A 72,089-nucleotide genomic window follows, 5' to 3' on the forward strand; every position below is an offset into this window, starting at 1 on the left:
CTTTGAATTAAGAAAATGATATCTGGTCCATATACAACACTATGGCTAATTTTAGGATGATAAACTGTGTACTTAGGTGGCTAATTAACTAATGACATTATTCAGTACTGAAAGTTTAAAACATCATTTATGTTATTGATTATATATCTTGACATCAAGGATTAAATTTTGTGACTTGCCTGAAGGCACATTGCACTCAGCTGTATTTCACTGCTGAATGTTTTGATGTCTTGGGACTGGACTGACTGTCTTTTAAACATCTCATGAGCTCATGAGACCAATGGCAACTCAGAGTGGAACGAATGCAGAGTCCGAAATACAGACAGATATGTAAAATAAGAACTCTCATCTCCAAAATAGCCTTCTGTGACACGTGACTAGTTCTACACTCTCCAAACTCTTTTTTATATTTCAGATTGTTATATTAAAAACACTATCTTGTTTGCATTTTGCCTTTTTAGCAATTGAAGTGATAGCATCTTTAATTCAAATGCGTTTCACAAACCTGCCTTTCCTGTGACAGCATCAATCCCAACTGCGCTTCAACATAATATAAATCAGTTAGATGCAGGCCCTTCTTGCCTTATTGATCTTCTGAGAAAATACTTTGCCCCACTCTCTCCCATTTGCAGCACGTACATCTTCAAAGAAAAGTCTGAGGGCATTGCTCCTGAACCTCACAGTTTAAAAGAGTACCCTGACAGGTAGCAGAGCTGTTTGATCTGATTCCTATGTTAATAACCTTGCTTTTAACCACCTAAAGCTTGGAAATTTTCACATCCCACTAGCCTCTAGTTTGAAGCCTATGTCACTTTGTGCCAAATATTTGTAAGCAGCCATCAGTTTGTCACAGAACATCCCTTGTCACTGAATGACACCAGTAGCCATCATTGCTCACCGAATCACATGAAAGGAATGAGGAGCAGACCCAGAAGCGTTCCTGCATTGAGACCCTCACATCCTTTTCTGCATATTCAGCCACTGCAAGGTCCAAATTTAAGCAGGTGCATATCCAGCTCTATAGCTTGACCCTGCCCAATGCCTAGGCACTAGAAAAACTTCAGATGAGATATTTCTTTGTCTGCATCACACCACCCTTCCCCAGTGAAGCTCTCTCTAAGCACTCCCACCCTTCTGCATCCAAAAGCTTTTCAGCTGCATTTTGACAGTGGGAAGCTCTCCGTCTTCACGCCAGTCCTTCTGAAGATGCAGTTTGGTGGATTAATTCCCCTTGCATGTGGAGAATGAATATAGTTCTCATATTCCCAAGGCTTCTGTCAGTCCCAGGGCTTTCAATTGAGAGGGGTAGTGGTGCAACCCCTCCAGGTGAATTGAAAATAGGACCAACAAATCAATAAGTACCATTTTGTGTGCTGGAATAGGTGTACAAGGTGGAAATACAAAGCCATGAAGAATAACGTGCTTTCACAATGACAAGAAGAAAATCGACATGAAACCTTCTCCATCATGCACTGCCCGCCTCCACTGCCCCAAAGGTAAGCTTAGTCTAAGAAACCAAAGTCTCTATAAACAGTTCGTCTTAAGAACTGCATTCACTATTGCCCACTCTAACCATTAAAGTCAAAGACAATCACATACATCTTCTCAGGACTCATAAGACCATGTGTGGAGCACATCCTTGTAACTTGGAGTTCTCAGGGCAAGAAAGATATTCACAAACTGGAGAAGATCCACCGAAGACCACTAAGATGGCTAGAGGGCTGGAATGTGTGGCATATGAGGAAAGGGTGAAGCAACTGCTGTCTTTTGCTGCCTGGAGAAAGAACCTAGAGCCAAAACCTTTACATAGATGCAGTGTGAAAGGACAAGAAGCAATAGTCACTAGTTGCATCAAAGGAAATTGCCATTAGAACTGATGATTTCAACAACAAAGTGGTTCATTAGTGCGATGTTATTCAGGGAGACTACAGCATCTCATCTTTGGAGATTTCAGAAATTGACTAGACAAGCAACTGAGCAATCTATTCTTATGTGGAAGTTGTCCCAGCTTTGAGCAGGGCACTGGACTTTAAAAACTCCAGAGAAACCTTCCAATCTAAATTTCTGTATGAATTTTCTAAGAAGGCATATAGTTAACATAAATTTGGGAGAAAATAATATGTGTATTGGTCTTTTAATTTGCCTTTTGGAGACTTTGGGGGTCATGTGTATAAGAGCCGAGGCTTTAGAACACATTCTTGATAAAAATCAATGAACAAACTCCTATTGTGTGAATACAACTGTTGCACATTTGTTGCTCATTAAAACACTGTCTTAAGGAGTTTCAATATAAGAACATGCTCATCCTTCCTTTGTGATTCTTCATTCAAGTAAAAGTCAACTTGAAACTGAAAAAAGGATTGCATAACTGCAGAAACATAAAATTGTCACAGCAATGGAGAACAAAAAGTGAAGCTAAATTCTCTTGCTCCACCAGTAATAAAATACTGCATCAGAACAAAAGTATAATTTATAGAGGTTTTCAGACCCTAATGTCACTTCTCACAGGCAGCCAGTCTAGCCAACAAACTAAGAAACAATCACATGAATATGAGTACTGCCAACATGCACTTGAAAAGTTTGGATGGCAGGAAACACCTAGTGAGGACTGAGCTTTCACAGGGAGCACATAAATCTCTGGCAGCACTTCCCCTGAGAGAAACAATTTCTTCCTCTTTGTCTTAATCACTGGCTAACATTAAAAACATCTTTCCTGGCAAAGTCCAGATCCTTAAGTTCATAAAATTAATCAGTAAAACCTACCAGATAGAGGAGCGTAAGTCACAGACAGCAAGGCTAAAGCACATGAAAACCACAGCCATCTGTCATTGCTGAAAGTTGCTCCTACCATGACAGAGAACAGACACGTCTATCTTCAGAAGATACATTATGCCAAATGGTTTTGGCCCAGGACCAAACTCATTTTATGTAATTGATACACAGGCCATGTCAGACTTCATGCTCTACCTTATTACTTGAGTGTAACACAGTACAAGATCTAGCAGACATGCCAGGGTTTAGGCTGAAAGCAAAACCCATTGGTTTTGCAGGTTAAGGTCAGCTAAAATTGTCAGTATGGCATGTCAGCCTGAGAGTGGAGTTACAAGGCGTATAAGCACAGAAACTGATTGCAGCACATCAATCTTCTACTGTTTTGAAGAAATCAGTGTCATAGTTGCACTGTCACTTGGGAGCCAAAAGCCTACAAGAACATTCTGCCTGGAAAGTATGAAATTAGCTGGAAAAGAACTAAATTAGCTGTGTGGCTTGCTGTTTCCCCATATGTATCTGTTTGAAAGGACAACAGGCTGCTGAGATAAATGATTAATTACAGTGCAATCACTTAAAAATACAAGATACATCTACCTAAATGTTAATAACCAATAAGGTATAATATAATGCAAGGGGAAAAAAATCTCATGCTTACAAATGTGCCATCAGAGACCTTTGGACTCGAGCTGCTGGACAGGCTTAGCAGCTTTTTAGCAGACTGGTGCTCTGTTAGCATGTATTATTGAAGAGACCCGTGTGCCAGACTTGGTGTGCAGTTAATGAGCACAGCAAGTCATAGCAAGATGATCTCAGTCCTGCAAGAGGTGATGTAGGTGGGAATTAGAAACTGTCTGGGGAGTATCAAACTGGGAGAGCAGCTGCACCATGAAAGGCCAGTAGTGGCTCACCTGGGTGTTTGGGGCTGTCTCAGGAATGAGGGAAGTCATGCTTGGCAGCATTCCCTCCCTTTGGTAGGAAGCTGGATGGACTGTAGTATTATTCTCTTCTGGCTTATCTGCCTACTCTTCTTATCTGCATAAAGCAGGGAAGAGGGCTGGGAAGAACAAGTTTGGGTTTTGTCCTAAACAGAAGTGGATCAGGGATCCCACAGTTTATCCCACAGTGCCTGAAGAGAATGCTGTAGTCAGTGGGATATTCTTATTCTAGTGGGAAAGTAAGACACTGGACTGGTTTCCACAATCCACTATAAATACAGCAACTCTGCATCTTTGTCTCCCTCACTCTGTCCCCAGCAGTGCACTGACCACAAAACACAGCGCTAAAACCATTGCGCCAATGGCTCCCCCTGCCTCCAAAACTTCACACACATCTCTATCCATTGCCATCTTCTTCCTCTTCACTTGCCTTCTACCACAATTTCACTTTCTCCACAACCCTAAACAGCTCCTGTGAAGAATCATAGAATCATAGAATCACCAGGTTGGAAGAGACACACCAGATCATCGAGTCCAAACAGTCCTATCAAACACTAAACCGTGCCCCTCAGCACCTCGTCCACCCGTGCCTTAAACACCTCCAGGGAAGGTGACTCAACCACCTCCCTGGGCAGCCTGTTCCAGTGCCCAATGACCCATTCTGTGAAAAATTTTTTCCTAATGTCCAGCCTAAACCTCCCCTGGCGGAGCTTGAGGCCATTCCCTCTTGTCCTGCACTAGAATAGCTGTGGATACCACCTTTTACTGATGGTTGCTTTAGACTGAGCCACATTAGCTTGAAAAAACATCGAGTTGAACAACGTACGCTATTTACTTTTTGGTTTGTCCTAACACTCATTGGGCTCTTTCTCATCTTTCTATATTCTGACTGCGTATCAGTATAATGAGAAATTACTCCAAAGAAATCAATGATGTTAACTGGAACATGCAAAACAGGAATTAAGTTCAAAAAAGCAGTAGCTGTATATACTCTCAGAGCATCTCTAGCACAGGAACCTAAAGTGTTCTTTTAAATACTGATGATGGCTTCCAATTAGTCACAGAGTCAGTACCCAGCAAACACAGAAAAGCATTTTTCCAGTTCCAGGAAACTCACGGGATAAAGCAGGTTAGGATAAATTTCACAGAATCACTAGGTTGAAAAAGACCCCCAGGACTGAGTCCAACCATTCCTATCTATCACTAAATCATGCCCCTCAGCACCTCATCCACTCGTCTTTTAAACACTTTCAGGGATGGTAACTCAACCACCTCCCTGGGCAGACTGTTCCAGTGCCCAATCACCCTTTCTGTGAAAAATTTCTTCCTGATGTGCAGCCTGAACCTCCCCTGGTAGAGCTTGAGGCCATTCCCTCTTGTCCTGTCCCCTGTCACTTGGGAGAAGAGGCCAGCACCCTCCTCTCCATAACCTCCTTTTAAGTAGTTATAGAGAGCAATGAGGTCTCCCCTCAGCCTCCTCTTCTCCAGGCTAAACAACCCCAGCTCTCTCAGCCGCTCCTCATAAGGCCTGTTCTCCAGCCCCTTCACCAGCTTTGTTGCTCTTCTCTGGACTCGTTCCAGAGCCTCAACATCCTTCTTGTGGTGAGGGGCCCAGAACTGAACACAGGATTCGAGGAGCGGTCTCACCAGTGCCGAGTACAGAGGGAGAATAACCTCCCTGGACCTGCTGGTCACACCGTTTCTGATACAAGCCAAGATACCATTGGCCTTCTTGGCCACCTGGGCACACTGCTGGCTCATGTTCAGTCGCTGTCAACCAACACCCCCAGGTCCCTCTCCTCCAGGCAGCTTTCTAGACAGACTTCTCCTAGTCTGTAGCACTGCACAGCGTTGTTGTGCCCCAAGTGCAGATTTTCACTGTCATCCCCAATGCTGCTGTACAAGTTACTGGATCAGATCCACAGCCGCCACTTGGCATGCCCCCCAACATCTGTGCAGCTGACTGTTTTCCTCATCTTGAAGGTCTTGCACTACACAGCTCCTCTGTTTGCTTCCTGCATGTTCTATACACCCCATCAGGTAGGAAACCTTGCCTGTCCAGAACAAGCACCACTGCCACAAACAGAATGGTCTCTGAAAGATACTTAAGACAAAGGCTAAAATACCCCATACAGACTACTTGTGGGAATAGCAGTCCATCCCCATTCATCAACTCCAGAATCCATCGGAAACAAAAGAAGAGCATAAAGTTACTGCAACTCAGTCTGCTTTGCCAGAAAACAGCAGGGAAGCCCACTCACTGCATTCCACTGGCCTGGAGTCTTTTATTAGTCACACAAAGTTTCAAAATCATCAATATGTACATATGCAGGACAAAACACACTGATCTTTTACCTGTTTTACTGACATGCTGTCCTAAACTTATAACATAAAGGACAGATTTCAAGTGGAGTAGAAGTTCAACAAAGGAGTGATTCAATCACTTAATGAACAAACAGCTGCCAGACCCCCAGGCTGAGGACTTGGGTTCTAGAGGCAATATTTAGTTCTTACAGACAGGCCAAGCAGGGGGGCTTCTCACAGCTGTGGCCTCTACAGCCATATGTGCTTCAAAACCTGCGTTTTTCTTTTCCCCAACAATATCTCCAAGCAATACACTGTGAGATACTACACAAAAACCAGTTTGCATTTAACCATAGGTTAAGCTGATGCATTGTGACACTGCCATTGAGGGGCCATTATCCTCTAGTAGTCATCTGTCATACCTAATTATAGGCCTGCAAGTTAAAAATCTAATATGTTGTGACAAAACTGTGCAGTTGGAGAACTGCAGAGTAAGCAGTTTGCCAGCTCAGAACAACACTGGACAGGATGCTGGGTTTCAGAAAGCCACACTGGATTTGCACCATGAGGAGAGAGTTCGTCACAGGTTAAAAACTAAGTAAAGCCAGGGTTTTCAAACACTCTCTTCATGGAAAGGTAGTTGCACTACCCCATTAAGTCATCAGGAAGCCAGTACTACTTTCAGCAGTAGATTTCACTTTTTTCTGTAACTTATTATCATAGAATCATAAAATCATAGAATCATAGAATCATAGAAAAACCAGGTTGGAAGAGACCCACCAGATCATTGAGTCCAACCATTCCTATCTAACTCTAAACCATGCCCCTCAGCATCTTGTCCACCCGTGCCTTAAACACCTCCAGGGAAGGTGAATCAACCACCTCGCTGGGCAGCCTTTTCCAGTGCCCAATCACCCTTTCTGTGAAAAATTTTTTCCTGATGTCCAACCTAAACCTCCCCTGGCAGAGCTTGAGGCCATTCCCTCTTGTCCCATCCCCTGTCACTTGGGAGAAGAGGCCAGCACCCTCCTCTCCACAACCTCCTTTCAGGTAGTTGTAGAGAGCAACAATATCTCCCCTCAGCCTCCTCTTCTCCAGGCTAAACAACCCCAGCTCTCTCAGCCGTTCCTCATAAGACCTGCTCTCCAGCCCCCTCACCAGCTTTGTTGCTCTTCTCTGGACTCGTTCCAGAGCCTCAACATCCTTCTTGTGGTGAGGGGCCCAGAACTGAACACAGGATTCGAGGAGCGGTCTCACCAGTGCCGAGTACAGAGGGAGAATAACCTCCCTGGACCTGCTGGTCATGCCGTTTCTGATACAAGCCAAGATGCCATTGGCCTTCTTGGCCATCTGGGCATTGATAAACATCACTAGTGGTGTTACCATTAAGTATTTCTCTGTATGCTGGAAGATGTGAATGGGAATATTCAAGAAAACATTTAACTTGCCTCTGAATACATCTAAGTGGTATTTTGGTTTTCGTTTAACCACTGAAGCAATTGTTCTTTCCTGAAAAACCTGGGAATCTACTGGATTTTGTAGCAAAAAAAGGTGAACTGCAGTTGCACTGCATCTTTTTTCCAGCCACCACAGCACCAGAGACTGACATGATTACCAGCCCAAGCCTATTACAATAGTAAAAATTAATGTTAATAATGAAATAAAATATATTCCATTTTCCATTACCTTTTTAAACCAAAACACAATGTGCAAATATATTTGAAATTTACTTGCTCCTGAGCAAAACTACAACAGCCAGACACTTACAAGCAACAGCCGGGCAAAGGACTGAGTAGATAAACTAGGCCCAGGACAGCATAAGTAAACCCTGTGTTATAAAAGATGCCATTAACTCTCTAGGGTGAGAATTAGGGAACAGAAAATTCACATTTTCATCATTCAAAATACTTGTGAACATTTAACTGAAAAAATATGACACCCTGAAACAGCTAATACCAAATCTTATGAAAGGATGAGATTCCTGCCCAGGCTGTGATTAAAATAAGGAACTCAAACAACAGATCATTTTAGAGGCCAAAGAGTTAGCAAGATCCAGTGAGGAAGCAAACATGTATAGGAAAAAAAACTCCAGAGTCAGGACCTGGAGCACACTCTCACCACCAGCAGCTTAACTGGCTGTTCAAGGCCAGCCATTTGACAGAAAGTATGAGGAAAACTTGAAGGAACTTCAGCAAACTCCATCCTCCAATCGATCTGTTGGGAGGCCTCAGCGAGGGCAACCTTTTCTCCCTTCAAGGCTACTTTAAAGCTGAGGGTAAGAGAATGCTAAGAGAAATATTGTGTTGGTTCAAATACAAAGCAGATAAACGTAAATTTTAAGGATCAGAATAAAAAAAAAAATAAAGCTTACAGTAAAGAACAAATTAAAGGCCCAGTTCCCTCCAGTTCTAGGTGTAGTCCTCAGCATGGATGAACACCAATCTCCCATTGGAACTCTACACACCATCCTTTAGATTCCAGTAGCTCTCCTTGCTGCCCCACTGTCCACCTTTCCAATGGCTCTCTTGATGCACAGGGTTCTCCAGCTGTACATCTAACAGTACCACAGAGCCTTTTGCCACCCCGCCCCGGAGGCAGTGGCATGCTGCAGCCATAAGTTGGAGTTTAAATCTCAGCATCACCACCCCCAGCAGACCACGCTTCACTTAGCTTGCAACTTGCCCTGCGGCCGTAGCACACCTGCAGCCACATGGAGCCACGCTTTGGCACCAGGCAGCAAAGTCACCTAGAAAGTCAGCACCAGCACATCTTTGAGGAGAGATATAAATTCTGTCCCCCATTTAAGCGAGTCCTTGTACTGTATTTCCAGTAATGTAGAAGTCTGAAGTATGGTATAACAGAATTAAGCTTACTTGACAGAGTTAAACAATAGTTAACCACCAGTAAGTCTGTAAAAACAGAGGAAGCTGTATGTTCTTTTAGTGCTCTCACATATTTGCTCTGAATAAAAAGTATACCACAGCTTTCAGAACACAAAAGCCCCAACAGCAGTTTTCCGCCTATGGTGTTGCATCTTCAAAAAGGAGTATCATCACTAGATATGACAGTTGGCTAAAACCCAGAACTCAACAGGAAAAGAGATTTGAGACACCATGTATCACCTCCATCTGCAGATACGACTTTCTTTTTTATAGAAAATAAAACCCAGAAAATTTTATTCACTGTACTGTAGACACCTGTACAGAGTGTAAACTTTAATATTTCACCAGATATGTGAACAATTCTGGAGAAAGAGTTATCAAGCACCTTCATTTCAACACATTTTTGATATTTACAGTAAGACATACCTGATTAATTGTGTGAATAAAATGAATTAAAAGTTATAAAAAAGTTATAAAAAATTTTAAAATGTTTATATGCTTTGTTATTTTATGATAAATAAACAATTAAAGAAGAACATGTCACACAGTTAAGACTCAGAATTGGCTCTGTTTAAAACTGTTACTGTAGTGTCATAAGAAGGATTGAGGAAATGGGAATGTTACCTTACTGCTCTGGTCATGACATTGTGAAATGTGCTCTGGTAGAAGCCTCACAAGCCCTGTTTTGTTCTGCTGGCTTGCAGGTAAGCCTCCTTCCCAACATACAGCGTGGAAGCCAAGATTTATACTGCTAATTTATGCATTTTGATCTTCCCTCCCTGCTCCAAACTTATTGGCGATGATGAAAACATCAACTTTTGCTTTGATTGTCAGGACAACTTTTTGCTGTTACTGAACACTGGCACACAAAGGGGGAATCATTATCTTTTTTCTTCTAAGCACCAAGACACAGGGGACCTTCCTGGAAATCAGATTTTTAACTGCCATGATTTCTCATGCCTCACAAGAAGGCATGACACAGCACAGTTTGCTAAAGAAGAAAGATTGCTTGCATAGAACTCAAAGATCACTTTCAGGATTATGGAACTAAACATAAAATTATCTTAAAAGCTCTCAGGAAACAAATGTGACCATGTGTCTCTTTAAAACCAAACGCCTCCAAATGAATCAACACCCATTCTTTGATGAACTATCAGCAATTGAGATCTACAGCTGAAGTTTGTTTAGTGAATTTTAGGAAGCTGCTCATGAATCCAGCTCAGACAGAAGAAAAATAAATTTCTTAAAATCTAACACCAAGCAGTGTTGATTACCTATAAAGAATCACATAATGTGGGAAATAATCTTATGAGCTAGGGTGAGAACTACCCCTAGAGCACACAGATAAAAGTATTTTCATAATACAAGCGTCAAAAGTTGAGATTCAAGTTTTGAAAGTGGAAGGACTGGTAGTGGGAAGTAATGCAGTTAGGCATTAAATCTGTGATATTACTGGGTGTTCCCATTCACATCTATTCATCCTTCGACCCCCCGGCTGCCTCTTGGCTAAAGATACAGCCCAGCCACATATATAATGGACTAAGAATGCCACTATGCAGATAACTCCTGCATACTCTGAGGTACAACCCAGCCTCAGGATTTAAGTTGTGCCATTCTCTACTCTGTTTGGTATTTGTTACTTTAAATTTTCAAGAGACCTCCTAGCCCAGCACAGGTGCAACTAAGGCCTCCACTTTTACCTTTAAAAGTAAGGAGATAATATTACAAGGAACCAGATGCAGTTGGACCCAACCTGGGCAGTTCTGTCTTGCCTAACTGCTACAAAACAGTCATCGTCTCTGTGTGTGTGTCTGTACACGTGCACTGTGGCTTGCTGTCAGCAGCATGGAGCTCTTATCTTTAGGGCCTGACTGTGTTGATAGGAGTGAATGGTTTACAGCACATTTCCAAAAGATGTCTGCTGCTCTAAAGCTTATTTTAATGCTCAGTTTCTTTCTATACAATCCACTCCAACTGTGTTGTCAGGGCAGCGGCAAGAACGGCCTCCTGGGGTAGCCAAGCAGAGATGAGTGCAACCACCATTATTCACTGTACAGTAGTTATGCCCTGGAAAAGAATGGAGATGTAAAATGTTAAAGAACAGCAAAAGCAAAACCACAATAGAATCCAAAACACATGCATACAAAAGAAGCACAGATTTCATGACTACACTAGAGAAGTAAGGCATAATGAGACTGAATGCGAAACAGAACTCTGCTTTGGGGAGATGAGAGTTCTTCCCTCCCTGTTCTGGTTCCATATGGCGACCACAGCATCCACTTTTATGAAAAAAAAAAACAAACCCAAAAACTTAGGTGGCTTTTAATTTCTTAATAAATGGAAATGTGAGCATTAACCAGTTCTTCACCAACTACCTAGATCAGTTGGCAGCCTGTCAGTGGGAGCTGCTACCAAATTCATTCATATGCTAAGGTGTCACAGAGCTGTAAAAACTTGAGAATTATCTGGATTACCTCCTGGGCACTGAGCAAAGGCTGTAGTGATTCCATAGAGACGGGAGCGCTTGTGAGGCTGGAAGTTATCATTTTCTATTGAAATAGTGCGATCGACTGCTACAACAGCATCCCTGCCATTTGCAGAAGAGAATATACAGAAGTGAGATGAAGGTGGAAGTACAAGGGAAAACAAAACAATAAAAACAAACCAATCAAAATAAGGGAAAAAATCTGAAGTCACTTCTGTTTTATGATTAGGAACAGATGCCAAAATCCTCCAAGACCTTATCTTTCCTGGACAACTTAAATATGTCATAATCTTCATTATAGACAGCTAAGAAATTTAGCATGGAGCACATCACTAATTTTGAGGGTACTTCCAACACAGGACTATGTCCCTCTACAACAATCACCTGTTTGTATCCTCCGTATTCTGCCTTTCTGACATTTTACGCGTTATTGCCAGCATGGCAGGTAATATACATAATGATTATGGACATTGTTGTATTTCAGGTGGGGCCTCATATCCAGAAGGAATAAAGCCAGACATAAGCAATCTTTTCTTCTTAAAAATAAAAGTCAACTGACAGACCTGTAACACAGTTTCCCATTTATACAAGCCTATTCCAGAATAACATTTCCCAGCTGTTATGTTCTCACTTGGAAATCCTTACACACATTAATAGTTCCCCCTGCTGCAATTGATAGAGTTATTTGTGTAGAAGTTTGCAGATAGTGTCCACACAACCATTTACGGTAAGGAAAAAGAAATACTTAAAAAAACTACTTTTTTTCTGGAGAATATAGTAAACTCTAACATCTTGGCCATAAGTCAATGTTTTAGATCATTTGCAACAATGACATAGTCATAAAGACGGTAAATAATTTTTTTCTCTTGTTTCTGGTTGAGTTTTTACATAATATAGAGCATAGAAAGCTACAAATTTTCTGCCCTCTACAACACAACAAGTACAGCCATAAGGGAAACGTGTTAGCTCTCACTCCTTCCCCAAAAATGTCCAGTGTTAAAAGCGTTTTCTTAGAAGACGAATCACTATGCTGAAAATAAAAACTCAGTTAACTGGCAACATTAACAGGTCAGCTCTGCAGATCGACTCCGCCCTGCATTAGCTATTGCCAGGAAAGCAAAAAAAACCAGGAATGTGCGAGAGGATGGATGTGAGAAATGCAGTATATACTCCATTTTCTACCAGTGAGAAGAACAGACTAAAGCACTCCATAATTTCTTTAGCAGATAACATACCTTCGCCAGTCTGTGTAGTATAAATTCTTCCCATAGCTCGTAACACTAAAAGGATACTGAATTCCTTCAATAACCTTTCGTCGACCAAGCTGATTAGGATTCATGCATTCCAGTCTCTTTGTACCTGGGTGCAGTGAAACAATTAAGTCTTTGAACCTGAGCAATATTGCTCTCATGAGGGATGAAGAACAAGCATGCAAGCATGAACAAAGTAAGACTTCCTGCATCTTCCTTTCAGTATGCTGCTTAGCCGGAACATTTCCCATGACACATCTCTGATGTGCCAGAGACTGGATTGAAAAGTACTATGGTGCTAACACTAATTGGCACCTATCTTACAGGAACACAGATGTCTAGTTCCGCCACAGCCATTGCTCAAAAGATGAGATTCCTGCTACAGATACCAGCATCCTCAGACTAGTGTGGAACCTGACAGAAGGTCTCCTCCATTCCAGAGGGAAACTTCAATTATTAACTACTTCCTCTGGAAGGCATATTGCAAAGTTAGCTTGGTGAACATGTTACCAAAAAGTTGGGTAATGAAGGCAAGACTGCAGGAAGAACATCTAACTCATAGATGTAAATAGGGTGTAAAAAAGTCTATCTATAAAGGAACTAGACATGCTGGGAACACTTCTAGTGAATGTAAACATCTTTAGGTTTCTCTTAAGTAGCGGTTTTCAGAATTAGGGAAAAGGAAGAGAGACAAATACAAGAACAGGAGAGGAAGAGAGAAAAGGAAAAGAAAGGTAACACAAAGAGATATATTTGAAGGTTGCAGAAAGTATCTTACAGTGAAAAAGAAAGCTCAATCTTTTAAGTTTATCAGAAACTTGAGAGGTGACTTGAAGTGTTAAAGCATCTCCACCGGAGGAGATCAGAGTCTACAGGGAGAAAGACAAGAAGATACAAAATAAAAAGTTCAAATGAGAACTAGAGGCGCACTCTTTTACTGGTAAGACATTGGCATGTAACTAACAAGAGGTCAGTGGCAGAACCTTCATCTCTTAACCTTTAAATTTTAGCGCTAATTGCTTTTTCAAGACTTGCTGCTGTCAAATATAAGCCAGACTTTCACTAAGGTTACAGGTCTTACAACAATAGTGCCAAAGCAACAGATTAGATGGAACTGTTTTTTCCTGGTCATAAAGTCACAAATTCTACAAAGGCCTAAGCACTACCTAAAGAGATAACCACATACAAGACACAGGTATAAACCTGTTGCATTCCTAGACTGTTTTGCAATCTGAATTGAAAGCTTTCAGGCTCCACGGTCTCATGCAAATGTTACAGGGGAATTAAAAATGAATAAACTTGAGAGATTATTAAAGCCAAGAAGAAAAGCAAGAAGTCCAAGACACAGCCCAAAGAGCTATAAACATTCATTGGCTGTGCGTAATTTCAGGATTGGACATACTTATTCTACTACTATTATGAAGAAAGATTTTAGCATCTTTACCTGCATCTACCCAGCACAGCATTGAGGAATAAGGATCAAACGTTAGCCCATTCGGTAACCCAAGATCATCTTTAACAAGAATCCTTCTGTTTGTGCCGTCCATGTATGAGGTTTCAATTTTAGGAGCTTCTCTGTTCCAGTCAGTCCAGTACAAGTTTCTTAAGAAGAAACAAAAGGCAAGAATTAAGATAGTGATTGATCTCAAAAGATTGTTGTAATTAAGGAAAATGCTAAGGACACAAAAGTAACATGCACATACCCTAAACAATTTAAATAAATAAGAAGGATCCCTTTGCACTTTGATATCAAAGTAACAAAAGCATACTAAAGATGTAACAAATGTTAAACTTCCATTCAAAACAAAGCGCAAACACACATGAGAAAAAAATGCTTCCTCATTTTTTACATTCTGTGCAAGGTGCCAGGCAAAAAGACCTCTGTTTGAACATTACTGAGGACCATTCAAAATGTATGTCTACACTTACATGGTGCCTGCTCAGGCTAAGAAGCAGGAACATTTGGCATACATTTTTGGGACTGATTCAGAACTACATTTTTATTTTCAGTGTACCAAGTAAACAACATACAATGAAATCAGAGTAGTTTATGGTCAGGGGAGAACTCAGGAAAGGCCATTAATTCACTGGTGCTTTATCACTAGTGGCCATTTGTTAGTGGTGTTTTCTCACACCGATCCACCCCCAAGATATAGCTACTATGAGAGAGAAGTCCATGCTGCTTGACCTGAACCCAAAGTCTTGCTCGGTCAATGGGGTTCTGCACAGAATAGAGATCTCTCCTCAGTCTGACGACATTTGTGCCTCTCCCTTTCGCTCACACCATGAAGCACATGCATTTTTCCTTATTATTCTGTCACTTTATGTACATCCACAGATGTTTCCACCCCACTATTATGTGACTATTGTGCAAAAGTTTGTGTTAAAGGAATCAGAGAAGTCAATACCATCACTTTTTCATTTAATTCTGTATTACGCGTATTTTCATGGATCACATGCATTCTTTCCTCACTACAAGCCTTGTTTGCAAACATCTGGAATAATCTGGATGCATCTTCAAGAAAACTCTCCCTGAGGAATATAGCACTTTTGTTCATAAATGAATTCTCACCTAAAAGGACTTCAATGCTTACTATATCAATTAAGCAATCTTTTAGTAGAGCTTCCCAGCAATTCAAGACTGAAAAGAAAGCCTCTTTGCTTCTGTGATTCCGAGTGTTTTGACCGAGATGTCACTTCTCAGCAGTAGCTATGCTACAGAAAGTTGCACCAGGACAACAGCAGGCAAGTTCTGACATTAATGCACAGACATGCAGTACCATCAGGGACTCTGTAGTAGTTTTAATTTTCCCTGTATTTCTTCCAGTATTCAGACAGAAATAAATGTCAACAGATCAAAGACTACATAAAAGTACATATATACTTCCATTTTTGCAGGCTGGAACCATAACTTGAAAATATTCACACTTGGCTACTGACACTGTCTGGCTATTTCTGTGACTGCAGTTTACAGGCTCGATTTTTAAAGTATGTAGTTATCTGCGTCTTCAAATAGAAGTCTAACAGGACCCCCTCAGGCAGCTGAATGACAGAAGTGAAAATCGCAACATAAGAGACACCATCAGAGTTTTCAAAGAAGAAATACTGGCAAGGAAGGGCTATCATGACTAAAAGGAAAATATAAGATTACTTAATCTAGTATTTTAGACCAGTAATCTTGCAGAAAAAAAAATTAATAATAAAAATTAGGTAAGGGCAATGCTTGTCATTCTGCAAACAACGTCCTGAAAGTGAGGTACAAACAAGTATTTGACAAACCTTTCAGTGAAACAGCACAGTATTACCTAGCAGGCATAATCAATGTTTTATTTCCAGTGTACCACTCAAATGCACGACACAAGCATATTATTCCATTCCTGATTGTCAGTTGTTTCAGGAAAACATAGTCCTATCATTGTCTACAGACAGCCTAAAAACATGGACTCAAGAGTATAAGCTCACGTTAAATAAATAAGTAAAATCAAGCTTTGACATATCTCTTGACAACACATCCATACCCTCTTATAGGATCTGCAACAATTGCTCTGGGGTTCACCAGGCCGGTGTCAAAAAGGATGCGACGCTGGCGCCCATCCAGCCTAGCCACTTCTATTCTGTCCAGCTGAGAGTCAGTCCAGAAGATGTTGCGACCCAGATGATCTACAGCTATCCCTTCAGGGCTTCCCAGGTCTGCAGGAGGACAGAGAAAAACATGGCTAGGCATTATATTTATTCCCATTACACGCTGTCAGCCTCAAAAGCATAACTCTTAATTGAGATAAGTTTTCTTCGGTTTTCTGGCTGTGGCCCAGCAAAAGCTACTTCATGGCAGTAGGAAGATGAATTCACATTTTTTCTTACAAAGTTTAAATACACAGAACTTTCATAAATACATAGAATGACAAATTCTATGAGGAACCAACTCATCACATATGTAAGCTTTCCTTGGGAGCCAGACACGGAAAAGGAGTTGACAGCAGAGGAATAAACAATAGAGGTTATCAGAATCTTATTCTGCCATTCTTAGCAGGCCAGGATCTAGAACATATTTTATAATCCTTAATATTTCCCCTTCCTTGGTACTAGCATATATGGTATCCCTCCGAAAACTGAATTTATACTGAGTTTAGCCAATGCAATACTTAAAAGATAACCAAGCTCCAAAGCTCTAGAGATAATGGTATTAGCCAACTGAATTTAGATCCAATTCTTTGTTTTTGCAGAGCAATCCTTTTTGGAACATGTTTTAGTACTGTATGTGCACAGTTTCTTTGGACAGTTAGTTGTTCCAAAAGCAACAGGAAATAGCAGATAATGACCTTACTGCTTTAGCATTAGTAATTTCTAATTCAGATGAAGGATGCAGAATAAATATATATCACTCCAAGGTTTAATTCAGCCACTGCAAAAAAATGCTCTATACTTTTCAAGGTTCATACATCCACTGAAAAACAGCAGGCAGGCTGTGTGGGATGTAACGAAGCTAAAGATGGATACAAATCAATTTTAGACCAATTTCAGTTCCAAAAGAAATAGGAAGAGCTGCATGTGGTCACTCCCAAAAAGAGGTGAAGTGACCCCTGACTTAACAGAATGTGGCCCATTAAGCCTTCTATTAATTCTCAAGTTTATTTACTGACAGCCATAAAACAAACAATATGTGACACAAACAACTTTTCTGGAGAAAGGGCATTTGGTCCAGAATACTGGATAGAGCTGTCTAAAATTTGCTACTGTGACTTAGCTGTGAATAATAGTTGCACAACAGCCTAAACTGCCCCTGCTCTCTCATGGGTGGGTTACATTTACCGCGCTTAATATGGGCACGTGACATTTTGGGTGGATGTTCTGAAGAGGCAGGAAAGAACATATAAGATGTATCTCACTGCTTCTGGCTCACAGCTCATACACAAGAGAGCCCAAGAAAGTTAATGTGAATCAGTTAGCAATTCGCTCCTCCCAAGGGCACTTAGGTATGCTTTAAACTTAGCTACGCTAACTTCATATTACTGCTTGTATTTCTCCAAATACCTCTGTGGAACTAAACCTGTCACCTGCAAGAAACCGCCTCATATATACTTCAGGCCCTCAAATGTTGCTACTTCTTTTCTTGCTAATGGCAAAGGCTGCTGAGTGACCTCATTTTGAGGTGATGGTGGTGACAATCTCTAGACAGTCTCTGGAATGAGAGGATCATTGACTAAACGGTGGTGGAAGAGCTCCCAGTCTCTTTTAGGAAAGAGAAGTAGGCTGCAAAAGATCTGCTGCTACTGATTCCCAGGAGTCCCTGCTCTTTGACCAGTTTCCTTGCTTCAGCTACATGACAGGAGATTTAAAGAAGTCTCTTTTCTGTCTGTTTGACAAGAAGCCAGAAAAAAAACCATTCCCAGTGGAGGGATAAGAAAATATGTAGGCTTCAGTATTTCCAGGAGCACAAATGTGTTCCTGCTGTATTGTCATCAGGCCTGGTACAGTCACAGACCCTGTCCCTGGGGACAAGGCTTGTACAAACATGTATAGCTGATATGACTTAAGCATCTGCAACAAAGAGGAAAGTTCTCCTTCCTGACCTGCCTCCACAGCTGCAGAGCTCAGAAAGCCTCCACAGGCTACACAGCTGCAGGGATAGATGAGAACTGGATGGGCCTCCACAATAAAACATGTTTCTGCAAAGCAACCCAACTTGGATCACAAGAGCTCTAACAAACAGAAGAAGGACATTCCACTAAAATACATGTGAACTGAAGAGAGCAGCTGTGGCTTAAATGAGGAAAAACCAAAGATCAAAACAAACCAAAGACTCTCACAAGTCTTCTGAGACAGAGGCATTTTCCTATTTCCTGAAATTTTAAAGTTTCAGCACAGAAGACAAATACTGAATACTCAACCTTATCTTGTTCTGACTCTTTATTAAAGAACCAGTTAACACAAGGAAAGTAAAGTGCAATATCATTCAACATCTCTTCAGGAACAGCATTCATTTCCTATGCAAACAATAGGACAACAGAAATCATGAGATGTCTTTACGCATACAATGTTTTTTTGTAGCAGACAAAACCCATAACGCTCCCGTGTGGCATTGAAATATCTTGAATTACCTAAAATAACCAAACTTAGTTGAAATCCTTCACTAATATATATAAAATATTTTATATACTTCAAGTTTTCTAATGCAGGCACACCTGCAGACTAATTTATATCTATATAAAAGTTTTAGCAATATTGATGTCCATCACTTCTTGAAGTGCAGAATCCGAGAATGACTTTTAATAGTTAAAATTGGAAACCCTTTCCCCATAGAATTTGTACTTGTATAAGCACATGCTTGCACCATAGGTTAGAGTCCCTTTTAGATTAAAAATGTTGGGGTGAAAAAGAAGTCTTACAAATATCTTAGTCATCAAGTTGTACAGAAATATCAAGCACCATAGTTGCTGTAGTGGTTAGGAATGGCCTTAAGCTCTCCCCTCCTGGGGAATGGTAGGATCCAAGCTGCTCCCATCTCACTGCTGCCCTTAAGAGCCTGAATGGAGTCCCAGCAAAGTGGCTGTTCAGATGCAAAAACTCCAAGAAGAGATAAATAACATATCCAAAAAAAAAATAAAGCAAATTTATAGTTGAGTTTTAGAACTGGTTGATTGTGCTGCTGAAGTAATTTCCTAAATTTTTGTGACAATAGCTGCAAAGTATCTAAAGCAAGGGTGACCTCCTCCAGTACCTTGACTTCATAGGTACTCTAGGATCCTGAGGACATGAGTATTCAAACAGTGCCTCTAGCTACTTCTGTTGTTTTTTTTTTAATGCCCCCACATTCACTTTGTTCCCCAAACCTGTCCTTCCCCCTAACTCTTAAATATAAAAACCTGTTTTATATGTAAAGATGTATGGGTTTACACTTACCCTTTGAATGCAAATGAACATGGACTGCAGTAAGTAGCAGAGGCTTGGGGGAAAGAGTATAAGAACAGGACATAAATGCCACAATAACCTCTAGTCTGATTCTGGAATCCTAGAGCAACTCCAAAGGTGAGAACTGAACAAGGAGCCTTTACTCACTTTTATTTTACAGCTTGAGTGGGAAGCATGGAAAGTAACAGCTGAAACAGTTTCTAATTGCCTCTAAGATGTTTGATCCCCAAATTCAGGACCAGAAAGCAGGGGTTCTCATTATCAACCTCCCTGTTCATCAGTCCTTCCCAGGAAGAGTGGACAGATGAGAGGCAGAGAACAGGAGAGAAAGACGGCACATAACCAAACCTCAGCTAGCCAGTGTATTACCTACATTGCTTGTCAGAATAAAATAAAAAAACAGCAAAAAATACAGACGATATTTCATGTGAACATATAAATGCAACCCCGTAGTCAGCCTGAGTTGTGATCGTGTTCCATATCCATTCAACAGCAAACTGAAAATCCATCATCCCTTTTCAGATAATAAATATATTGAAAAATGATAAGCCAGACCCAGTACATGACCTAAGTTTTAATGATAACCTTTCTTCTTCGCATATTTACATCTTGCAGCCATTGCATCATAGTAAGCATGAATAATATCTGTCTACAGCAGTCTGAGCTTAGCCTAATGTGTTCCAATCCCCATAGCCAGAGACATAGAACCTTTTCAGGAAGGATGTTGGACTACCCTTTCCGATCAGTACGGTTGACAAGACACGACTATAAAAGAGGTGGGCTACAAAAAGGCTGTCAGCTGGGTACAACATAATACTAACAATCCTCCACACAGGGAAGTGAGGTCTTGAGTGCATTTGAAAAATCTGGGATGTCATGACCTGGGGGATTTGCCCTGAGAATAGCAGCTGTGCTGCTCCACTACAGCGGCAGCCCTAAGGCTGGCACCACAGGTAGGCAGCAGTAAAGGCCTCAAGCCTACCTCAAGATTCCTCTCCAGAATGATCAAAGCATCCAAAGAAGGATTTTCTTACTCTTTGTTGACCCAGCAAGAACACAAGTTCAGGCTACAACTATTAAGTGGGTACAGAAACCCTCTAAATATCTGTGTAAGGAGCTGAGACACTGTCCAAAGCCCAGACTTGTAAGGTTCTAAATGCTCCATCCATTAGTGCCCTGAGATATACTTGAGTCACAAACACCTTGATTCATCTTTTAAACCTGTCAGCCTTCATTTAAAATGTCCCCAGTGATGTTCACAAGACACTCAATGGTCAGACAGATACAGTATCCTGCAACTGCAAGGAAGGACAGTAATATCTCACTGACATGCTGTTTATTTAAAGAGAATTGATCTCTTGCCTATCTCAGCAGTGGAAAGGCAGTGAAGGGCTCTTGCATAAGGAACAGATCTTTCTTCATTTTATGCTATTCAGACTTTTTGGTTATTGTTTATCAAAAAACCACCAATTTGTAATGCTAAAGCTGAGACAACACCTGGGAAGTGTATAATAATAAATTCAAGTCCTTAATGCCACTCCTAGGGTAGCAAGGGGAAGAATTTTGTGGTGTTACCTGTTTTGATGATGGTTGTTGGCTCCCCACCATGCAGGCTAGCTCTGCTGATTGAAGGGCCACTGATGTCTGTCCAATAAACCATCTTGTCCGTGCAATCATAGGCAACTCCAATAACAACTTTGTCCTGTTGGTCAACCAGAATGTTACATCAATTTATGCTAAACAACATTTATTTGCCAGCAGCGCTAGCTTATGGACCTAAGTCTCAAGCCCCCCAAAAAAATTCTCGCAGAAAGGTGGGAGACGGAGAGTTAGGCAGAGAAAATACTACGGTGGCAGTAGAATAGCTTTGTAGAGTACTGTACAGTAGCATTGTAGAGTAGCTTCGAAAAATACTTGCAATTTTAAGTCCCTTTTAACTAGCAGACATCATTTACAATTATCTTATTTCAAAGAAGCATTGTAGATATTAGTACTGAACAGTTGGTCTCACTTCTACAACTTCATCCGCACATTCATTTAAAGAAAGTTCATGTTGCTATTTTACTGTATTATTCCTTATCTGCTTTTTAATTTCATACCTTCTCTTCAGGGAGAAACAATGACATCTACCAAACCTGACTTGTATTCTTTATATTCATCAACCTATACACAATGGCTGCACTTCAGTAGTGCTACCTACGTAGAATCATTGGACTCAAAAAAGTTTTAGCAAAGTAAGTTTTTAAAATAAAACACAGCTTAAACAAATACTCCATAAATCATTCTGTTGGAAAAAAATGTGCTCAGGAACAAGGAACACAAACACGCAATTTTTCAGGCAGGAGAAGATAGGATTGGGTTTGAGTTTAGACTTGAAACTCTTTTCTCCAGTTAAGTGAAAGAGAGACGTCCAGTGTTTCACATGGACTCCCAGATCCATCACCTTTGCTGCTTTTGTAACATGCAGCTTCTTAGAAACATGCATCAAAACAGATGCATTTATTCATCAGTGTACATCACTGCTGTAGGTTACAAATCAATCTGAATACCTCTACACTGCTAAACACCACCACTTCACAAATACCCAACACTGAGACAACACAAGCAGAGACAACATTGTTAGCAGAGACTGCAAGTTTCGTTTTAATAGGATTTTTTAATGACGATAGGCATCTTATCTCATGGAAGCTCTGTCCTGAAGATTCTCATAATTAACTCATTTAAGCTAGAAGAAGGAAATGAGACTGGCTGACAAGGAGTGAGAATCAAGTGTCTATATCTGCCTAACTACCTGATGTTGCACATGGTACTTTATTTTGCCCTTACATCCCAGCACAGTTTGTGAACTGAATCTGTAATTTAGTCAGTATTTGGTCTACTGAACATTCACAGTAATGCAAAAATGAGGCCAGCGTGCTATCTGGTTTGCTATCTATTATAAATACACTGGAATGAAATGAGAAATCTCAGGCTTCAGGCAAAACAAATGAATGTGATGAAGTTGGAAGTGAGAAGAGTGAGTGTGTGTCACAGGTGATGGAAAATAGAGGTTCTCAGCATCAGGGATTAATTTTCAGGGAAAACAGATCCTCAAAACAGTAGTAACTGGTGTGGGAAAAAGATTTACCACCCACCAGGCCTGCACATGAGAAGAAAAAAAAAAAGAAAAGAAAAATTATCTACATATATCTGTAGCCAAGAACTACAGAGAATTGACTGAAAACAGGAAGAGATTAAGACTTGGGAAAAAAACTTGAGGGAGTAAGAGAGGGAAAAAAGGGCTTTTCCACATACTGCTCTTGTAGGTCTCCTAAACTTTTATACCAGAGTCAGAAAGCCAATGGAAGCGTGAATGTAGGACCGCTTATATGACAAGCTGTTAGAGGCATGTGACAGCATATATATTAGATTTCTGTCTTACGAGCTATTCTTTAAAGGCAATTTTTTTTTCTATAGCTTAGTTTTAGGCTTTTTGACTAGTCAGGACAGGAATTTCCAGTGACATAATGATGGGATACTGAAATTTTAATCAAGATAAAAATTGATTTTGGAACTTAAATTATCTAATTACATAGACACGCACTCTTACTTTCATCTTTGTCGCAAGTCTTCTAAAACAAATGGACTTCGTATAGTAGTTACTTACTGGAATATGCAAGAGTGCTTTTGCACCATTTTTCTTCATACTGTTCCCCTCTAGTGGAACATGTTCAATTTTACCACTTTGGGCAAAAAGCAAGTGTGTTCCTGGAGGCAGAGGTACTGTATCTGGTCGAACAGAGGGCCCAATAACAACAGGAGGAGCAGCTGTGCTAAGACCTTAACAGAGAAGGAAAAAGAAAGGAAAAAATAATCAGCTTGTATGGCATAACAAGGCTCCTTGTTATTTGCAGAGACACAATTACAGTCAGACTTCTCAGAAGGAAAAAGCCCTATAAGCAGACACTAATAACTAGAATCAGATGCAGAAAGCTTCCAAATATTTCCCCTTAGCTGACAGAGAAGGAGCAATTGACATAATACGTCTTTTCATGTCCAGCCCCATAACTGCTCTTTCCTTCAAATGTTTAGAAAAACTCAAACTTATTTTGATGTTGAAGTGAGGAGAATGTAGGAAGGAACATCCTTCACTTTCTGAAGCAAGTCAGTTACCACACATTCAGATTTGCCACAGCTCCCAGAGGGTAGAAACTACAGGGGCCCCTCACAGGCAGGAAAGAAGTTAAGAGAACCATCTTCATATTTAGAGGCTCACCACAGTTGTCCAGATGCCTCGGCTGAAGGAAAAGCATATGCTGGAGTTACCAATAGGCTGCATCACAAGACACATCATTCCTTGGACAGCAATGGTCTGCATTGCTCCAAGTTAGTGCTGTAGACTCTCAGGGGCATGACTAAGCCCCGCAACTGAGAGACAGTGCACTTGGGTGGAGAAACACCCAGAAGAAACAAGGGCTTCAGACACTTACATGGTGGTCGAACTCCTAGGTCGCTTCTAGTACCATCAATCTCATTGCCATCCCTATCCACACACCAGCAATATCCACGGCTATAATGGCACTGCGTGGGTAAGTAATTCCCATGCTCATCACACTGGGGAATGAAGTAACCAACTCTTATGTCCCTTGTGAGGAAAGGGCCTCCGCTTCTAAGAGCTGCTTCTTGTTCACGCTGGCATTTGGTCTTTTCTACTTCTGTGGAAAAAAAATACAGAGCAGTGAGTATTTCTGTTTTAACCAGTTACTATGTTCCATTAACAGTTAACATCTGCTGACCACTTATAACACAAGTATTCTTACTCCTAGAGGAGCACGGTACTCTTACAAACCTTGAATGCATAGGACTCTGATGCCCCTTCAGGAACAGTCTGACTTATGTAAATGTCACACATTTGCCTTACACTTACACCATTTTATCTTTCACTGTCTAGATTATAACAGAACAAACAGCCCCCCTGCAGCTTCCTACACAGAAGGGTCATAAACAGAAGCTGGAAACTATGTCTTCTCCTTAAGGGACGTTAGTGAGAACATTCTGTCCCACTTGGAAACTGATGTCTACTCACTTGGCAATTAACCATGGGCCTTAAAATGTGACTAATTAGTCAGGCCACAGAGTGGATGAAGGTTTTTTGTAATGCTAGAAGTCAAGTTTCCCTTCAGAGCCACGAAATAAAACCACAACAAGAGGCAGATGCTGATTTGTCTGCAGAATCTAGGAAGTGAAACAACCCATTGCTTTGGCATGTGTCAGGGTTTCAGAGTTCAGTTACCAAGTTTAAGCATTCACTTGATACTTCTGGACCCAAGAAAGAAACTGCAGGGACAAACTGTCCAGTCCCTGGTAAAGTGCATAAGTCAGGCTATACAGAAAACAGGAATACTGCCCTGTATGCAGAGAAACATGACACACAATAGCTACACTACATGCATTTGTACTACTGTAGAGATTACAGAGGAAAGACTAACTTCCTAGATTATCAGGAGATTCAGGGATTTGGTTCTTCTGGTGTCAATTTTACAAAATAATCTGGACTAAAATATACATCTTACGGTATTATGTCATGCAATAGGGAATGTCATCGGGATCAATGTATCCTTCTGGATGTCAAATAAAATACAGACATTAAGAGAACACAATAAAAATCATCTTTTTCCCTCTCTATAAAAATAAAGCTGGTTTAGTTTTACCTTGGACTTGAGACCACTGAAAGATTTTGTGCACTAGTAAAGAAGGGGCATGGTTTAGTGTTTGATAGGAATGGTTGGACTCGATGATCCGGTGGGTCTCTTCCAACCTGGTTATTCTATGATTCTATGATTCTATGATTCTATGAAAGAGCTCTAATTATGGGGCAGTATCTTTTTCCTGTCAGTGATTTTTGCAGTTGGAAATACCACAAACTGCCTGCTGAAGGGGCTTGAACATTTCATTTCTTTCTATTCCTTCCTTGTTTTTATGCTGCCTGGTGGACGGCATTAGCTACACGTGGCTTAGACTAGACTCAGCCCAGTCTCAGCCCAGCCGAGCAAAAGGCTAACCTCATGCACCCACAGTCTACTGTGGTGTAAATAACACAAATATAAAAAAGAAAGGTAGTTTTTTATTATTATTATTTAATCTAGTTATGCAAGCAAAAGCTTTGGACAAGTTTCATGCACCTGGACACAATTAAAGTAGAGAAATACAAATGTCTGGGGAACAGCTCACTCTAAACATCTGAAATATTTGGCATTGGCTTTGATGTGGGCGGTAAAAAGCCTTGAATCAACCTAGAAAATCAGATCCTGAAGGAAAGCCTCTCTTATCTGTCTCAAAATTTGTTTGCACGTATTTAAAGCGCTATGCAGAGTGCAGGTAAAAGAAATGCTGATTCCAGTAACTGGATATTTTGCCACACTTTCTCCTCTTTTTAAATCTCTAATTGTGTGCACCACTCCTGAGAGAAAGCAGGGGAAATACAGAGTATTGGTAAACTGACCCGCCCTGCTTTTGTTCTCTGCAAAGCAAAATCTCCATTGCATTCAGATTATCTTTGAGAGACACTATCAGCTCCTCCCCAGTGGGACAGAAAAAACAAACGTAGAAACTGGATGTTTTTCCTTCCCATATGAAATCAGAGAACATCCAGCAGCTTACAATTTTTAAATCAACAGACTAGCTCAATTTTATGAAAATGAGTTAGCAAATGTGAATTATACAAAGAAGTGCGTATTCACTCCCAGAGAGGACCCAGCTGTTATACATAAAATCTGTATGTATTATCGGTAACTTGAAATATCTGTGTCTGTTTTAATTTCAAGACAATGTTCACACTTACATCTGCAGATTTTACAAAGGAATACTGATGGAATTTTTGAAGAGTTCTTACATTGCGATGATCAAGACCAATCTCACAAATGGCCTGCTTATGCAATTAGCCCTGCTAAAATGAAGAGACTAGCATAATGAATTAATTTTCAAAATTAGTACTCCATCTCTAGAAGGCAGAGACTATGATTTGTTCCTTCTAAAAAATTCCATCAACACTGATTTTTCAGCTACATAAAAAGATGCCAGATAGATACCCTATTGCCACTCACTTTAGGAATAACTACGTATTTTACTGCTTCTGAAAGTCTCTCACATATATGATAAACATTTTTAAGAGCTTCAAGTGCAATAAATAATCTATGTTTAAGAAACATTCTGAAAAGAAGTAAAACCAGTGTTACCATATTTATTTGTGCCAACTTGACCATTTTAACCTTTCAACATTAAAGTTGCTTCAACTCACTAACATGAATATTAAAATTTATAAACTGAAACAAGTCCCTAAACTAGTCAGGGCAATCCAAACCATCTACTTGGGAACTGTACTATATTTTGTCTCTCCTTATCTCTGATTCGTAGGCAGGATTACTATGCTCCATACTACAGCTTATTAACTCTTGCTGCTGGCAGGTACGCATCTTTGCTAATCTTCACTCAAAATTCATTCATAAATTGTTAGCCCTGTTTAAGCATCTTTTACCACAGAGATTAGCAGTGAGAGGATGTACAATTTCTTTATCAGGCAAATGCCTTAAGATCTCATGCTTTCTGAAAAAGCACCTTTCCTGCAACTCCAGGCACTGTGCTGTGACTGTGTTACCCTCTCCAGCTGCAGCCATTCCTTAGGACACGCGTTCATCAGATATTGATGGGCTGTTGAACACAAGAAACTGCTCCTTGGACTAAAAGTTAAGGCTCCCCAGCTAGGAGCAAGAAGTCAGACCAAGCACCAAGATTTACACAGCTATATGCTAACATGGCCATGTAAGTCTCCTTGAAGTGGAGAGAAATGTGGTCAACACAGAGTATTATCCTGGGTATTCATGTTATTCTATCATTTGTGTTATCCTGAAGAAGGCACCAACATCTGGTCAGCTGAATCAAGCCCTGAATTGATTGTCGATTAGATATCCACTCAGTATAAAACCAGTCTCAACAGTCAGTTTAGAGACACCTAAAAGAAACTGAGCTGAATCCCAGCCCAGTGTTGTAGCCTATGCATCAATGAAGGCACAATGACAGCTGTTTGGGATAAACAATCCACTTATACTGCTTATACAACCACCCATTTTACTCAGTGCGCTTTAGAGGAGATGCTCTAATTTTGCAAGATTTAAATTGTGTTAATTAACTGTCTGAAATAAGGCTAACTTTGACCAAATTGGAAAGATGAGACTGACACAGTAAATAAAGCACATTCCCTACCTTGATGAACTAACAGTACAAGTCAGACAATAGGTGTAACAAGAATTGGCACAAATTTAATTAGTACAAGGGTTGCTTTGTAAACCAGCTTCCAGACACAAATAAGGCTAGTAACTTTCCTTTCCTTCAGTATAGCTGCCTAAATGAGGTTACTTAGTGCTCCTCTTTTAATATTAATACAGTAATATTTCACCCAGTCAAGACACTTCAAAGATACAGAACAAATAAGACTAGGAGGGTTGTCTGATCTCTTGGCTGGCACAAACAATACCTCCATTAACAACAACAGCTAGAGCTAAGAGTAAATAACGCTTACCTGGTGTAACAGTGCTGTTACACCTACTACTATATCTGATCGCAGCAAATGGGAAACAAGTCATGCCTATTTTAAGGCACCATATCCAATTTCCACAGGTCCTTACCATTCTTAATACCCACATTTGAATGTTAAGCCAAATGATCATTTCAATGATGAGAAAAATGGTATATATTAGTGTTACTGCCAGAGATGAAACAAACCGTATAAAAGCAAGACCTGGGTAATCTTCAGTGATACAAGAAAGTGGAGGTGGCAACAGCCTTTCATTAACAGCAGAATTAAGTTTTGGTGTTTTGCAGTATCTATGTTTAAACATTACTCATTGGTGTTTGTCATAAAACTGAACAAAAATCCGTTCTCACTGCCTTTTGATGCAGTTGACGTTTGGCTGATGAAGATAACGCACTGACCTAATATATTTGCATTTCCTTATGGCACTGTCCACAGAACAGTATCGTTTTCAAGACAAAGCACCATACTGTGGGCTACCTTAATTTGATAAATGATTAAAAAATGAAAAATTACCTAAGACAGTGGACAAATGTTGTGAAGTTGTAAGTTCATACACTACTCAGTTTTAATAAGGAAATTTAAAACTAAGACTTTAAGACATTTAATTCCTTCATTAGGATTCCAGAGGAATATAAAATCATAGTTGTATCATTTGTGAAAGAGAAATAGGCCACAAAATATGAGAAAGACAGGACCTCATCACCAGCCCATTAAAATCATCAAGTAAATTCACACAGTCGAATGGAAAGTTCCATTTCTTAGAGTATACTGTGTAGACCAGTCTCTAAAGACAGACTTCTTAGAAACCACAACCAAAAAGAGCGATCAGCAGCTCACACTTATCAGTGGACAACTGTGAGGAGATAAGCTGCCAGAACCCAGCTCAGTGCTGTAGGGATTGTGAGGGGTATAAACAAGAATTTGGCATATACACAGGGAATACCACACAGGTACAGAGAAGCAATGTGGGACTGGGGAGATGATTCAAGGCATAGTGCGTCCAGCTCCAGTAACTGCAGTTCAAAAGGATAGTGAAAAATTGAAGTGGTATATGGAAAAGAGCTCCTAAGAGAGAAGCCGTAGTGCAGAACAGAGATCAAAGGTCTGATTAAGAAGTTATGCTTCATGGACCACAGTACACACAAGTCAGACTAGATACGTAGAATGGTGTATCCCAAACTCAAGCCAAATGTATACGCTTCCTCAGAAAAATAAATTTGGATTTAAGTTTTTAAACACTTTTTTCAGCTGTTTCATAAACTACCAGTAGCAATTTGGAATTTCAGTGTCACTGAAATATATAATGGAATTTGAAAAAAAGAAATGGAAATAGGATGCTTATGGAAAGTGAGACAGATGAAAAACATACATGTACACACTTCCCGTGTAGAGCCAAGAAACAAACAGAGTGGGGAAAAAATCAACCTCGAAAGCCATACACAAAATTCAAAGTCTTTTTTGGTCATAAAGGAAAGCTCTTGCAGCAGTACTGCAGAAAATGATTTATGGACTTCCAAAAAAAAAAAAAAAGACGGCGGCTGAGAAAACAGGATAAGGAATAGGGACTTCTTCCCTTCTATTTTGCAAGGGGGATTACAGTCTGACACACTAAACCAAATTCAATTAATTCTGTGATAGCATTAAAAATTTTTAAAGATCTGATATAACTAGTCAAACAGATTTTCATTCACAAGCTAAAGACAGAAGGATTTAAAACTCTGTCCAGAATCAGTATGTAATCAAAGAGTACTTTTTAACTTTCTTTGTGGATCACATTATTCCCCACATATAACAAGGAGTTATACGGACATTTTCATTTGCTGTTCTCAGACACTGCCAAAAAAAAGAAGAGGAAAAAATCCAAACCAAAACAACACACTCCCCTTTGTCCCTTCATTTTCCTTTGTAATCCTTCACTTAGTGTCTCCCTGTTAAGTGCATTTCTCATGTGAAACAGATTGCATACTGACCAGCAAATGGCTCTTAACAGTCAGACCCCTAGTTCCAAGAATCTAGATTTGTTTCTGTTTAGTAAACAGTGTCTGGGGTCTGCAGGGGTAGAAATGCTCAGACATCTGGTTTTTTGAAATAGAAAAATGAAGCGTGAGGAAATAATGAAGTACAGGCTTTCTTAATAGCTGTGAGCAGTGGGACATTCCAGCATCATTAACTCTTTCATTAACTGGCTCATTCACTCCTACAGACATTCCCTTGTGTGTGACTCAAATCCATCTTACGTGTTAGTCTACTTGATTCAAGAGCTGCCATTCAGCAGTGCTAAGATTCAAGAGTAGGTTTCATACAATAAGAAAGACATCAAACAAGTAAGCAATTGTACACACGGATTGGAAAAGGGTACAGCAAAAAAAGAAATGAGTATTCAGATGAACGAAACTTCCCATGCTATTAAAAACCAGGAGAGACTTCAGTGACTTGACTGAGGCTAATTAGATCAAAACCTTAGTGGTAAAAAGGGAAAGAAAGGGTCTCTAATTACAGCTGAATACAATACAGCCTCATCTGGAATCTCCATTCTGAAGTAAGTTTACAAACTGGGTGCTAAAGTAAACTAAGTTGCTTTTTGCTAGGCTTCAGAAAGTGTATCTTGATTCTGTCTCCTGTCAATGATTAACTGTCGGATATATCCATTTTAAAAGTACTAAAGCTTTAGCAACATATGACAACCCAAAGGGCAGCTATTGTTCCATTAACTCTCTAAGAGGGGAGGAGTAGCTAAGTCTATTGTAAAGATTGCCATTGCTGCAGACCAGCAGAGCACTACAGATACTTCAGTCAGGAGTCAGCAAAAGTGAGACCCCTTACCTACACAGATTTTTTCTGCTCAGAGCATTTCATGAGCAGAGCTAATTGACACACTGTTTCTAAAGCACGTCCTCTACTAGTAGTACAAAACAGCATAAAATAATAAAAATCAAAGAGGCATATATGAAGATTAACAAAACCTGGCAGATCCCCACCCACTAAAACAAAAGAGACAACAAAACTCCAAAATATTTTGTTACTTCCCTTAAAGCTGTGACACGGAAAGATCCCCATTCACGATACAATTGTGATGAGCATGGAAAGTCAAGAAGTGTACAGGATAAGCACCAAAAAGTAACACAAAGCTACTACAAAATAGTATGGTGAGCTTAGCAGTTTAGTAGACACATTAACCACTGTATGTGTGTGCTGGCTTTGGCTGGGGTAGAATTAACACGTTTCATAGTACCTAATATGAGGTCATGTTTCAGATTTGTGCTGGAAACAGTGTTGATAACACAGTGATGTTTCAGCTGTTGCTGAGCAGAGCTTACACAGAGTCAAAGCCTTTTCTGCTTTCCACCCCACCCCACCAGTGAGTAGGCTGGGAGCGCACAAGAAGTCAGGAGGGGACACAGCTGGGACAGATGACTCCAGCTGACTGGAGGGATGCTCCATGCCACATGATGTCATGCTCAGCACTAAAAAATCTGGGGGAAGAAGGACACAGGGATGTTCAGACTTATGGTGTTTTGTCTTCCCAAGTAACTGTTGGGCCTGATGGAGCTCTGCTTTCCTGGGGATGGCTGAACACGTTTGCCAATGGGAAGTAGTAAACAAATTCCTCATTTTGGTTTGCTTGCATGCACAGCTTTTGTTTTACCTATTGAACTGTCTTTATCTCAGCTCATGAGTATTCTTAATTTTACTCTCCCGATTCTCTCCCCCATCCCATGGAGCGGGAGGAACAAGCAAGAAGCTGTATGGTGCATAATTGTTGGCTAGGATTAAACCTTCAATTCACAAATTATACTTATGGTTCAGCTTTCAAGAACTATAAGATTTTACCTCCTAACACACACTGGAAACCATCCCCACGATAACCTGCCTTACACTGGCAGCTGAAGGACCCAGGAGTATTGTAGCAGAAAGCATCTGGATGACAGTGGCCCTGTTGACATTCATCCACATCTGTAAAAAGAAAAGCTCAGTCTCAGATAACTGTTCCTCCTGATGGACAAATCAGAGTGATAAATTACAGTGCAAACCTGCCATATTATTTTCAGGGTCCTATTTTAGGATGTCTGATTAGAATTATAGACCTTTGGAAGAACATCTATATACAAGTGCAAAGGAGTCAGGGGGAAGCATGCTTGTATTTAGGTTCCAGCTTTCACCAAATCCCTGCATTCTGCTCTTCCGATGGGTCACTAGCATTGTTAACTCACACAGTCTTTTAGAAACACATGCCCATGTTTCTCAAGGAAAAGACATAACACAGCAAGAGAAGTAGGTTTTGGCTGGTAAGGTTTCTAACATGTCTTTAAGTAAGGCTGTTCCCCCACTGCGCTACAGTTGACACAAAACATAACTTTTTTACATAGAGCATTATGTGTCACCACTTTAGCAATATAAACTAATACATTGCAAACAGTTCCAGCAGACTTCTAACTGCAGCTACTGCAATTTTTGCATTTATCCCGTCTTGGACTTTCTGTAGCTCAAATATTGAAGACTAAATTCAAAAGTGAAGGGAGGAAAGGACAAAAGCTTAAGGCAATGCCTGCCTGAAGGATTTAACTACAAAATACTCTACTTTAAATCACAACAAAGTTTAAGACATTGTAATGACCATGCAAGTTGCACAATAAAGAGTATAAAAATCCTATAACAAACGGTATTACTCACCCTCACAGGCACGCCCATCTCCGGAGAAGCCAGGGAGGCATGTGCAGATGTAGGCAGACCCTCCAGTGTACACACATTGAGCGCGCTGAGGAATGTCACAATTGTGTGTGCCTGTCTGGCAATGGTTTATGGCATATTCAACAGCTGCAGGTTAGATGTACAAGAGAGGAGATGTAAATTTGGGGTTTCCTCCACAAAGTCTGAAGCTCGTAATAAGTTTATAGGGAGAGAACCGCTGTGAAAGCACATACAAGAGAATGGAAACAAGGAAACTGAGCTTTTTGTTTAGGGGGTAGGTTTTTGGGGTATTTTTTTTCTCAGATGTGCTTTTTCACTTGCGTTAAATCTTCTTATTAATGTTTTACAATGAACTCACTGGCCTTAGGACCTCATAGATATTTGTTAATACAGAACAGGGCAGAAAGGCTACTACAGGGACAGGTCCTAAAGTCCATCACAGTTTTGTTTATAAAAAGCAGTCCCCGATAATGAAATGTAAGGCATCTTACAGAGGTATCTCACATGTTAGCCAAGTGGCCCGTTCACTGCACTGGGAATTACTAGATATTCTGCTACACTAACCTAGCACTGACCCAGGGCTGTTGTCACTTGGCAATTCACTCAATGACTCACTCAACAGAAGATAAACACATTTGTCAACTATTGGAGAGAATTTTGACCAACTGTGGAAGCTGAGACCAGTCCTGCAGCTTTTTATAACTTTCTCAGTGTTGACGGCAATGAATCCGAAGGCTTCACACACAAGTTATTTCAGGTAGTTTGCTGAAGCCCTGGTTATGTTATGTCAGAGAAGAGAAAACCATGGTATTTTTAAAACAGGAAGAGGCAAAATGCGACAAAAATTTTGGGCACAGAAACAGATGAGTTTGCACTGTGTACGTCTAGGAACAGATTTCCATCTGCTGCAGCAGGGAGTCTACTGAGATTTCTCTTTATGCAGTTCTTTTGAGGAGCTGACAGAGAGAAGAGAGAGAGACTCTACAGTGCTCCTTTCATCACAGTACACAGATGGAAACTACCACAGCACCGGTAGGGAAATAACATAAATCTGCCATCAGAGCCACATTTGAAAATAGGATTTTTTTCCATTTCTCTGGAGAACATGGTATCATTATTAGCATCGTTTATATCTTTTCTGTTTGCTGAAGTAAGTTTCAGATTACAAAAAAATCTATCCAGAACTCCATTACAAATGCATAAGATTTGGAGTTGGAGCTCAAAGACAGACAGAGGAGAACACTATCTATTTACAACTCTCTTCTACATCTATTCAGTGAGTCACACAGCTGGTATGAAAAAAATGTAGTTCCAGAAAAGCTGAGTCAGAGCTGGTATTCCAGAGCAAGCTGCAAAAGTACAAAGAGGGTAGCTGTTCAAGTGGTCCGTGGGTTGTAAAACTCTCCCTTTTGGAAAGGGGAACAAGATTACCATGGCATTTACTTCCAATCTGATGGGAAACTAGAGTTCATCTTTCCTCTCTTCAGCCTTATGGATGCATAGTCTGTTTGAAATTGAAGGGAGGGATCAAAGTGAAGTTCCTCAAGCTGAGCAAGGAATTACTTAGCATTTGTTAGATGTGTGACACCTCAGCTTAGTGGAAAAGCAGCAGAATGAAGCCAGAGAGGTCGTGGCTGGCAGCAAGAAATCTCCGTTTCAGGTCAAAGTGACAAAAGGACTTTCAATGTCCTGGCAGAAGATGTTTTTCCAACTTTTCTGAAATGAAGGGGAGACTTACCGGAGCAGCTCATGATGGAACGTAATACACAGCACACAATGTCACACACTTAAAAGGAAATAATGCAACTTTCTGCTGCAAGATGAAGTCTCCTTAGTCTTAGCTCAAAAACTGTCTCTGCTATAGTGAGAAAATACCTGGATGCATTAGCTGATCAAAGGGTAACAGCTTCCACCACAAAGCAGCCATGACAGACACAAACATAATCCTCAGCTGTTATCAATTATTTACAAAAGAAAAAAGAATTAGCCCAACCATACTGGAAGAGTGTGTACAGGTTTTGTCAGCACAGAACTACTGCCATGTTGCAAACAAAGACAAAAAAGTTAACTGGAAAAAAAGAATCTAATTTTTTTCCTTACGAGGGTAAAGCTCATGGCTTTTCTTTCTATATAGAGAATTCATTTTCAATATACATCCCATACAATTCTTCTAGCTAGCAAACGGAATTTGTACAACTTTAGTGAAAAATCAGAGCAAACAGGAAAAACTAATCCTCAGCAGGGCAACCTTAGTCCAGCAAGAGCAAATTAACTCAGGCTTCTTCCAGAAAAAAAGTTTTTAAATTAAATTAAATTAAAATAACTAATTCAGTGACAACTTTTGAGGTTGCTTTGAGTTTTGAAGTTTTAATGGTCCTCTAACAAACCAGCTAGATTTCCTCCCAATCACAAAGATTTTAACAGTGAAGTGATTTTGTAGTCAGAATTCCTTTTCAGCACGATTAGCTGTCACTTCAGGATAAGCCTGCCAGACATACAAAATGCAGAAAAAGTCCTACCTCTTCTTGAAAGTAAGAAGCTGTGAAATAACAACAAATTAATTACTGCTCACTTTAATTTTTCTTCTTTTACAAATCTGAATTTTACTTCCATGTGAAATCTACAGCTAAATAATAGTACGGAAAGGACAGAAGTGTTCGATAATCATCTCCGCTTTCTATTTGGACACATTCTGAATGGGATATTTTTGAGATGAAAAGAAAGTACTTCAGGCACCTTATCTGGTTACCTAACGGATTGTAATCACTAACTTCAGCACGAACTCCTAAATCCAACTCACGTTAGAAGGCAGTGCAGATCCTACAAGCTGTTTTCTGTCTCTGTGAGATGAATCACAGCCTGAAAGATAGTGAGCAATTTAATACTTTTGAGAGATGAGAAACTCACCAACACAAGTCCGCCCATCTGCTGCAAACTGGTATCCTTCAACACACTCACAGCGGTAGGTTCCCGGCTGGTTATTACAATCTGCATTGCTGCCACATAGATCTGGTTGCTCTGAACATTCATCAACATCTAGAACATTATAAGGATTCCAGTTATTAAAAAGAAGCATTTAATACTGATGCCAGAAAAATAGAAACTGTGCAGCTGTTGAATTATAGCAGGCTCGCTTATTTAAACCACAACTTGGATAGTCTCTTAAGAGATATTAATATCCCAAAAATAAGTTTTCAGGCAACTGTATCCTCAGCTGATCTGCACCAAAAACCCCAGAAGAGGTTCTACAGTGGAGTAATAAGGGGAAAGGACAGGATGGTAGTGAGGAAGGAAGAGGAGCCACTGAGTCTGAAGATTATAAATCAGAAGCAGTGTTAAACAACCCCATTAACTAATAGGGATAATGCATATTTCATTAATACAAAGTTTTACCTCTTGAAAGTAAGTATTTGTGCCCAAATACATTAAGAGTACATAGCCGGGAAATAAGGCTCCTGAAGCAGAAGGGATTTTCAAAGCAGATCTTGAAAAAGATTATTTCTATGGGTTCCACATATCTGTGGTCTGTACACATGTACACATGCCATTCCTCATCTCCCTCAAGAACTTTTAACCTAGTTGACTCATGTTAACCACAACTTGCATTAAAATAAATTTCTCACAGCTATGTTCCCACAGGTTTCATGAAAAAATGAACTGGGTAGGAAAAATGCTTTGTAAGCTAGCAAAGCATGCCCAAGTTTGAGTCTTCAAGAGAGCCAAACTTGCTTACCTTGATTATTGAGATACATTAGCTACCCCAGCACCCCTCTAACCTGCCTTTCCCAAAACCAACCTCTCAGGACAGTTCATTTTGCTGGAATGGCTAGTCCTGAGGGTCAATACATTCCAAGCAAGACAAAATCTACATTAGCTGTCATTTTGCAACAAAAGTTTTTTTATACCATAACAAACATTTCCATCTCCACGGAAGCCAATGGAACATTCGCAGAAGAAGCTGTTTCCAGTTCCTGGACGACATACTGCATTGGTGTCACAGTTATGCGTACCGGTGTAGCAAGGATTCCTGTTAATATCAGCAGAGCCATCTGACAAGAGAGACCATATTTAGACATGACAACTCTATCCAAGCAAAAGCACTCAGATAAGGCCCAGAAGGAAATTGCTTGTAGTGCACATGAAATAAGGAAAGAGGATACTTCTTGCACTAGGAAGAAGGCAGGACAAGAGTCTTAGTCATGGCAATAGCACCCACATTCCTTGCCACCTGTGCAAAGGACTCCTGAGCTGAAGAAGAGAAAAGCCACAAAAGCCTCTCTTCTAAAGAGCAAGACTGACAAAGATAATGCAACTTCCAGCCACTAATATGAGACTCAAAATGTGATTCTTAACAGCTTGGTTTATTCATTTTAATTAGTACGACTTTATCTTTGTAACAAACAAAAGTGAGTGCAAACTTTTCTTGTAGTCATCTGGTGTGTGCTTTCAAATTGCTCCTTTGCTTGTTTTCTGATTTTAGTGCAAACAGACAAGCTTGGGCAGCTCATCCAAAAAAGCCCACACGTCATAGGCTGCCTGCCTTCCAGAGATAAAATGCCGCTTTTCAAGAAACTAGCTGGTTTAATGGCAAATCTCATTCACCTCTTTTGCCCTTTGCTCTGATAATTAGAGGAACTATAAAATAGGTAAAGATAAACAATACACTCCATATATCTGAGCAGCAATAGATCATGGTGGTATGTTAAGAGTATTTCAAGAAATTAAGACACTAACCTCACTGAATTTTAAGAGCAGTGAATCACTTGAATAATCCTACCAAAGTGAAAGTATTAAACAAACTTTCAACAATTCCATTTCTCTTCTTTATTGATGGACCCAGATTCTACTGACTACTGCAATGAATTAATATAAAACATTAATCTAATCCAGCTAAGGCAGGCTAAAAATAATATAGGAGCTGCTCTTAGTTACTTACAAAAGAGAAGAAGAAAGACATACATACCACTGATTGGGCCGATGGAATTACTCATAGCATATCGCAGAATCTGCTCATCTCTGTTATACAGGACAAACACACTGTCCACTGAGAGCTGCTGAGTAGCAGGAGCAGCATGGTGAGAGTCATCGTGAATGCATTCATCAAACGAGATGGTCTGTCGCCACTGATAGGTGCCCACATATGTGGAAGCAACCCCGTCCCTTTCCGGCTCTGTCACTGTGTACTCCCTGGTGGACGATGAAGTGATCACTGCAACACAGCAAAAAACACGCTCATCAGAACAGAGAGCAAAAATACTCTGCCCAATGCTATCTTTAGACCCGGGATACAGTCTGAGTAAGGTAAATAGAAATTTCAAAGGCAAGAAGCGATGAAAGTGAATATATTTCCATGTAAAGGAATAGACACTTGACTAGGCTTACTCTTTTTTCAGATATCCCAGAGTTGAGGAATTAATCTTATAAATTATCTTGACATATTTTAAAAATTTTATTTTACTTTGTGGGTTACCAGATAAAGAAAGGAAAATTCAACTCAGGAAAACTAGAATTTCCTTTAGGTGAATTTACATAACGGATCTATAAGCTAAGAAGGACAAAAGCCATCTCATCAGCATCAAACTACAGCCAGTTTTAGTTCATTGTGGTCAATTGGCCTTGAATTTTGACAGTCCCAAAGAAAATGCACATCTGAGAGTTCTTGAATGCTTCACAACACTTTCACCTGTTGTGAAAAACTGACCAAAAATCTTCAAAGCAGATCTGGGCTTGATGATCCTCCCACCAATAAAAAGCTGCTCAGAAGTCCTCTGTTCTTCATATGGGCACCAGAACACACTCATATCAATCCATTTGCAACAGCTCGCAAAAGCTGGATTTAATCTAAGTAACGGTCTATCAGATATGTCATAGTACAGCAGAATAATAACTATTTGAGTACTGGTAAATAAAATCCAGCCTGAAAGATGCCTTTATCCAGCCCCTGAATTTTTCTCAATAGGGATAGCATTTCTACTAAGAAGGCAGGTGTTCTACAGAGCACACACTTCCCAAACAACTCCTCCAAAATCATGAAGTTGTTCAGCACAAACTAGAAGCTTCCCACTGCCTCCAGCTCCTCCTCCTCACAATCCATAACAACAGGCAAAGCAGCAAAAGGAGGTCATGATTGGCTACCAAAGCCATAGATTATCAGATATAAGGCAGCGATGATACAACTAGACCCTTTCCAGCCATCTCTATTAATCAAAGTGCACCCTTGCAGCAAAGATTACTCTCTCCAGTATTCATGTGCACCTGGGTGCACCACAGGTTGCTTTCTCCTTACTGGTCTTTGACAACTAGGCTGGCTGGCCAGCAGCAACATTCCAGCCTCACTTTGTTTTTATTTTTCTGTTGAAACATCCATGATTTCATCCAGGAAGAGAAAAGCCAAAGAGAGATTCCCCTGTAAATAGTGGAATGACGAATGGCTCTCTTACCAAATCTCATATGGAAAAGAGAGAGACTAGGAGAGAAGTACTGAAGAGACAGTGGAGGAAACTGATAAGGGAATTAAGAGGCTCCTAATTTTCTGGTCAACTGTCCAAATTCAGCTGAAATAACACTGACAAATGCTTGTTACTAACACAAGCCACTGTCATTGCAGTGAAGTTTACATAACACATGCTGGCAAATAACTGGTTTGCACAGTCTCATTGGACAAGACCAAAGCTCACTTATTGACATGACCACAAAAAAGGGACACACCAGTACCGCGCCCACTGAAGAGCTGTGGACCCTACAAAAAGCTTCGCAATTTGTACAACTGCCATCAGCAGTGCAAAAATAAGAACAACAGAAAGGGAAATCAAGGGTGTTTTGCAAATATCAGTTCAGAGAAACTCTTTTACTTTTCAATAAAAAAAGATTAGAAATATTTGCGTTGTCCCACTCAAAATCTATCCTCTTTTGGGACATGTTCCTAGAAGGCAAAAGCAACTTTCTAGAAATCAAAGGGTCCAAAGTACACTTGCTAAGAAGGGAATAAAATAATGTTTTTCAGATTGTCTTACTCTCTGCTCTGAGAAATGTGCATTTTATCATTTCATTCCTAGGGAACCTTACCAGAACTAGAAGTGTGATAGAGTTCAGTGTATGGTTCTATGTGAACCGATGAGCCAGATGGGATCTCAGGTATCCTGCCCTCCATTTCTGTGCTGATGGTGAGGTGACCATGCTCATCAATTCCACTGAATTTCTGCTTTATAACCAGCTTCTCATTGTTGCCAAGAAAAGTTACTTCAGTTTGCCGTGTAAACTCACCACCTAAAGAAACAGTATTAGTTCAACAATTTAACAGTGGTTTCTGAATCCTTCTATTCAAAGTATTGATTCTACTAGATACAATATAAATTACTGTTTTCTGAAAGCTTCGATGTAGCATAATTGCTAATGTTTGGGGTTTCTACATAAATAACTTCCAGAGGAATACTGATAATATCCCTGGATACGGCATGGAAACTATCTTTTCTTAAGTACTAAGCATGCTAAATTGCAAGTATGTCTGCAGTAGCAGTGTTTTTAATTTAAAAAAAAGTCCCAACAGACTTAATAGCAGGCCTTATCCTACCAGATAAAATGGCAAGAGAGTTGTACATTTTAGAGAAAAACACCACTAGAAATATAGTGAGTTAAAAATATAAATGAAAAAAAATTCCAGTACATCTGTTTCCAAATCAAAACCAAGTGAATCATATGTTGTAAATTACAGAAAAAACTTCAAACACATCAAATCCAAGAAAATCCCCAAACTAAAAGTTACCTTCAACTAAATTCATAGTACAGGGCTGTAAAGGATAAAATTTGAAAAAGAAACACATGTTGTCCTAGAACACATTGGATTTACAGCTTAAATACATGTGCGCAACCAACTAGATTTGGCCTCAGACTCTCATGAGAAGCTGTAACTGTAAACTTGGGTTTCCCTCAAATAAGTTATTACAATCATTTGCATCTCATGCAGGAATTTCAGACCTTCATGAGATCAGATTTTCATTCCTCTTTTCTCTGTTGGTACAATCAGGCAATCGACACGTTAGAGCTCTTGAAAATGTAGGGGCAGCTTTTTTCCAGAGGCTTTATACACTGCAGTACCAAAAATCAGATCCTTTTTAAAAATCTCTTTTTTGCACAGGAACTAGCCAAGCCATTTTTCTTTCTACAGACTTACGAGCTTTTGCACCAACAGTAAATTAAAAAGCCCAATACCTATACGCTGTAAACAAGAAAAATGGTGAAAATTTTGATTACAAAGCAATCCATTTGCAGCTCAGAATAAACACGTTTTCTTCTAAATGCACATTTCTTTTCTCTCAAGAGAGAGCACAGCTTTTAACATTATTTAATTTAGAAGTTACCAGTAACGCTGAATCCATTTTTGTATCCTTGCTGTTCCACAGCGAACATCCATCCTATGATACCTCCAATAGAGGCAAGAGGCAGTAATGAATACCCCAAAGTCTCTGGGATTGTGCTAATAGCAGTGTAGGCACGTCCTTGGTTCATCACAACATAGGAGTGGAGATCAGTGTTCTCAAATATAACTGGAACAGGGTTATTTCCCACAAATATTCTTCCTTTCACCTTCCCATTGACTCTCTGAGGAGAACCTGGCAAATCAATAAAACACATCAGAACAAAACAACAGTTCTCACACGCTCTCCAAGAAATGTGTTCAGAATCTTCACTATGATCAAAGATACTAGTGTTGAAATCAATGGCAAGCAAATGCTCATGGAATTCAACAGACAGGAAACTGCCCACAGACAGTGGGTTAACTTGCTTAATTCATTTGCTGTACAGACATGTCTGCCTCTGTGTGTGTCCTTGTTATACAAATGACTAAGTGGCCAAAATTGCCTGAAGGGATGCCTTTTATCCCAATAAACAATTTTGTCTGCAAGGATAACTCCATAAACAGACTAAGCTGTTAGTCTCTGTGACAGTGAGTGGCAAACAGAAACTTCTTTTGAAGATCACACTTCATACCAACACCTACTGAATGCAAATTTGTTCACTCCCTATTTGAAGGCTAATTGACCTATTATTCTAACCTATTCCACTTCTTGACTCAAAAATATTGATCATTTTAAGACTGTTTGTGTTTTATAGAAGCAGCTACTTTGGATTGCTAATTTTCTCCTGTGTATAATTTCCTGTGTTGTGAATTCAAACTCAGTTATCATCACATCCTTCTTCTCTTTCTCTGGAATATTCAATTTTATGAACTGAAACTAAGTAGGAGGCTTTGCTTTCCTGCCTCTTACAACACAAAGTCTGCAGTCAGCTATATTAGTTGTTGAAATGCATCTATACTCTTGAGTCAAGTCACCCGGAGGATTACAAATGTATATATAAGAAATTCCTTTACAGATTCTATACAGGAACAGAGTTTAAATGGGTATCTAACAAAAAAAATGGCAGATTAGCCCTTTAGCAAAGAGACTTAAGAGTCAGACAAACAGGAGCCATGCTCTTTACCTTGACGATCAAAGTTAATTTTTTTCATCCTCTTTGAACTGTCCATTTCCAAAGTGGGACCAATTCAGATTATAACATGCTGGAACTTCATGACTAATTCTAGCAATGAACACTGGAGGTTATGCTACCTATTAAATTACATCAGTTATGTAAGAGTATTTTTTTCTAGAAAGTCACATTAAAATGTATAGTGCAAATAACTAACCACTTCAAATAATTTGCTTTATTCAAAAAACCACACCATTTTAGGAAGTGTCGCTCATTTCTTAAAATACCTTTCAATACATTTCAGTGATAGGTCTCCTTCAAGAAGTATTTAACCACATTGTTTTTAGTATTGAAAACAGGTCACCCCACTGAAGAATGTCACGTGCAATTGCTGTATATATACCTAATTTTCAAAAGAGTTACCTTCTGCCACACATTGTCTGCCATTTCCTTTGTAACCAGCAATACAACTGCAACAAAATCCATTGGGATAGTCTTTGCAAATAGCATGTACAGAGCACTGGTGGCGGTTGTTAGCACAGGTCTGCTGGACATCTGTGTGGTAGCGGAACACTGTAGAAAATAAGACCAGATGCTTATGTTTCGTGTAAATACTACAGTCTTCATATATCCTTGGTTTAGTTTAAAAATATCTCCAAGGCAAATTATTAGGTTGTTGGGTTTTTTTTCTCTCTAAGGAAAACCAGCAATTGCAACTGATTTTTACTAACCTTGCAACATGTAAGTAACAGGGGTTTTTTTTGCAGAAAACATCAGGGCTTCAGATGTCAGAAACCTGTTTATTCCTATTAACTTCAGCAGATTAATACAGATCAGTTCAACTGTCTCACAAAACTAAATACACAATAATTTTAAACTGTCCTTGTTTCCAAACCAAAGCGAAAAGGAACCTTTCCAGCCTGAGAACAAAACGCATCAGTACAGTACCCAGGACTGTGCACCAACTGATGCACCCTGTAATCCTAATTGGTTTACCCTGTTATTTCATGAAGATGGCAATTCTCACATCTGCTTCAAGAAACGATTAACATCTGGGCAGTCAGTCAGTCAGTCACACTGCTCTGAGTTTTCTACAAACACTTCCTCAGAAGTTAGAATTGCTAATCCCACCCTTGTAAAACTTAAGGCCATGAAACCCTAGCCAACAGTTTTTACAATCATTACCGCTTTCAACCTTTGCAACATCACATGCATTCAATAATACACCTAGGAAAGGAAATAAGCCAGGCTTCAGTAGAACTGATCTTAAAATCCTTACCAGGAACAGACAATTAATGCAGCTATTAAACTTAAGATCACACCTTTAAGAACAGTCCTGGGCAAAAGAGAACAGGAAATCAGTTGCCACCAAGAATGCATCAGCTTTCCAAATACAACTGTGCTATAGGAAGCTTTTCTTAGGCGAGATTCAGGCTCTACAGACACACTCTAAATGTCCTCTCCTGTGAGCCCAACTGGGACAGTAGTTTACTAGACTGGCAAGATCTGAATCTGAGGTGACAACCAAGTTAATTACCTTAATAAATAACACAAACATATTAAATCTGTCCAGATTTTCAGATATGAAGGTTGTGAGAAGGAAACAGATTATTCCTTTAGTAGTTCAATTGCTTGCATACTTTTTTTTTTTTGCAGCCTATCCACTTTACAATTACCCAAGCTGTTGAAAAGACTTTACCTATACCAGTTTCATCAAATTCTTCCACATCTATGACTTGGGGTTGCTGCGGGGGGAATTGCTGGACGTGGAACTGACGAGGTGGAGCTTTTGCTGTTGGGAAATCTTGATGACTGTAGAAAGACTCAGTTGAAGGTGTTCCTGTTACATCTTGGTACGAAGTCAGAAAGTCTTCTGCAGCTAGCTGAGGAACACCATACGTAACATGGTACTGATCGTCTTCCGTGCTGTCTGTAGTACTGGTGACATACTGCTGTCTTATTTCAGTGGAGCCATACTCTGACATAAATGGTTTTGAAGTCTTCTCCTGGTCTTGTTCATTGGACTCTAGGGTCTCCAAAATGTTGCTGATCTTCGCAGGCACAATACTGTCAGATGAGCTACCAATCTCGAACACCCAAACACCTTGTTTCCCAGCATTGCTGCTTCTGCCAAAGAGAAGAATATGCCAAATCAAAATGACCAAGCACAAGTTCTGTGGTATTTCTAGCTTATACAAAATTTTATCCTTCACTGAGAAATACCAGGATAAAACTGTTGAATTACCTTATCTACATACTTATCTACAGGTTTATTGTGCTATAAAACAGTCCTGATATCTTTTCTCAACACCCAGAGCTCTCTTCTTGAGAGTTTTTTGCCTTCTTGTCTCCAGAGTGATGGGAGCAGAAGAAGATATTTGGGCCACAAAGATCTCACTAACACTTACTGAAAACTTCTAACTCATTCTCTTTCTTCCTTGTTAATTTTTTCTTTAAAAAAGAGATTGCCCAGATAGACTATGAAAAGTTAAAGCCTTAAGCGGTCATACTTTTAGAAGGGCTAAGTATACAGTAGCTCCTACCAGTGACAATGGATCTATAGACCGCTAACAAATTGGACTAAAGTCCTCGTATTCCTTAAGAGGGTGGATATTTATTAGTGGTAGACTTTGCTGTTTTGCATGTAATGGCTAATGGGATCTTATTATTTCTCATTGACTCATGCTACAGTTAAGAAAAACATGGAACTCCTTGATGTTTTCCTCAGGAGTTTTTTAAAAAAACCAACCAAACAAAAAAGCATACTTTTGCAGATTTCTAATGCCATCTTCATCATCTGCAATGACATTGTAGGATCCTGGATTTTCCCAAAAGTAGTAGTTTGTAGAGGCTTGACTAAAGCCAACCATAGCAGGAATCTTTCCTTTACCATTCTTGGAGTATGTACTGTAGAACTGCAAACTATCTTCTGGATAAAGGAAAATAGCATAGGAACTGGAGTCAGAAGAGGCTAGAACTGCCTGGAACGTGTTTCTCTGTGGAAAAAAAAATAACATCCATTTATTCATGGAAAATAATCAAGATAGACGACAGAATAACATTTCTTTAAAACACAAAGTCAAAATCAGAATTTCCATCATACATAACACATCAGGTACTTCCTAGGAGAAATCAATCTTACACAAGCTTATGTTTTGCTAAGGCAGTTTTAGCTTTAACATACATAAACTCTAAAAAGAAGGTATTATCCACAGTAAGTTAATCTCTTAGGAAACAGCCAGAGAGGCTGCCTAAAACACAATTCTAAGTTCTGTAACATGCATAGGGTGATATATCATCTCCTTAAAAGAGTGATGTGCTAGACTAAACAGAAAAACAGAACAGTTCAAGTTTCATGTTGATGCAAGTGTCTTTTCCTGTAAGAACACTCCTACATACTGTAGGACCCATCCAGACAGACCCTCAGACGTCAGCTATTCGTTGCTGCCAGAGTGCAGAATCATCACTGTAAACACAATCGTGGTGTCAAGTTAGGCACAAGGAATTAATCTTTGATAGAATAAGATTTGGTAAGTTGTGGTAATGTCCTCAACTTGTTCTCAACAAAGAAATCAGCTATGCAGATTCAAGCATTTTCTTTTGAATGAATAAAAAGTTGTAAAATAAAAATCAAGTAAAAACTCCGGAAATTCTTTATTTTGCTACAGCCTTTTCAACAACAAAATACATTCTTAACTATATAGGATTAATTTAAACACAAAGGAATTCAGGCCTTCAAAAAACAGGTAACAGTGTTACACTTCAGCTGAACATGTGTACAATGTGTCTTAAAACTCTGATTAATATTCACCTTTTCTTCCAAAGCATGATCTTCCCCTGGTGCCTGGTAAGGAGCCACATGCTTCCAGGTAACAATGACAACACTTTTGGGATCAAAAGTAGTCTCAGGAAAACCTCTTTTGATATAGTCTGATGCAAGCTGCAAGACATCTGAGGAGGAATCTTCTCTGTAATACACATTTCCACGTCCATCTGTTGTGTCGAGGTCAGCCATAAAAGGAGCAATAACACCAAAACTGACTGGGAATTGACCAAGATACTTTTCTTCACTTGAAGGTTCATTCACTGCAATAATTCCATTAGTGGCAACCTAATAATAATGTGAAAATTATAAAATAAATACTGTCCATATGATTATCTCCCACACCTGTGTGCACTAGATGACAATATTTTCATTCAATTTCCGAAAGAAATTGAGTAAAAAGTCAGTCAGCCTTGTGTTTGTCAAGTAACAGATTTTTTTTTGGTTTTGTTTTGTATCCCATGTCAGGAGTCTTGGGATTTCAATTGCCCCAAACCAGAATGTCTCCTTTACAGACAGATTAATCTTTTTTCGCTTAGATACTAAGATTTTAGCTATTTAAATTTCAGACACTTATTGCCTTTTCTACCAAAGATATACATAACCACCACATTTCTCAAGTTTCCAAGTCTTTCTCAGACCAAGACCCAGCACAACCCCTCTGTGAGTCAGTCAAGAATTGTGTACAAACCCTCCCAGCTGACAAAAGCTCTTCTCACTTTTAGCTGTCACTCTCCTGAAAAGCAGGTTTACCATAGCATGGCTGCGTACAGTAAGGATGAAGCAAGTATTTGCAATAGTTATTTTTTGGTTAACCAGCAAGCTAGATTCTTACCTGATGTAAAGCAGAGTGGACTACAGAGAAGCTGTATCAAAGTCACAGCATTTGCCTGGCAATGAGGACTTCTACCATGAAGGCAGACAAAGGTGCTTAATTTGGACAGTTTAGAAAGCTGCCTATTCCTAAGAAAGTCTGCTGTTAATTGGGTTAAAAAAGGAGGGGAGGGTGGAGAAGGAGGAAAAATGGAACAGTTCTGTCTTGTGTGTGTGTGTGTGTGTGTGTCCCCATAAGTCATGACAAAACAGGCTTTGTCATTCACATAGAAACCTGGTTAGGAACTCAGGATGCAACTGAGTCAGTTGAGCTTTCCTTGCTACTACAGTGCTGCCTCAGAAGCTGATAGAACTTCCAAGCAAAGAGCTAATCTACACAGAAATACACATACACACCCAAAAAGACTGCTCCATGCTTAAATATTGTATACACTTAAAAATTGTAATAGCTTGGGTTAAAGTCTTCTGGGAAGATGTACAGATTTTTCTTTGCCTGGACATGACTGCTCTAATTTTCACTTCACTTCAACCACCCTCCTGGGAATTTCTCTGCTACTGCGCAAGTTTGACTGCAAGAAGAGAACAGCTCCTATACCAGAGGCTATAGAGGCAAGGAGACAGAATTTCTTTGGCTGAAACAGGCAGCCCTGTAAACTCCCTTACAGCTGAGTGTCCTGACACAGTCCTATTGAAAACTGGCTCTATTACTTGGAAACAAACAAACAAACAAACAAACAAAAAGCATTAACATATGCAAGTGAAACCTTTGGTGTAAAAATATGTGTGAAAATATGTGTATGGCATTGTATAAATCAGACATAGACAAATGAACTCTATTTCCAAGTGCCGCATTACCTGACAACAGGACACAACTGACTACCTGCAGGCAGCCAGGCACTCACCACTCCAGAGCTGCTGCCACACACGCAGGTAACTCAGAAAGGGATGGAGGTCCCCAGAATGGCAGCACAAGCTATGAAACTACAACAATCTCTCACACATTTATCTTACTCACAGGGATTCTTATGACTTCAAGAACAAACTGCTGCTGGATCTTTTCACCTGATCAGGACATTCCAAACATTACACACTCTTTATGAATGCCTGGAATAACATCAGAATGACCACTATGACTCAGACCACAAGGCCATCTAGCCCAGGTGCCTGTCCCCAGTTCAGCAGAACAAGAGAACATGAAAGCGCTCCTCCTCCAACCAGCCTTCAACCACATTCACCTCAAGGGATTCCCTGTGGTTTGACTGTTTACTCATCCTCAGTGTATCTCCCTCACATATTTGTTAAGTCTTCCCTTCAACAAATATAAACTTTATGCATCCACAAAATTGCTTAAAAAGGAAATCCACAGATCTCTGGCTCATACTCCGAGGTCTCTCTTACTTCTGTTTGTTTCTAGTTTGACTTGCAGCTTCATTTGATGGCCTCTGTTTTTTGTATTGGGACACCAAATCCTGCCTGGTCCCTCCCCTTGTGTAATTTCTTCTCTAGAATGAAAACCTCCAGCCTATTCGCACACTCCCTGTGTAAGAGCTGTCTTCTTTGTCTGACCATTCTAATTGTCTCCAAATTTTTCTTCTCTTTTCTACTATACACACTTGGAAACTAAGAGGCCAGTACTACATATATTCTTCAAGACACAGAAATTGTGGGATGTGCAAGCCTGTCAGGGATGTTGGGTACATACGTCTACGCACCATCCTCTAAAATCTGGACCACCATTACTACCATTACCTATAGCAGATCTGAAAACTTGCAGCATGGGAACTCTTGCTACAAATCACCTCTTCATGGACAGCACATATCTATACTTTGAACCCTTCTTTGGTTACCCGCTGTGTCAGAGCAAGCCTTTGCCACAGGCTACTGGTGGTCAATCAGCTTGGTACATAACCAGAAAATGGTTAGCACAAACCATAAGCTAAACTGAGCAAGTAGTTCACATGGTATAGCAAAATTTACTTTAAAAAATGGCTCGAGCAGATGTGTAATTTCATTAGCTGCTACAGTGAAAAATACCATTATAAAAAAGTTAAGAGCATGTAAAAACCAGGAAGTTGACTTTGTACATGAACAGTATATCTAAGACATGTAAGTAGCATATAATCTGCACAAGCATGATGGGAATGCAGGTCATTTAGAAAGGGGGAAGAGAAGCTGAATGTTGTGATCATTTTTCCCCTAACCACTCGTGACTTAATGGTGGCCACAGATCCTAAAGTGAACTATGAATGTTAGGAATACAGAACTAAAAAGACAGCATAGGTTACCCCAGTCTAGACCTTGTATTGCAGGCAGACATGCAGGTATCTAGTCCAGAAAGGTTCCCAGAACTTCTATAACATCTGTACACTAGAAAATGCCTCATATCCCTAAAGCAAAGCTAAAACTTACCCTAAAAATTAAAAACCACAAATTATACTATACCAGTAGCTTAGAGTAGGGAAGACAGTGGGCATTAAGACATTTTAGCAAGGATATGTACTCCATCACTGAAGTAACAAAATTCAAGTAAATTAATAGTTTTCCTTTCCTTCTCCTTGCTTATGCTTTCTGTACATAAGCACCTCTACTCCCACTCTAAATCCTTTTGTGAGGGATGACTGTTGTTTAAATATTTTAAACAAATTCCATGTTCTTCATCAGATTTGGTGTGTGCAGACTTTGCGGCTGTGTGGTCTCCCATTTATGGCAGAGATTATAATAACATTAAGAGAAAATATAATCAGAACTAGTTAACACTACAGAACAAAGTAGAGACCAGAAGAAATTACCTAACATTTGAACTTCCTCTTTTTACCTATTAGGGGCATGCTTCTTACTATTAATTTTCTATCTTGCTAAAATGTTAAATGTAAAAAGTAATTTATCAAGGAGATGCAAATATGCCCACCTCTTCATTTGTTTGTAGTTTATAAATGAGACAGTTCAGTTTTAATTGTTAAGGGAATGTTTGGTTTCAAGTATTCTATCATCCAGAAAACATTTGGAAGCCATTAAATGAAAGCAAATACACATACTGCTCACTTTGTGAAGGGATTTTTAGTGTATAGAAAGAACTTTCATCATTACTGAAAAAAAATATTTTTAGTTTTCAGATGTAACAATACATTTATATTGACTAAGATGTTGACTACTTCGATTTAAGTTTATACTGTTCTTTTTAAGGTCACACAGCTAAGTTGAGAAGATAATAAAGAGAAATAACTCAGGGTAAGTACTGGGTTTCATTAAAGTACCATTCCTGTCAAACAGGAGAAGGAAAAAAAAAGGACCGATGTAGGCGTTGTCTAAAGACAAGCTGTACTGTACATCTTTCCTTTTAGGGTATAACACTGTTTAACTTGACAGAAACTAACACAGATGTATTTTTAGCATGTTAAACTTCTGGATTACACACATAGTTAACATATGTTCGTGCTTTGCAGCAGAACAAATCACACACTCTATTATAGTTCTACTCTGAAAAAAAGAAAGTGAGGAGAAGGAGATAAAAAGTAACAAAGTACTTCTATTGAAAGAAAAAGTGCATCCCTGTGTGTATAATATATAATTAATAAAAACTAAAATTTCAAACAGTTGATGTTATTTTTTCCTGTTCAGTTGCTAGGCATTTTGAGGGCCTGGATATTTCTGAGCACAAAGTTCAGAAAAATTATATTTATTTGTATAATGGAGTACCAGCTGACTTAAAACCATCAAATTTTCTAAATATAAACATTAACTTAGGAAGTTAATAAAAATAATGATTAAAAAATTGATCCAAGCTTGCCTAAAAGGACTCTGATCCTTCCCTAAAAGGAACTCATCTGTAATCCCCTAGCTTTTCCACATCACTGAGCCCTAGTGTAAACTGAAAAAAAAACTAAATAGAAGTGTGTTATTAGAACAAACAGATGAGTATGGGTTAGTGATAGGATTCAACACTACAAATCTTGCATAGGAAAACACCATGTTGAAGTTTATAGTATGCAAAAGTCTGTTTCCAGTTACGGCAAATAAAAGTTCTTTCTTGTGTCTATGAAAAGAAAAAAAGTTTTGCCACCAGGGATTTTACAAGTAGTTGATACTAAATAATCATTCCTCAGAACTTCTTGCATTTTATTCATGTGTAGGGCTAACTCAAACAACTCAGCTTCTCAACTGTTGGAAAAAAATAGAGAATCCACGTATATTTTCAATTGAATGAAGGCAAAACTTGCACAGAGTTAAGATAAGGTTAACACATTATCCTGATGAACCATACAGAAAAATGTATTTCATCACAATAACTCAAAGCCTGACCCATTCATTGTCATACTTTGCCAATGTTAAAATTTCACATCCTTAGCGCTGAGTACTCACGCTGCACAGTGATTATGGAACAGCCTCTATATGGGTATCCTTCCAGACAGAAACTAACTAGAATTGTTCCTGTTTTATGGCACAGGCATGTAACAGGGCCATTAAACTAAAGAAACCTAGTGTTGTTAACCAATTTACTGCTCTTTGAAAACTCTGTCCCCTTTCTGTCACTTATCTGATTTGCTGCTTGTTATCTTTCCTTCTCAGAGACTGGATACACAGCCTGCTATCTTTCAAGAATATGTCTGTGCTTCAAAGAGAGTATTTTTCACTTCAGATGGCTAATCAGTGACCAAGCTTAGAGTATGGACGACAAGACAGTGAACTAAGGGGCAAACTGAAGTCTGAACTCCACTTCATACTTGTGAATTATTTCTTACTGCCAGCCTCAATTAACAAAACCCATTTTCCACATGGGCATAACTTGAATCCCTCAAAATTTTGGATTTCAGATGAGATTTCAGGATTTACCTTGGCAAGGGCAGTGTGGGCAGCGAAAAAGAGCACAACTTAAGTGGCAGTACTAATACTGTTTGGTGTAATCGAAGCATGTCAAATGTTCGGTGAATACCCATAAAACTGACTCAAGTAAAGGGGAACTACATGAAATTTTGAGTGACTGCAGCCACATGGAGGTCTAGTTTCCCAAGTGTCTCCATGTAGATTAGTCCCCAAAGTTGAATCTCAAACCCATGGTGCTGAAGCACGTTGGTTTATCTGGACAGGGAGGTGGGTTTTAACTTAATCAAATTAATGTACTAAATTCACTGGGTCTTCCTTACTAAGACCTTTCTAAATATGCTAGTTAGCATCTTCAACTCCCAGTCTAGATGAGGCTTCAGGGGAGAAGAGGCCAATGATCAAACAGCCAGTGCTCATGCAGAGCGTTCTGAAGATATGCTGCCATTTTAAACATTTTTTTTTTTCTGGCTACTTTTGAGTAGCTTTGCTCCAGACAATCTGGTTTTTTTTAATCTCACCTTCATATACCAAATATCCTCCACTAGCTATAAATGTGCACACACAACTCTGGGATGTAGATTGTGCCATGAGGCACAAACACAGGACTGGGGTCTTGCTGCAGCCCAAAGCCCGCAACTGCTCCGGTGTGCACTTCCAAGAAACCCTTGAGCTGCAAACATCTGAGAATGCCCAAGACATCAAGGGGCAGAACAGCACTCTCAGGGCTAATAGCTGCAAGGCTTGGACATGTCAGGCTGCTAGCCAGATGCTCATCGTTCCAGTTCCGTGGCTTTGGCAGGCTGAAGCACACAAAAGATAGACCACAAGGATGTGTCTTAGCTGGATGTACATGCTATGTGGGAGCACAGGGAATCATAGAATCATTAGGTTGGAAAAGACCTTGTAGATCATCAAGTCCAACCATACGTGTCCTCTACTAAATCATGTCCCCAAGCACCTCATCCACTCATCCCTTAAACACCTCCAGGGATGGTGATTCAACCACCTCCCTGGGCAGCCTGTGCCAGTGCTTGATAACTCTTTCCGTGAAGGCAATTTTTCCTAATATCCGACCTAAACTTCCCCTGATGCAGCTTAAAGCCGTTCCCTCTGGTCCTGTCACTTGGGAGAAGAGACCAGCACCTTCCCTCTCTGCTCTGTCCTTCCAGGCAGTTGTCGAGAGCGATAAAGCCTCCGCTCAGCTTCCTCTTCTCCAGGCTGAGCAACCCCAGCTCCCTCAGTGCCGGGACAGAGGGCGAGGGCCCGGAGCTCACTCTGGATTCCCTCCCCCTCGCCCTCCCGCAGCCCCCGCGCTCCGCGCGCATCGCCGAGATCCCGCATCAGCCGCGGCACGAGGAGGGAATCCACGAGGAGGGAATCGGCGCCGCCGGAGCTCTGGGGACCGACGGGGAGCCCAACCCGCCCCCCCCCCCCACCCCGCGGCGATTCCCGCGGGGACCCCGCACTCACGTAGAGGGAGCGGGCGGCCGCCCCGTAGAAGCGCAGCGCGGCGCTCAGCTCCAGCGCCGCCGAGCGCGCATCGTCCCCGGGGGCCAGCGCGGCGTCGCCCCGCTCCGGGCCGTGCGGCAGCAGCTCCAGCCGCTCGGCGGGCAGCGCCAGGGGCAGCGCCAGGGCCAGCAGCGCCCAGCACGGGAATCGACCCCCGACGCCCATCCCCGCGGCTCCCCCCGCCACCGCCCCGGCCCGCGGCTATAAGGGCGGCAGCGGCCAATGGCAGCGCGGGGGGCGGGACCCCCACCCCCGGCACCCCGCGGCTTGGGGACGGGGCTTGGAGTTACGGGATCACCGGGCTGGAAAAGACCTCCGGGGACACCGAGACCGGCCATTCCTATCTGCCACTAAACCATGTCCCCGAGCACCTCATCCACCCGTCCCTTAAACACCTCCAGGGATGGTGAATCAACCACCTCCCTGGGCAGCCTGTTCCAGTGCCCAATCACCCATTCTGTAAAAAATTTTTTTCTAATGTCCAGCCTAAATCTCCCCTGGTGGAGCTTGAGGCCATTCCCTCTTGTCCTGTCCCCTGTCACTTGGGAGAAGAGGCCAGCACCCTCTTCTCCACAACCTCCTTTCAGGTAGTTGTAGAGAGCAATGAGGTCTCCCCTCAGCCTCCTCTTCTCCAGGCTAAACAACCCCAGCTCCCTCAGCCGCTCCTCATAAGGCCTGTTCTCCAGCCCCCTCACCAGCTTTGTTGCTCTTCTCTGGACTCGCTCCAGAGCCTCAACACCCAACTTGTGGTGAGGGGCCCAGAACTGAACACAGGATTCGAGGAGCGGTCTCACCAGTGCCGAGTACAGAGGGAGAATAACCTCCCTGGACCTGCTGGTCATGCCGTTTCTGATACAAGCCAAGATGCCATTGGCCTTCTTGGCCACCTGGGCACACTGCTGGCTCATGTTCAGTCGCTGTCAACCAACACCCCCAGCTCCTTCTCCTCCAGGGTCCCACCGGCTCAGAGCGTTCGCTCTGGCACAGGGCCTCTCGGAGCCCTGCGGGGCTTCATTTGGAACCAGGAAAGCTGGACTGGAGCAGGTCTGCAGGCACCCAGCGGATGCTTCCAAAGCCTTGTCTCTCTCCCATGACTGGTGGGGTTTCTTGCGTTAGTTTGGGAAATGCGAAGTGGAAGGTGTTCCAACAACTGCAGCATTATCCAAACAAAACAAAGTAGCAAAATCAATGTGAAATGAAAATACGAGTCCCTGTGCTGCCTTCTGAAATCGTTTTGGCACCCAGCAATTATTATTGGGGGGGTGAAATGAAGATTTCTTCACTGGAATGTGTTTCTACACGAACACAATGATTTCTACACTGGAAACTGTTTAATAAATTAACTCCATCAATGTCAGGGCTGCATTTGATTGTAAAATAAAACTAAAAACATCCATGAATGAAAACTCACTGATGATACAAGGCACAGAAAAAAATACAAGATATCCAAATACTTTTTTTCTGACTCTTTTTGTTTTATAGCCTAGTCCTGCTCCCAAGAAACACTCAGCAGCAAGTATGGATATATTTAATATATATTTCCTAAAGCTTCTAAGTGAAGACAGCAGCGTTTAAGGATTGCATCTTGTCCAGTAAAGCGTATCCTCTGATATTTCCACCAAATGTTTACAGCAGAAAAGTCACCTGAGGGGCGGCAGTTGAAATGCTACCCACATGCTCTTCACATGGCTTTTTACTTCTTTTTAAAAATCCATTAATTTTTTTGGTAAGAAAATGTAATCTTGCATTAGTTGCATTGCAGGAGTGTGGGCATTCCAGGGCAGAGCTATAACAGAGAAACACATTCGTATATCTAATCACTTTTATTATCACCAAGATCTATTTACAACTGGCTCCCATATTGCCGTGATAACAGCCATTGAGGCAAGCAGTGCAGTGGTCTGGGAAGAAGACAAGCTTTCTCTCTACAAAATCCAATACTTGCAGTACTTTCACCTGTGATTTCCGTCCACAGTTTCAGAGCCCATAAGACAGTAACTGGAGGATTCAGGGATATTTGTCTAAGCACTGCTAATAAAGTAATCTCTGGGATGGATCATCACCATGTCTGAGCACAGTCATATCCACAAAGATACCTCAAGATACTCAGCTGAAATATTCCTTTCCTCATTTGACAAATGGATATGTAAATGACACACAGTTAAACAAACTGCAACTTCTTACCTACACTAAATGTGTACATTGGAATGCTACCAACTACCTTCACCACAAAATGATCCTTCCATTACAACGTCCCCTCTCCAGCATAAACCTATTTCCAAACCTGCATAACCTAAAGGCAAGATGTGTTTGTGCAATGCAGCTCCACAGCTAAGAGAAAGCCCAAATTAAACCCCATAACACCTCCAGAACCCCATATACAGTGTCATGACATGAAATGTTATTTCTGTTAGGCTTGAAGTTTTTCATAACCACATTTTCCCTCAATATGAAAGTCAACTTCAGCAAAGGAAGATATAAGCATAACAAGAAGAAAACTCTGAGAGAATAACTTTTTCCTGTCAGATCCACATAATTTGCTAGTATTATGTCCAGAATTTGGAGGATGAGGACCACTGCAAAGCCAGAAACTTATTGCAGTAAATTTGCAATTGATTTGAAGTCCTGTACATCTGCATGTTTAAAATATAGAGACACATGTTACGGTAAATCCTTTGTCCATTAGTCGGTGTATTGTGATGGTTTAGACTATTTTTACCTTAAGAGGATTGCAGTGTTTCTGTTGTAGCTGAATAAATAATTTACACTTTATGCACCTCACATGGTAAGAAGCAATAATGGTTAGCTCTAAGTCCAAAAAAAGTATTTTCAGTTGTCCTTTCTTGCATCTTCAGTAATGACCTGGAAAAGTGATGGAAAAGCATGTTTACATACGATGTGATTAATTGGGAGGTATTGCTAACACCAACCAGAATGGAGAACGCAAAACACTTTAGTGAGATTTAAGAAGGAAAGAAATGTATTCAGATGGAAACTGGAATATCACTAGCTAATGCACTATTGAGAAAAATCTTCTGGAAGATAGCTAGTAAACACCAAGAAGAGCATAACATTTTCAATGGATCAGAAATCAGATATGACAACAATTTACAAAGCAACAGCATCCCCAGAGCAGCCGCTGAGATCCTATACAACAGATGAGCAGGTTTTATCATGCTACAAGGAGGTAAATGACATTTTCTAAAGGGATGTGATGACACTACTTTTCCAGGGGTTGCTTGTGAGATCAGAGATCTCACAGAAAATTCACCACTGGAGAGAATTCAGAGTGAAACAATAAAAAATATCAGGGGATCAGAGGGAGTGACATACAAGGAATTGTAAAGAATCAAACATATGTACTTAGCTAAATGATAGCAGGGATGAGGTTTGATTAACATCATCTAACAAAGATATCAAGCGTCTTAAATTCAAACATAGGAGGAATTATATGGGTGAGTTTGAGGTGTACAGATAACTAGGAGAGCAAAATGACTCAAAGGAGCCATGAAACCAAGTATCAGTATCAGAAAATGCTTCCTTATCATGGGATCTATTTTCAGAAAAATCATGGATTAGGCATAGTGGAAGCAGAATGACAGAAAGCTTTGAGTAATCCAGCACTAAATCAGTCAGATTACCATACAACAGACCTTATGGAATAATTCTGTATTTGATCATGGGACAAGACAGCCCAACAAATTTTGACTGAGTTTCATGTGTTAATACAGTACTAAAATAGTACACAGGTATGCATGCACATGGAATTGAAAACTTCAACTGCCCTCATGTGAGGAGATCTGGAAAAGGGGCTTGCAGATACTGTGAGTCTCTTGACCTTCTCAAGCTCCTCACCAGGTTCTACTAACAAAGAAAGGGGGGTTATTGTCCCTTTTGCTGGCATGACTGGAGGAAGGAAAGTAATGCCCTGAGCCCCTCATGATGATCTGCTGCTGTCCAAAGATGGCAAAGCATTCTAGTGGATGGATCATCAAAGGACAGAGTAACCATGTGGTCATAAACTGGAGAGAACTGAGCATTTGGGATAATGACAGCAAAGAATAGGACTGAGATCTGCCGAGAGGAAGCATTTTTTAGAGAGACAAGATTATGGAAATCAGAGGGACATAAACAAAGGCAAGGCTTGCAGGAAGATCATGAAGCGAGCATCATAAATTTAAATCACTCTGTCTTGGAACTTAAGTGTTCATTGTTCATTAGTGCGGAACGTGATAAGATGCCCTCTGTAACTCTAAATGAGCCTATATCACTATGGAGGTCACAAGACTCAGGAACAACTTCCAAAAAAGCGTATTTTGCATTAGAACTCTCTACAGAAAGAGAATAATTCTGAAGCGCTGTTAGGTATGAAGGGCAATACTAAATCTCACCCTCTCTATTAATGCAGAGTACAGAAGATTGTGGTATCCCTTCTTTTTCTCTCACGCTTACAGGGCAACAAAAGGACAAGCTCCTTAGGAACTAATATCCTCATCTTGAGAACAGCTGGACAAGAACAGGGATATGTTAATACTTGGGCAATGACCTGGTCAGTGCAGAAGAGATACGCTGCTGCAATATAACAGTACATAGCACTAACAGACTAGTAACTACATAGAGCAGGGCAGGAAGCATGGGAAAAACAGTATCTCTCAGGCCCTCCCTCGGTGTGGAAAGACTGTTTACTTTTCTGGGGGTAACTTCATCTATTTCTAAGGCTCATTAATAGAACTGCTAATTATATTAAAAAGGGGAAGTAATGCAGTGAAATTATGTTCATACAGAAGCAGGGACACTTTTCTTCATCTGAGTTTATAACTTATGAAAAATGAGGTGGAAAATGGAACAGAAAAACATCAGCATCATGGAAACTGGAGAGATAAAAAGAAGCAACCTTACAATCCTCCCATCTCTCATGTAGCCACATGAAAAATACAACACATTTTATCTTTTTTTAATATTTTGTCAAAATAACCTTCTTATACCCTAGTGTTTGTTGTCTTTCAAGAATGGATTCTCTAACAGACTAAGGATATTAGGATTTCTCTGTGGTAAGAGAGAGTTGTAACAGGGCAAGAAGGCCTATAATTAGTCTTCTGTTCAAATATTCAGCACAGCATTACATATTATACCTACTCCAAGTCAACTACTACACCTACTCCAAGTCTTGCTGTTTTGTTATTATCTAAAAGTTTTAGCTTTGTGCAACAAAAGACTACAAAAAGACAGTAACAACTGACTCCTGAGTTTTAAAAACACACAAGAGACAGGAAGACAAAATCTCTGACCAGTTTCTCATATATGCAAAAAACAATTTCAATATGAAGGAACATTGTTTTTTAAACAATGGGAATGGCATGTGGAAAAGCAATTTGAATGGGACAGGAACACAGATATGGAAAAGCTATCCTTTGCATTCTATCTGCTCCAAGACTAAAGAAATTGCTACCATAATCCATTGATATCTTACTGTGTCAGTTATCAGAACAGAGATAATACATGCAGGGAAAAAACAACTCCTTGTAGCCTGGTGATAAGGTGGTATCTAATGCTACGCAAGTTAAAACATCTCTTCAGATTGAAAGTGCACCCAACCAAAAGCATGACTAAATTCTAGATTCTGTTTTACTTGGGATCCAGGCTTTTACTGCAATGACTGTGAATTTCAGTTGTATATGAAACACACAAAAAAGATGTTGCACTGAGTCCTTGCAGCAAAGCTTCTCAATGACAATCAATAAGAAAAGAGAGGCCAAGTACTGGTCTGATGCTAGACATGGCTAGAAATTCAATAACAAATGAATTAGGAGAGAAGTTCAGCCCTAACTTTTCTACAAACATTCAACAGATTAGTTAAGTGTGAAACATTGGCACGGTCTCTCCTCTGACAGCCAAGCTACTGACATCTACTTCTTGTGCCTGTGGAGCACTCAGCCTTATGAAGCTTGGCCCTGCCTAAATTCCCTTCTTGCTAGAATAGTACAACTTGCAACAATTGTCATTTAAGAAAACAGTACATGATTTCTCAGATTAGTCTGAATAATAACACCAATTTAGAGAAGATATTTAATTTTCCACCATCATGATTGGATGGTGGAAACTGATTTTCATTCAGGATAGATGATGCTGTGGTGAAGCAAAGGCTAACAATTTTAACTACTGCTTTTTATAACGTGACTGGATAAGGGAAGAAATATTTGATAAAGATAATATCTATTCTTGTTAAGTATGGTCTCGAAATTAGATTGCAGTTCATCTTCACATGTAGAGGTAGCTGTGAAAACCCTGCATAGAGGGAGAACAATGTTTTCCGTGTAAGTGCATGCTTGGCCAGACTGGACACAAGGTATTAATATTTCCTTTAATGAGTTTGCTTGTAAATGTTTTTATTGTTGGACAAGGCCTACTAAGAAAGAAAACTTCTCCGTTCAGAAAAAGAAGATACATTTCCTGACCTCTCCTGATCAGCTGCTCAAAGTCGGATACAACAAAGGCTTTCTGCCTTCAGGAATCCACTCAACACACAGCAAAGTTTTGTACAAATTATTGAAATCTTTTTGTGACCTTAAGACAATTTTCTGAGTGAGATGTAGTGTGTGCTCAAAGGCTAAAAGGTTTCTACTCAAAAGCTTGCTGGAGGATGGCTGAATCACAACCTTAGACTCCAAGAACATTGTCAACACACAAAATTTTTGAATGACAATTCTGCTGATCATTCCACACAAAATGCTAGTAAAAATTGACGGGTAACAATTCATTATTTTAACCATTTTACAGGTTTCTTTTTCTTTTCTTTTTCTTTCTTAGATTTCTAATAACTTGAGTTGAAACTGTAGCTATGAGGCTCTATAAATATAATAATTTATTCTTAGATAGGACACATATAAGTTCAAGAACCTGGTGTACATTTCTAATATGAAGGCCAAATTTGTATGCTTGGAGATAAATTATGTTTAAAATTAGTTGGACATAATGCATATAGTTGGCTGTAACACACTCTGCATCTATAATGCTGAAAGAAGATTTCTCTCTCCTGTTTTTTTAATAACTGTAAAGACTGTGAACTTTCCCCTGCCCTGAAACAGGCCCATGATCAAAAAAACCCAGGAGTAATTCCATGAATTACAACTATTTATTTTTCATGACCCAAGTAGTTACATTGCTGTTCACTTCATTTGGAATCTGCAGACTAATCTAAACAGTGGCCCACTCATTTCTTCCCAAACACAGTTTAGTGTTTTAGCCTAGGACGTATCACTGCAGTTTGGGACAGAGCAACAATAAAACCGGATCTGCACTAAAGCAACTCTTGACAGAGGCAATCATGTTGCCACTGGGGAAAAGAGGCATTATTAGCAATCGCTAGGACTGATGCAGTAACTTATTCATTGGAGAAATGACAGGGTAGGAGCAAGAAAAGCAGGTACTCTCTTTTTTTTCTGAAAAATGCTGCTGAGCACAAACTCTGTGTCTACACTCCCAATTAAAGGAGGGACAGGGTGTGAATCGTGAGGCCAAGTAGCAAGGACTGGATTGCATCCAAACAACTAACTCCTAGATCTCACTGGCTGTGTCCATGCTACATGACTATGTTCTTCCTAGTTTCCTTCCTTGTCTTTTTCCAGAGAAGGCTCTTTATTTAACCTTTTGGGAACTTGAAGCTGACCCACTTTATGGTTCATTGACCAGTTCTCATTCCTTGAGTTCTTTCTCAGAGAAACTCATGTCTGTTTTCCTTTAACAGCAAATCTTTTACGATTCTCTCAAACTTCCTGCATGAAAAAACATTTGAATGTTTTCCAGCAGCACAGATCTTTCAAGGCACAGTTCTTCCAGCATGGGTTATTCTTATTTACAAATAAGGCCACTAAACTTAAGGAAACTACTTAAGAAAGGAAAAGTATTATCCAAAATAATACCAACTATATGTTGTCCTCAGATATCTATTTTTTTCTTGAAATATTATAGTTCTTATTTAAGCATTTTATGTTTTTAATGAATTTGTCCCTTAAAACAATTAACTGCTTCAGTGTCCCACCCATATATAGTGCTATTAAACACAATATAAAATTGCCAATTAGAGACACCCATTCACCAATCAGCTTACAGAGTCTGAAAATATTTGGAGATGCAATTATTGAAAACAAACAATAGGGAAAAATGTGTGTTACATTAGATCTAATTTTTAACAAAATGATTAATGTTTTTTGGATGTACTGATATTTGCATTTTTATCATCAGAGGAGGGAATCTCACTTCTGAATTATGAGGCACAGCCTCTGGACAAATGAGAGCACTGTGTTCTTCCCGAGGGAAATCTACTGCCCTCTGTTTCTTCCATATTAGTAAATAGAATTCAGTTATTTAAGTTCCTAGCACAGGACTTTGCCTCATCCAAAATGTAATTATTTCTGCAGCCTGTGCCCTGCAGCAGTGCTAAAGCATAAAGCAGATTTTCAAACAGCAGTAACAGTCTCAACAGCACTTTCTGTTGCTACCCTGTTAAATCTCAAAACCTTTCCTGCTGATTTAAGAAACATTTACTATTATTCCACTTCACACATAGAAAAATTAAAGCACCAAAGCAATGCAGCTAGTCTGCCTGGCAAATCAGAAGAAACACAGGAAATTCAGTGGAGATTCCCTGACAACCAGAAGTAGCTTTCTGGCGTAGAGCATATCATGTTTCTTCCCGAGACCAACTTCAGATATTCAGAGGGGCTACCACATGGCAGAGATTAATAAAATAAAATTAAAAAATCACAAGGGAAAATCAAGAGTCGGGGGGGGGGGTTAAGGTGAGTATATAACAAAGAATTCTGTTGCTCACTGCCTAATTCAGCCTTATTGGGGGGCATGGGGTGCATGACAACTGACAAATTCCAATTCAGTAAGCGGAAAAAGATAAAAACTTTTGCAAAAAATTCCATTCTGTGTGGCAGAGGAATTGAAAAGTTGGTCTTAAATACCCGCAAGCTGTTTCTGATCTCCATAAATTGTGCCGTCGCTTTGAATACAGGATGTATGCTTCAGGGTAAAGTAAAACAAACAGATTCATTTAACACAAGAGCAACAGCAAATCACCCCTGACAGTGCAGTGTTTTTCAAAGAAAACTCTATCCAAAGACAGCAAAGTACAAAGAAGAATTCAGGAGGAACTTCTGCTTGCAATGATTCTTACTGGAATAACACCTTACAGTTAAAGTTTGCACAGCATCATATCCATTTTACATAGCAAATTATGACCAGGACTAACTTCATTTTCTTGTGTGCCGATGCTCATTTCCACATATTCATCAGCATGCCCTGCACGTTTCGTGCATTTAAGTGTTCTCCAAAACTTGCCTGAGCATTTGCAACCTTGGGGCTTATATTTAGTATCACATATATTATATGTACAGAAGAACTTATAAAGTACCTTTATGAATTACCTTTATAATTTCAGTGCTACTAACTCTAATAACTTTACTGTTTTCTACAATTTCTGAACATTCCCTATAGTGGACCTCAGTTTTCTCCGTCTTTTCAGAGTGACTTAAACAGAAAACCCCTTAAATTGCTCAGCCTTGCCTAAGGAGAAGACTTCTGTAATTTCCAAAGAGCCCATATTCAGCAAACATCCTTTCTCTCTCTTGCTAGCAGATACAAACATTTGTTGCATGTGTAGCTTTAGCAGAGTAACAAGCCAGTCACTGTTCCAGTAGCTGCAGCAGCTGGGTTCAGCTGCTCCTGGCTGTGGCAGAGCCAGACCCAGAACTAAGAAGAGGAAGCCTGCTGGACTTCCACTGGTCACCGTAACCTCATTCCTTACTCTGAGAATGTCTTTTTTTTCAGTTGAGAAGGAATAAACCACAAAGGGGAAAAACTGGATTTCGAAAAGGAGTTAGACGAGAGAAGGATGGTGGGAAAGAGAACCTGAGTCTTTGATATCAGACGGTACAAATATATGCCCTTCTATATACAAATACATGCACTTCTGCAGGTAAATTGTCCCATTCACCTTAAGGGTGCTGATCACATAGCAATGGCAGCTAGAAGAGAACAACTTAGGCTATCCAGTCCTGCAGGCAAAGAAGCAAGAGGTGGATTGCTGCTTTCCTTGTGCCCTACCAAATGAAACCCAAGGTCTGCTGATCCTGCTAGTCTTGGCACCCTGCATGAAAAAAAATTGATCTCTTCTTTCAGCTGAAGATCTCTCTTATCTTAAATAATGCTCAGCTGAGTGAAACCTCTAAATAAGTGCCTGCTGTTTCTAAGTAAAGAAGAAATGCTGCCTTTCAGTAATAAGGAAGGATGTTTGGAGAAAGGAAAGGAATAAGCACACCTGACTCATTAGGAATAAGAAAGGCACTGGTACTGGTCCAAAAGCAGAAACTGGGTGAAGTTACTGCCAACAAAAAAGACAGAGCAGCACACACAAGGCATGAAGAGGCCTAACCTGTGTATTTAGAAGTTATTTGTTGTTGAGATTGAATCCCACTTCCTATATCTAATAGTTTATTTCTGTATTCAGACTCTGTTCGGTGAATATTAAAGAATTCTTGGAGTTGCAGGCTTTCTCTTTAGGATATCTGGCAAACTGCAGCTGTAACAAAGCAGAAGCTGAGGGCTCCAGCAGGTTTTCCCTTGTCAGATGTCCCATACCTGCAAAAGATCCAAGCAGATTCTATTCAACATGCACGGTCTGCAATACGCAATACTTTTTGCAGTTTCTAAAAGGTGACTTTTCAAAGTTGGCGTCAGGGTTGCTTGAAAACGGCTGAGCAGCTACAGTATCAAAAGGGAAGCAAAAACTCACATCCGGGATGTACCAGTGCAGCCAAAGCTTACGCTAAAGGAGGTAAACCCCTGTTGTGCAGCTCTACAGAGATATTTCAATATAGAAACAGAGCTTAAAATAAAACACCTAGCACGACAGACTGAGACTAGTGACTGATGAGAACCTCTTGCTTGTCAACCCATCAAGCCTTACACATCAAAAGTGAGACAAGCAGCTGTCTCCAGCTGCACAGCTCTGTGCAGCACCCTGCTGCGGGCTTTTCTCCAAGAAAGCTGTTCTCTCCCTACTCCCCAACCCCTCCCCATCACACTGTACATAACACACCTTGCCATCACACTGTAGCTAACACACCTTGTCTTTCAGGCTGGAGATGATGCTCGCTGTCAACCGCTTATAACTAAATTGTAAATTTTCGAGGCTGCGGTGGGTAGGAGTTTGCAGAGTCCACGCTGGGAGGGGAACCACAGGACCCCACGCTGACAATTGCACTGCTCAAAGTACAGCTGCCAGGCTCCGGTACAGAACAGTAACAACAGCACCCTCCGCTGGCCTCTGCCATCAAGACACCTGCACTAAAGGGCTGACTGGAACTGCTGCTGGAGCTGTTACCTTAGACATAAAGAAACACATCTTTCCATCAAACATACTAGTGGGTCGTGTTCTCTGTAAGTGGCCTCCAGCTGCCTCCAGTCACTACACACATATTTATCTTAAAAGCAGAGGCAGTGACTGCAAAGCTCATGCACTGAAAGAGCACTTAATTTTAGTGTTAATAACAAGATTCATAAATGATGTTGCCATATATGGAAACATATATTTCCCCAACAGATTAATATAAATTAGCCCTTTAGTTACAGTATCAAACTTATACGGGAGCCTGTAATGAAAAGTTAAATTGGGTATTATCATCATTGGGTGTACAAGAAAGCTATGGAGGGACTGTTCACAAAAGCTTGTGGTGATAGGACCAGAGACGATGAGTATAAACGGGAGAGGGGCAGATTTAGACTAGACATAAGGAGGAATTTCTTCACCATGAGAGTGGTGAGACACTGGCACAGGTTGCCCAGGGAAGCTGTGGCTGCCCCATCCCTTGGGGTGTTCAAGCCCAGGTTGGATGGGGCCTTGGGCAGCCTGGGCTGGTGGGAGGTGTCCCTGCCTGTGGCAGGGGAGGTGGAATTAGATGATCTTTAAGATCCCTTCCAACTCAAACCATTCTATGATTCTATGATCATCACATTTTTTTCCTCCAAGATTACCGGCCATTTGATATGTGTAAAATTCAAATACAAAAACAACAACCTAAGCTACAGCCCAGCTGAAATGCCTCAACACCAACACACGCAGCATGGTCATCAAACAGGAGGAGCTGGAAGCCATTGTGTAGCAGGAAAACTATGACACAGTTGCCATTACTGAAACAGGGTGGGCTAAAACGAGGATCCAGGGAATTGCAGGCCTGTCAGCCTGACCTGATGCTGGGGAAAGTTATGGAGCAGATCATCTTGAGTGCCTTCATGCAACAGGCACTTACAGGATAACCAGGTGATCAGGCTCAGTCAGCACAGGTTTAGGAAAGGCAGGTCCTGCCTGACTAACCTGATCGCTTTCTATGACAAGGTGATCCGCTCAGTGGGTGGGGGAAAGCCTGTCTACCTAGACTTTAGCAAAGCCTTTGACACAGTTTCCCACAGCATTCTCCTGGAGAAACTGGCTGCTCAAGGCATGCATCAATCATTTAGGTTAGCAAAGACCTTGGAGATCATCAAGTACAACTGTAAACCTAACACTGCCAAGTACACCACTAAACCATTTGTCCCTTAGTGCCACATTTACAATTGATTTTTACATACCTCCAGGGATGGTGACTCCACCACTTACTTGCACAGCCTGTTCCAATGCTTGACAACCCTTTTGAAGAAGAAACTTTTCCTAATATCCAGTTTAAATACCCCCTGGTGCAACTTGAGACCATGTCCTCTTGTCCTGTCCCAACCAGCTTGTGACTACCAGATCACATTGTCTTTTTTAGAGAGTTTTGCAAACTTTCTCTGTAATTACTATTTTGCTTCTCTTAATTAAAAATTATTGCCAGATATAGAATAGATTTGATAAGATCCTAACTAAATTATAAACAAAGCTGTCTGAAGGTACAGACAGAGGCTTCCATATCCACCTGCCTTTGAAGATAGTCCTGGGAATTCTTTTTCTTATCTTTTAATATCTTTATACTCTTTTGCCGTATCTTTGAACGCAGGGCACGCTTTTAGCAAGGTGCAATAAATGGCCTAGCACTGTAAGCCTCACAGGACTACAATTTTATACTGTGGTTTTCTACAATTTGCATTCTCAAAAATCCCAATACTTAGCATGACATACGTAATGGACACCTGAGGTCACCAACCTGAGAAATAATTCGGACAAGCAGTCCCAACACATGATGGCCCCCAAAAGCATTGTCAATTAGTTAAAATCACTTTTGATTTCAGTTTTGTCATTGGTGCCACTGCCTGAGGTCTCTTCAGCACATCTATCACATTTAAATGGAGAAATGGGGTTATGCATATCTTAAAATGTTTCACATTGATTAATCAGATTCAAATTCACCTGCTCAGTTTCTTTCAACAAGGTAGTTTGAAATTCTGTATATTTTTTCTATTCATTAATCAAGTGGCGGTACCACATTTGCCTAGCTGAGATTTAGATGTTCATTACTTTTTTAAAAAATCTGGGCCAATAAAATGTGAAAAAAAAACCCCAAAAGTCATCAGTTTCGGGTGAAACATTCTCTGCAAAGGCATAGTTAAGACAAAGCAAATACAGCTGCACACAGGAACACACCTCTTAAAATTTTCAATAGCAAAAATGATTGAAGTCCTTTCACTGCAATGTTGTCTGCTCTACAAGAGGATTGGAAATCTGCCAAAGCATTATACTAGATTTTGCTCCAAAATAAACTACAGCCAGCACAGCTGGAAGTGACAGAAGTATTTCCAGGATAAATATCTACTCCCTGCCCTCCATCCCAGCTGTGAAATTACTCTGTCCCTTTTCTTTTCACAGCTTATAGCACTGGATAGTTTCTACCCTCTCCTCTCCACAAAGCTCCTCAGCTGTCCTTATCCTGTGGTTACAAAGACCTGATATGCCCTTACACAAGCCCTTGTTTTACCAAACCCCAATTCATGTATGCTTTACATCCTACAAACTACTGTATCACTTTCTAACATCTCTTATTCCCCCTAGAACACTTGTTGCACTACCACTCTGTCCTCTGAATGAATCCAGGATCCTGGCAGGAAAAACATCACAAAACGCAACACAAAAAAGAACTTGCAAAGGGGTTAAAAAAGAACTTGCAAAGGGGTTAAAAAACCCCCTTGCACTGACCACCTTAATTCCACCATTTCCTAATCTTTAAATACTTAATAACTTGCTTCTTAATAGTTATACGTTATAATTTCTTATCCAGCTATAATTTTAAATGCATTTATATTGTTGGAACAGGCCCAGAGGAGGGCTGCAAAGATGATCAGAGGGCTGGAGCACCTCCTATACGAAGACAGGCTGAGAGAGTTGGGCTTGTTCAGCCTGGAGAAGAGAAGGCTCCAAGGAGACCTTGTAGCGACCTTCCAGTACCTGAAGGGGCCACAGGAAAGCTGGGGAGGGACTATTCATAAAGGCTCCTGGTGATAGGACGAGGGGCAGTGGGTATAAACTGGAGAGGGGCAGATTTAGACTACACATAAGGAAGAATTTCTTCACCATGAGAGTGGTGAGGCCCTGGAACAGGTTGTCCAGGGAAGCTGTGGCTGCCCCATCCCTGGAGGTTTTCAAGGACAGGTGGGATGGGGCCTTGGACAGCCTGGTCTGGTGGGAGGTGTCCCTGCCCACGACAGGAAAGGTGGAATTAGATGATCTTTAAGATCCTTTCCAACCCAAACTATTCTATGATTATGAAATATGATTATTAAGTAATTACAATCATAGCTAAGATGCTTATTTAATATCATAAACTTACATAGGCAAAAGTTTATGAAAAGAAATGAGAAAGACGAAGTATTTTCTATCAAAACAACGATATCATCAAAAAACTTGCCTGTGAGAACTTTACAAAAATCCCCCAAAGGTTAAGAGATCTGCACAGTACTTACTTCCTTACTCCAAGCAGTTTCTCTTTAATCTAGTTCCTGTAATAACAACTGCAGCTCTGCTTCTTCCAAATTTCTCCTTTTCTCTTTTTTCACTGTTTTTTTTTATCATACTTTTACAGTTCTCTCCTCGGCTCCCCATCGCTAGGGCAATTTATTCAGCTGGGCCATTTGAAGTCTAATGTATTTAATGTTCTGTCATGGTATAAACAAATATAAATAGTTGGCAGGATCATTAAATTCATTAAATGATCATTTTTTATTTTAGTGTGTTAGAAGCAAAAGCAGTTCCATTTACAAACCTGCAACATACTCTTGGCACTCTTCCCCCAGTAAATCCAACATTTTGTTAAGCCAGCTACCAGTAAATTTGTTTTACATAAATGTATTTTAAACGACATCAAGGAGGAGGAGATAAAGCTCAATTGATTTCTGCCACTGAGCTACAGTTCACAAGCAAATGAAATCCTGCAGAAGCAATCAGAACAAAGAACGGGAGGATGCTGGCTTCTGCTTCACAGCAGGGATCAATCCGGAAGAGCTGCTGGCCGGGACAGGAAACTGCCTGGCCAAATGCAGCTGGATGAGGGACAGGAACATACACAACAATGTCTGATTCTCCTCCAGGGGAATTCTATGAAGAAAACAGGCATCTTCACAGGCAGGCATTGCAAAAAAGCAGATGCCCTCAGAACACACAGAGCTGGAGGGGAAAGAAAGGAGTGCAGTCTCTTATCATGGGCTGCATCAAAAAAGTGTGAGCAGCAGGTTGAGGGAGGTAATTCTGTCCCTCTACTCTGCTCTCATGAAATTCCATCTGGAGTTTTCTGTTCAGTTCTGGACTCCTCAGCACAGGAAGGATATGAATCTGTTAGACCGAGTCCAGAGGAGGGCTGTGAAGATGACCAAAGGGCTGGGACACCTCTCCTGCAAGGACAGGCTGAGAGAGTTTGGGTTGTTCAGCCCAGAAAATAGAAAGCTCTTATAGCCTTATAGCAGCCTTCCAATACGTAAAGGGGGGCTACAGGAAAGCTGGAGAGGGGCTCTTTATCAGGGAGTGCAGTGATAACTCAAGGGGTAATGGTTTTAAGCTGAAAGAGGGGAGATTTAGATTAGATATTAGGAAGAAATTTTTGACTGTGAGGGTGATGAGGCACTGGCACAGGTTGCCCAGAGAAGCTGTGGCTGCCCCATTCCTGCAGATGTTCAAGGCCAGGGTCTTTAAACATCATCCAGTGCCACCCGCTTGTCCCTGGCATGGGCAGGGACACCTTTCACTAGATCAGGTTACTCAAAGCCTCATCCAACCTGGCCTTAAACATCTCAAAGGATGGATGAGGCATCCATGACTTCTCTGGGCAACCTGTTCCAGTGCCTCACTACCCTCACAGGAAAAAAAAATCCTAATATCTATTCTAAATCTTCCCTCTTCCAGCTTTAACCCATTATCTCTTGTCTTATCACTGTACTCCCTGATAAAGAGCCCCTCCCCAGTCTTCCCACAGGCCTCCTTTATGTACTGGAAGGTCACTATAAGAGGCTTCTCTTCTCTAGGCTAAACAGCCACACCTCTCTCAGCCTGTCTTTGCAGGAGAGGTGCTCCAGCCCTCCAAGCACCTTTGTGGTCCTGCTCTGGACTCAGTCTAACAGATGCATGTCCTTCCTGTGCTGAGGGTTCCAGAACTGAGCACAGAAGTTCAGGTGAGGACTCAGAGGGGGCAGAATCCCCTCGCTTGACCTGCCGGCCACTCTTCTTTTGACGCAGCCCAGGACACGGTTGGCTTTCTGGGCTGTGAGTGCACATTGCCAGCTCATGTCGAGCTTCTCAACCACCAGCACCCCCAAGTCCTTCTCCGCAGGGCAGCTCTCAGTCCAGCTCGTCTTGGTTTTGGGGACTGCACAGACAACCAGAATTGAAACCGGCCAACAATCAGCTGTTAAAAATTCCTCTCTCTCTCCTTGTAGAGCCCCACCACTGGCTGCCGGTTCCAGCCCATCCCCGTCCCCTCGCACCTGCTTTGACCGGGGGTTATGGCCACACAGAGCCCCTCTCACCGCTCCCTCTCCCGCTCCTCGTCATCTTTCTCAGGGCTCTTTCCTTTCTGCAGGCAGGCAGGCACCTCTAAGCCAGTGAGGGTGCGGGTCAGTCCCGGGGGGCTGCGGCTTGACACCCTCTTGCCTGGCTAGATAAGGTGCCAGCTCTCTCCTGTTCCTCTGCTTGAACCTGGAGGAGCTCTCGGAATCCTTTGCTCTCAGGTGGAGGCTAATGGCTTGTACGAGCCATATGTGTAAGAGCAAAAATACACATAACAGCAAAAATACACATGTACAAGCGTAGGATCCAGCTTACGAATGATCCACGCGTGTAGGGCAAGGAAGGGGGCTGTTGGCTCCATCTTGCTTATCACTTGTTGAACACGAATTTGCTGTAAAGGCATATTTAGTGTTTGGTTTTAGCCCAGGAGTTAACTTTGTCCTTTGAGCCTGCAGACATCTTAAGTACAAATTCACTAATGATCAAAGAAACCTCCTCCTGTAGGAAATGCAGTCCTGAAGAAGAGCAACAAAGCTGGTGAAGGGGCTGGAGAACGAGTCTTACGAGAAGCAGCTGAGGGAACTGGGGTTGTTTAGCCTGGAGAAGAGGAGGCTGAGGGGAGACCTCGTTGCTCTCTACAACTACCTGAAAGGAGGTTGTAGAGAGGAGGGAGCTGGCCTCTTCTCCCAGATGACAGGGGACAGGACAAGGGGCAATGGCCTCAAGCTGTCAATGGTTGGACTCCATGATCCAAGAAGTCTTTTCCAACCTGGTGATTCTATGATCATATGATTCCATGAACCAATCCCTGAGCTGTAGGTTTGACATGTAGCTCAGGAATTCTCTCTTTCTTTGCACAGCTACATCACCTTGTAGTCCTAGACATGATCCCTTGCTTCCAACCACGCTGGTTACAGCTTTCCACCCTGTTTTTATAACACTGAAAGGCTAGGCTGGAGTTCTGTAGGTCCCTCACCAACAAAAAAAAATGTCTTCATCACTACTCCAAGGATGGCCCTACACCTGGACATTTTCTGTAGCAACCATTCGGAGAGCAGGTTTGCAAATGCGGATTCAAGAAACTGAGGAAACATGAAGCTGCTCAGACTGTGAGCCCACTTCCCAACATTGCACCAACTAGCATCTCAGCTAGTATGGATATCAGCAGCAGCAGGAGCAGATTTAGGATACTGGAGTTAAAATCCCTCTCCAGACGTTAACCTGAGAAGGTTTAAGCAAGATTCAGGACTTCTTGTTTCCACAGCTGAGTTCTCACCTGCTTGAATGAGCAGATAATTAGGGCTGAAGCAGATGATTTCTAGTGTGGGGCTTTGTTAGCTGAGAGCCAGATGCTTTGTATTGTCTAACTATCTTTAGCTAAGGGAAGAAAATTAATTAACTCCCTTTGCTGGGTGGGGCTGAAATAATCCTTATTTAAATGGATTTTAAAAACTTATTTATTATTTCATTTTATTATTTTTTTTTTATTTATTACATTTATTTTATTTACTCATCAAGGCTCTTGTGTTGAGAAGACATGATCTTTAGCACTCAAATCCCTGTGTTGTCAGTCTACGTCAAGTCTACCTTCCTTTTCTGGTCAGCTCATGCCCAGATGGCTGATATATCTAAGGGAATCCCCCCTTAAGTGAAACACCTAACTGTTTTAGTTCCTTTTTTGGGGGGGGTTTCCAGCGGTGGGGGGAAGGGTGAGAAGAAGGAGGTGAATCCTAGGTGAAAGAAAGCAGAGAAGGTTTTCAGTGCTTTCTAATCTTACATCTGTAGGTTGCTATGTCTTGTTTAAACCCCGAGGAACATGCAGCATGGATGGAAATTTCAGAGTGTTCAAGACTTTCTTACCAGTCTGGAATGC

The 72,089-nt window shown here is 40.6% G+C and overlaps 1 protein-coding gene across 1 annotated transcript; it reads right to left on the minus strand.

Moving 5' to 3' along the window:
- Positions 1–9,211: 9,211 nt before the first annotated feature.
- On the minus strand, positions 9,212–53,415 carry NID1 (nidogen 1). Its single transcript, XM_069852355.1, has 20 exons — positions 53,212–53,415; positions 46,075–46,374; positions 45,030–45,259; positions 43,963–44,390; positions 42,687–42,836; positions 41,153–41,404; positions 39,861–40,061; positions 37,759–38,004; positions 36,701–36,844; positions 35,703–35,831; positions 32,778–32,921; positions 31,938–32,060; positions 24,007–24,231; positions 23,184–23,356; positions 21,113–21,239; positions 16,147–16,318; positions 14,073–14,230; positions 12,614–12,737; positions 11,368–11,480; positions 9,212–10,960 (listed from the first exon to the last, which is right to left on the minus strand). Exons 1-20 carry the CDS (start codon positions 53,413–53,415, stop codon positions 10,839–10,841), a joined length of 3,765 nt encoding a protein of 1,254 aa, XP_069708456.1. The 3' UTR covers positions 9,212–10,838.
- Between the last annotated feature and the right edge of the window lie 18,674 nt (positions 53,416–72,089).

The sequence above is a fragment of the Phaenicophaeus curvirostris genome, chromosome 2 (genome assembly GCF_032191515.1).
Source record: "Phaenicophaeus curvirostris isolate KB17595 chromosome 2, BPBGC_Pcur_1.0, whole genome shotgun sequence".
Taxonomy (NCBI): domain Eukaryota; kingdom Metazoa; phylum Chordata; class Aves; order Cuculiformes; family Cuculidae; genus Phaenicophaeus; species Phaenicophaeus curvirostris.

Bases quoted from the DNA above. Each gene is read 5' to 3' on its own strand.
- NID1 (XM_069852355.1), bottom strand. From the start codon at position 53,415: ATGGGCGTCGGGGGTCGATTCCCGTGCTGGGCGCTGCTGGCCCTGGCG. The intron at 46,375-53,211 runs GTGAGTGCGGGG...CATTATTATTAG, and splicing joins CGGCCGCCCGCTCCCTCTAC to GTTGCCACTAATGGAATTAT. The intron at 14,231-16,146 runs GTATGGATGTGT...TTTCTTCTTAAG, and splicing joins GTTGCAGATCCTATAAGAGG to AAACTTGTACTGGACTGACT.